Source organism: Pinus tabuliformis, chromosome 7 (genome assembly GCF_031772625.1).
Source record: "Pinus tabuliformis cultivar Carrire ecotype Pingquan chromosome 7, CPIR1, whole genome shotgun sequence".
NCBI classification, from domain to species: Eukaryota; Viridiplantae; Streptophyta; class Pinopsida; order Pinales; family Pinaceae; genus Pinus; species Pinus tabuliformis.
The window spans coordinates 666722700-666794788 of record NC_142293.1 but is presented as its reverse complement, the minus strand read 5'-3'; the positions used below and the strand labels follow the sequence as shown (position 1 = coordinate 666794788).

The following is a 72089-nucleotide window of genomic DNA, read 5'->3' as shown; positions in this document are numbered from 1 at the left end:
TGATGCAGGATTCCTATTGTTCTTCGCACATATATGGATGAGGATTGTTGGCTGGATACATGGATGATTATTCAAAGTTGCATTGTTGGGGACATGATGATGATGAGTTCTTACCTATATGATGATAGGTTGTTTCATACATATGTTGATTGATATTCCCAATTGTTGATACTTGGTCCATGCAGATCTGGATGGCTATGGTGTTTTACACATATGATATAATGTGAATGATTTAATGATGATGAGTTGATATCTATCTGCAGACATACCCTGTCATAGGACATTTACAGGTTGCTGATCTGGAATTGGTTGTACGCGAGTTTCATAAGGAGTATCCGCGTATACACACTTGTTTCTGTGGATACAATCGCGTATACGTTAATATGGAGGAAATCAGTGGGCCAGACTCAAGGTGAGAACAGTCTGATTTGGGTCTGACAGAGACTATCTGGAACAGGTTCAGGGGGAGCAGATAAACTTCTAATGATGCATTGTTGGCATTATCATAGAAGCTTTTGGTTCTAGTTCACAGCTGTTGTTGGTTTCAGGTGGAACATTTGCAGAGGGAGAACAGAAGGAAATCATGGTTGCTGATCTGAATGGTGATTGACAGATGCTGCTGCTATCAATTATTGGTGACTTTCATAAGTCTTGATCTAGATATTTCGTCTCTATGTCATGTATCTCTTTTATGGTGTCAAGGTCATGTAACGGCCTATTTTGGTTTCCCCACTATGCCTGGGATGAAGATGTAATGTATTTGGTTGTCATATGTAAATTTCTGATGTATCCCCACTTAGTTGGGTGGTTGATCCCCACTTGGTTGGGTGATGGATGTATGTATTGAGTCTTTTGGTGATAGGAAGGTCTTTTATGATGTATAAGTATTGGTTATTCTTGAAGAACACCTTTTTGCAGACCTTGCTTACAGACAGGGGGAGCATGAACAGTACAATTCAGTAAGAGCAGAGCTTTCAGCATGTAGCATGGACAGATTGGTACACCTTGGCATATACAAAGGGGGAGTTCATTCAGAGATTTCACCAGGTTCTCAGGGGGAGTATGAACAGCGGAATGCCTTTCTAGGAAAGAGAATATCTTGGTTCGCCCTTTGCCCTTGATGTCAAAGGGGGAGAGTGATTTGGTATTGTTGCCATCAAGTCCAAAGGGGGAGATTGTTGGCATTATGTTGCATGTGTTGTACTTGATGGCAAACAACTCATAGAAGATCAAATCACTTATATATATCTAGATGAATCTACGTAAGAGATATCAGATGACAATTCTCAGTATGACAAGTCCAAAGGGGGAGATCGTTAGCATTATGAGACAAGTGTTGTCCTTGATGGCAAATCACACAAATGATAAATTATAGTGCAGCAAATTTATTTGATAAAGTATAGTGCAACAAGGTTTCCTTCATATAGAGAAAAGTTCACGCACTTTTATGCAAAAAAAAATTTATTCCATGTAGAGAAAAGTTCACGCACTTTTATGCAGAGAAAAGTTTATTCCATGTAGAGAAAGGTTCACACACTTTTATGCAGAGAAAAGTTTATTCCATGAAGAGAAAAGTTCACGCACTTTTATGCAGAGAAAAGTTTATTCCATGTAGAGAAAAGTTCACGCACTTTTATGAAGAGAAAAGTTTATTTCATGTAGAGAAAAGTTCACGCACTTTTATGCAGAGAAGAGTTTATTTCATGTAGAGAAATGTTCACGCACTTTTATGCAGAGAAAAGTTTATTTCATGTAGAGAAAAGTTTACGCACTTTCATGCAAGAGAAAAGTTTACGCACTTTCATGCAAGAGAAAAGTTCACACACTTTCATGGTTGGTTCATGGTATTAGTCCGACAGTTTTTGATCCTATGGTTTTGGCCCATGGTATTACTTCCAAAAGTGTTGATCTCACACACTTTCATGGTTGGTTCATGGTATTAGTCCGACAGTTTTTGATCCTATGGTTTTGGTCCGTGGTATTGCATCCAAAAGTGTTGATCTCACGCACTTTAATGGTTGGTTCATGGTATTAGTCCAACAGTTTTTTGATCCTATGGTTTTGGACCGTGGTATTGAGAAAGGACTGAGGCTATAAAAGAGGAAGGAGATCATTTGGCAAAGCATCATCTAAATTATTGAATATCTGATAAAGTGCTAGATCTGGAATACTGTGATTGGGTTATGGTGCAGATCTGGATCTGAGCTAAAGAGGGATCTCACCGGTTGATGGAGAACAAGATCTAAGGATAGATCGGGATCAAATGGTTTGAAATGAACTATCTGTATATATTTGATTATGCTTATTCTAGATCTGTATATTGAAAAATGATTTGAATTGGGTATAACTTAAGTTTGAAATTGTTGCAAGTCATGTTTGAATATTTATAGCTATGTACGTGGGTTGGCTTTGGTGTAAGCACGTATATATGCAGGTTTGGTTCATTGTAGTAGCGTATACAATTTGAGCTATGATATTTGAAGTCACAGGTGGTTCTGGTTGTTGATGGGTTCTGATGACAGTTTAAAAGTGTCAGTATTCTACATATCCTGTTTGGTTGATTGTGTTTAGCTTCAGTATTGATGGATGAGAACTAATATTGGATCAGGATCATAATGACTCATATTTGTGTGATCTGATGGACTAGATCTGGGTGCTAACACATATATTATCCGTATTGATCTAGTGTTTGGGTGATTCAGAAGATTGATTGATTATGTGCTTCAATGATATTAATGGGTCCAGTATGAAAATTGGATGAAATGTGGCCTTTCAGATTATGTGTTGTGCTTTAGGAATATCCAATCTGAAAATGTATGAAACGTGGTACATGGAGGAGAGAAGATTGTAGGCCGGCGCCTACGTACTAGTATCTTAGCTAGTACAAGAGCTAAGGGGGTAGTAGCTCCCTTCCAGTAGTAGTTGAAAACTTTGGAGCATTGTAGCAGGTAGCAGCCTGCATACTAGTAAATGGATCGGCTAGTACAAGAACTATGGGGGTTGTAGCTCCCTTCCAGGAGAGACTGGAGAACGAGAGAGGGTTGTAGCTCTCTGCAGGTAGAAGCTTGCGTATTGGTATAAGACTGCACCAGTACAGAAATATTGTAAAAGGATTTTCTTATTAAGAAGAAGATTGAGATGACTTGTAGCAGGTGGTTTTCTCCCACATTGGGTTTCCACCTTATATCATGGTGTTCATGTGTGTGGCTTATGTGTGATAATCTGTTCTATTTTACTGCACCTGTTTACTATTAATATGGTTGATAATGTTCTAATGCACTCATTAAGGATCAACTAACTGAATCATAAGAAGTTGTGGAAGTAGCATATATGAATCTGAATATGGAAATGAAAATGTTTTATTGATGTGATAATACTAATTCACCCCCCCCCTCAGTATTATTTCCAATGTAGATGACTTCTCAAGGAATACATGGATATATTTCCTTAAGAAGAAATCTGAAGTCTTTGACAGGTTTAAAGAATTTAAGGCTATGGTGGAAAACCAGACACAGAAGAAGATAAAGGTGTTGAGGACAGATAACGATGGAGATTTTTATAGCAAGGAATTTGAAGAATTCTATAAGAAGTGTGGTATAGCATGACAAAAGACTACTCCATACACACCGGAGAAAAATGGAGTTGCAAAAAGAATGAACAAGACGTTGATGGAAAGGGCAAGAAGCATACTTAGTGGTGCCGGGTTAGGACAGGAATTCTGGACAGAGGCGGTGGAAACAACATGTTACCTATTCAACAGATCACCTTCATTAGCATTAGAGGATAAGACTCCACAAGATGTATGGACTTGTAAGAAACCGTCTCTTTCACATTTGAAGGTATTTGGATGTGATGCATATGTACATGTTCCAAAGGAGAAAAGAACCAAGTTGGATAGTAAATCTGAAAAGTGCATCTTTATTGGGTATAAGGATGGTTTAAAGGGTTATAAGCTTTGGAACCCAGTAACAAGGAAGGTTGTGTACAGTCGAGATGTGGTGTTCAGAGAGGTTAAAGATGTTATTAAGCATGAAGTCCAACCAAAGGAACCTGAGAAGATAGAGTTTGAGCTTAAGGAGGAAGAATCAAACTCTACAACAGAGGAGGAATCAGAATATGAAGAGCCACAAACTCTGGGTGTGAGAAGATCAGTTCGATAAAGAAGGCAGCTTGCAAGGTATAGTCCATCTGCTTTCCATTCAAATTTTGCTTTATCTATTATTGACGATGATCCAAGAACTGTGAAGGAAGCAGTAGATTCAGAGGATGAAAACTATAGAAAGAGGCCATGGTTGATGAAATGGCATCTTTGCACAAAAATGAGGCCTTGGATCTGGTGGAGTTGCCGACTGGAAGGAAACCCATGGCAGAAAATGGGTGTTCAAGAAGAAGACAAATGTAGAAGGAAAGGTGGAGAAATAAAAAGCTCGGTTGATAGCAAAAGGTTATTCCAAGGTGCCAGGAATATTTTTTCTCCTATTGCCAAGGTAGCTTCTATTAGATTAATTTTATCTTTTGCTACTACTTTTTATTTTGAGGTAGAATAGATGGATGTGAAGACAACATTTCTTCATGAGGATCTGGAAGAGGAGATCTACATGAAGCAACCTGAAGGTTTTGCGGTGAAGGGTAAGAAAGAAATGGTATGCAAGTTAAAGAACTCTCTGTATGGGTTAAAACAGTCACCAAAGATGTGGTATCAGAAATTTGATACATTTATACGGGGACTTGGCTGCATAAGAAGCAAAGAAGATCACTATGTGTATTTTAAATTAATTGGTGACCGTGTTATTTATCTGGTCTTGTATGTGGATCATATGTTGCTAGTTGGAAATGACAAAGAAATTATCCAGGATTTGAAGACCCAATTGTCCTCCAAATTCGACATGAAAGATCTTGGTGCTACAAACTATATTTTGGGCATGGAAATTAAAAGAGATCAAGAAAAGAAGATGCTCTGGTTAAACTAGAGGAAGTATGTCGAGACAATACTGCAGAGGTTTAATATGCAGGATAGTAAACCGGTGAAGGTTCCTATTCCTGTAGGTGTGAGGTTATCTGCTGAACAGTGTCCCAAGACATAAGAAGAGGAAGAGGACATGTTCCATGTTCCATATGCAAGTGCATTTGGTAGCTTGATGTATGTAATGGTCTGTACTAGACCAAACATTGCACATGCAGTGGGAGTATTGAGCAGGTTTATGTCAAAACCAGGGAAGGAGCACTGGACAACAATGAAGCGAGTTTTTAGGTATTTGCGTGGCACTAGTTATTATGTTTTGTGCTACCAAGGAAGACAAGGATTGGATAGAGTGTTGGATATTCATGGATTTCTTGATGCAGATTGGGCTGGAGATCTGGATAAGAGAAGATCTACAAGTGGGTATGTGTTTAACCTATTTGGAGGTGGAGTCAATTGGATAAGTAAGAAACAATCTGTAGTGGCACTATCAACTACAGAGGCAGAATACATGGCAACCACTCATGCAAGCAACGAAGAAATTTGGTTGTAGTGATTGTGTTCAAGTATGGGGTTAGTACAGGGAGCTTTATTAGGCTAGCAGAACCCTGTCTTATGCTTTCGAAGCTATTTGGGACATTAGAATCCTCCCCATCCAAGATTGTTTTCCCTCAGGAAACATTAGCTCCAGATGTTTGAGCACATATTCACCCTCCCAAGTGGCATCTTCAATTGGTAAATCCTTCCACTTCACCATGTACTCCTTCATGGTTCTATTCCTCAACTTTCACTCCCTCATCTCTAGAATCTCCTTTCAAAATAAAATTAGCACTCGCTTCTTGTCCAATGGTGGAAGCTCAATGGAAGTGGCTAAATGATTCCCCAAGTATTTTTTGAGTTAGGAATCATGGAATATTTTGTGAATTTTTCATCCTTCAAGATGCTTAAGCTCATAAGCCACTTCACCAACTCATCTCATGATTCTACATGGCTTGTAGAACCCGAGCTTCAACTTTCATACCCCGTTTTATTGAGTAACGACTACCTTTGGGGTTGAAGACGAAGGTATACCATGTATACCACTTCAAATTTGTGCTCTATCCTGCCCCTATCTACATATATTTTTTGTTAGTTTTAATCCATTTGTAGGTTGTCTTTGAGGACCCATAGGATATCCTGGCTCTCCTAAATCTAATATTGAGCCAAAGGGGCATGACTATCCCCACATATGTGATCTGTAGAAATTGGGGCATCATATCCATATAGTGATTTGAAGGTCATCATACGAATAAACAAGTGGAAAGTGGTGTTGTAGCAGTGCTCCCCCAGGTTCGGCCACTTTATCCATACATTATGTTTGCCAGATAAATAGTTTATGAGATAGCCCTCCAACCACTTATTGACTGTCTTAGACTTTCCATCAGTTTGTGGATGGTAAATAGTTCTCTGTGTCAACTCCATCCCCACAAGTCTAAATAACTCCTACTAGAAGCCACCCATAAATATATTGTCTCTGTCACCCATGGTGGTCTTCAACAACCCACGCATTTGGAATACCTCCATGAAGAACAACTCGACCACCTATGTTTTTTAATATTTAGATGGTATGGAAAATACATGTGTGAACTTCATAAGCTAGTCCACCACTACATATTAGTAGTACTTACCCTATACCTAAGGTAATCTAGTGATAAAATCCACAGAGATGCTCTCCCATTTATGCTTAGTGATAGGGAGCCTCTATAGAAATTGTTGGAAATAATACTGAGAGGGGGGGTGAATCAGTATTATCAAGTTCTTTTAACAAATCTTCCTTATTTATACTTTGAATTATTTTTGCATGTCAGTACCATAAAATAATGAGCATGAACAAAGAAAACAGATAGTCACACCAAAGAACACCAGATGTAAGGTGGAAACCCAATGTGGGTGAAAACCACCTACTGCAATATGTCTCTATCTTCTTTCAATTAGAAACTCCTTTTACAATGGTTTTGTACTGGTGCAGTCCTTTACCAGTACGCAGGCTGCAACCTGCAGAGAGCTACAACTCTCTCTCGTTTTCCAGTCTCTCCTGGAAGGGAGCTACAACCCCCTACTTCTTTTCTTTCAAGGATCACTTTTCATAAATTTTCAAACTGGATCCATAAACATCAAGAGATTATTGAGTACAAGTAAATCACCCAGTCAACTGCAGTAATCAGATCAACAATAACAGTAAACCCAGAACACCTTATCAACAGAAAAATTCAGCCAACAAAAGGTCTTAAGACAGATACGCAGTTTTTCTTTCTCTGGCCTGCGTGTGTACGCACTTCACCTTCTGCTCCCCTGCGTATACTCGCAGAGACCCTTCTGCCGCACCGCGTACCCACGCAATGTTTCTTCAATCACGCTGCATACTGCTATTGTAGGTACGCACCCACAGATGCTATCGCGCCGCGTACTGATGCTGTACCCACGCATCCACAGATGCTATCGCGCCGCGTACTGCTACTCTACCCACACACCCACAGATGCTATCGCACTGCGTACCCACGCACCTGAACCTCTCTCGCGCTGTGTACCCACGCACTGCGCCTTCTTCTGCTCTGCGTACCCATGCACTTCTCCTTCTTCTGCTCTGCGTACCCACGCACTTGCACCGTTAATCACCTGCATACCTCTGATTAGGGCCGAACTGGCAGTCCCCCAGTGTGCCACAGATAGTCAGATGCTCAAATTTGTTCATGCACTCGAGAGATCACCCTTCACAAATTCGCTTTCAACTTCACTTTTATATAGATCAAGCTTTTAAAACAATAACCCAATATTTCAGATCTTAAGATATTCAATTTACAAAAGATGCTTAGCCAAGTGATCTCCTTTGCTTTATATAGGCAAGCTCTTCCTAAAAACATGGATCAATACCATAGATAACCAATACAAGGGGCCCAAAAACATGGGGCTCAGTAATAATAATAATAATATAAAACAATACCACGGGCCAAAACCATAGAATCAAGAACCGTGGGCTAAATACCACGAGCCAAACATAAGAAACCCCACGTGAGCGCGCTTCTCTGCCTTGAAGTAAGTGAACTGTGGGTACGCACCTTCTGAACGGGTGACCTGCGTGTGTGGCCGTAGTCCCTTCACGGTGTACCTGCGTGTACGCACCTTTTGAACTATTCTCATGCATACCTCTTAATTTTCAACATTTTGAGAGCCTGATCAGAGCATTGCCACTTGAGGGTGTTGCCATCAAGTACAACATTTGTAACATAGAGCCATACCGGAATCATAATGCCAACAATCTCCCCCTTTGGACTTGATGGCAACACCCTCAAGGGCAAAGGGTTAAATCTTCAACGTCATTCTCCCCTTTTGACATCAAGGGCAAAGGGTTATGCTCCCCCTAAGAACATGCTCCCCCTGAATATGAACCAGATCTGCAAAGAAGAACCATAATCCACCAAACACCATAAATGACCATGAAAGAGATAGAGACATATTGCAGCAATATTCCGACCAGCATCCATGATCTCCTCCATAATGCCAACAATGCATTATATGCTCCCCCTGAACCTGTGCCATTCGATCTTCAACCAATCTGCAACCCAGCACATGTACGCATATGCCCCAGATGAGCCTTGCGTACAATCAACCATCAGAAGAGATTCAACAAGATGATGCATCAACAACCCCTAGCTTTTGCCTGAGGTATTCAAAAGTCTCCCTGGGCAATGGTTTGGTGAGTATATCAGCGACTTGTTCCTTAGAAGGAACATACTCCAACTTGACCTTTTGTTCAAGTACTTGTTCCTAGAGAAAATGATACTTGATCAGTATGTGCTTGGTCTTTGAATGCATGACTGGGTTCTTTGAGATGCTGATTGCACTTGTGTTATCACATAAGATGGAGATAGGTGGTGTACAAGTGATTTGAAAGTCCTGCAAGGTCTGCATCATCCAAAGGAGTTGATTGCAGCAAGATGCAGCAGCAACATATTCTGCTTCAGCTGTAGACAAGGCAATCGAACTCTGTTTCTTGCTGAACCAAGATACTAATCTAGAACCCATAAAGAACGCACCACCACTTGTGCTCTTCCTGTCATCCACGCTTCCTGCCCAATCTGCATCTGTATAAGCATGAAGTGTGAGATCTGTATCTCTAGGATACCATAAGCCATAATTTTGAGTCCCTTGAAGATATTTAAAGATTCTCTTTACTGCCTGAAGATGAGTTTCCTTCGGATTTTCTTGAAATCTTCCAACTATTCCTACTGCATGCATGATGTCTGGTCGGGTACCTGTCAAATAAAGTAGACTTCCAATCATAGATCTGTAGGTTGGTTGATGCACTGCTACTGATTCATCATTTGCACTGAGGTTGCATCCTGTGACCATGGGTGTACATACTGGTTTTGCATCTTCCATGACATATTTCTTCAAAATCTGCTTGAGATACTTGGTTTGAGACAAAAAGATCCCTCCTTCTTTTTGTTGGATTTGCAAACCAAGAAAATATGTCAGTTCTCCCAGCAAGGACATTTTGAACTCTTTCTGCATCACCAAGGCAAAGCTTTGACTCATAGCTTCTTCATCGCTGCCAAAGATAATGTCATCTACATACACAACAAGTATTAGCAATTTGTCATTTTCAATTTTTATATAAAGATTGTTGTCTGCTGATCCTTTTGAAAAACCTTGTTGATGAAGATATTTGTCTAAACGATAGTACCAAGCCCTTGGAGCTTGTTTGAGACCATAGAGAGCCTTTTTCAATCTGCATACAAGATTTGGATCATTTCCAAGAATGAAACCATCTGGCTTCTCAATGTATACTTCTTCTTCCAAGTCTCCATTCAGGAAGGCTGATTTCACGTCCATTTGAAATACTTTGAAGTTTTGAAGCTTGAGAGAGCAAGGAACATTCGGATGGCCTCAAGTCTTGCAACAGGAACAAAGGTTTCTTCAAAATCTATTCCTTCTTGCTGAGCATACCCTTTACAAACAAGTCTGGCCTTGTTTCTAATTACTTCTCCATTTTCATTCAATTTATTTTTGAAGACCCATTTTGTCCCTATAACATTCTTATCCTTTGGTCTAGGAACTAGCTCCCAAGTGTTGTTCTTTTCGATCTGCTCAAGTTCTTCATCCATTGCTTTCACCCAACATTCATCTTTGCATGCCTCTTTCACATTTTGCGGTTCAGTGGAAGAGAGTAATGCCAAATAGCTTGAAGCTTCTGCAACTGTTCTTCTTGTTTGTACACCTGCTTCTTTCTGCCCCAAAATCTGAGATTCTGGATGATTCTTCTGAACATATCTAGATGGAGTCTTCTCTTCTATCCTTATTTGCTCCTCTGGTTCTTCTTGAGGTTCTTCTTCTTCATCATTATGTCTTTGAGGGTAGTTTTCATCTTCTTCGATATGTTCATGATTTACTTGCCTAGGAATGTATCCCTTCTCATCAACCACTACATCAATGCTGTCAACAATTCTTCCAAGTCTTTTATTGTAGCACTTGTATGCTTTGCTGTGTGGAGAATAACCAAGAAGAATGCCTTCATCTGCTCTAGGTTCAATTTTGCCAAGTTGCTCATCAGTATTCTTAATATAGCATTTTCTCCCAAAGATTTTGAAGTGCTTTACCGAAGGAGTCTCACCATACCAGAGCTCATGAGGAGTTTGAGTGTTGTTCACCCGGACATATGTTTTGTTGAGAATAACAACCGCAGCATATGCAGCTTCACCCCAGAAAGTTGCGGGAGTTCCAGACTCATCAAGCATAGCACGAGCCATTTGTTGGAATGTTCTGTTCATTCTTTCCACTACTCCATTTTGCTGAGGAGTTCTAGCTGTAGAGAATTCTCTTCCTATCCCATGTTCTTCACAGAAATCGAAAAATTCATTTGAGGTAAACTCCCCACCTCTGTCGGATCTGAGACACTTAATTTTGTATCCTGATTCATTTTCAACCAAGGCTTTAAAGGATTTGAATTTTTCGAATGCTTCATCTTTGTGCTTCATAAGTCCTAACCAGACAAACCTGGAGAAATCGTCAATGAATAATATCAAGTATTCTTCTCCTCGAGGTGTCCTTTTCCTGAATGGTCCACATACATCTGTATGTACAAGCTCAAGAGGCATGCTAGCTGATCCTTCCTTCTCTGGAAAGTTAGTTCTGGTTTGCTTTCCAAACTGACATGATTTGCATATGGTGTTGTCTGGAATTTTGATATCTGGAAGATCGCGAACTGCCTGATATTTGCATGCTTTCCTTATTTGTGAAAAGCTTAGATGCCCCAACCTCCGGTGCCATAACCAGTGTTCATCATCCTTGCTTAGATAGCATTGTTGTTGTCCTTCTTCAAATATGTATAGATTATTTGGAGTTATTTTACCTTTGATCACCATTTTACCTGTATCAAGATCACGAACAAGACATCCATTTGTTCTAAATATCACCTCGGTTCCTTGATCACACATCTGGCTGACACTTACAAGATTATGTTTCAATCCATCAACATACAAAACATTTCCAGCTTTGACCTTTTCTTTTAACTGAGCAGTGCCTTTTCCTTTTATAGCTGCAGGAGTATCATTTCCAAAAGAAACTTTCTTTCCCTTTTCAAGAGCAGAATATGATTCAAGTTTTTCTTTATCACCTGTCATATGCTTCGAACATCCACTGTCAATGTACCATAGATTTCCCTGTCCCTCTACATAAAATACTATCCCACATCTTTCTGTTTGTGGTTCCTTTATTCTCCATGTTTTGGTGCTTGGGGCTTGTTCCTTTGTCTGCTGAAACCTGCTCCTCCATTCAGAATCTTCATGACCAAAGTTATTACAAATAGAACATTCAACTTCATTTTCAAGAACCGAAAAGTTGTTATAGGTCCTTTTTGTAATCCCGATCATACTTCTTTGTTTTTGAGCTTCTCTAGTCATGATCGTTTTATATGCAACACATTGAGCTGCTTTGTGACCAAAGTTATGGCAAGAAAAGCATTGTTCATTGAAGAAATTTCTGCGGTTATCAAATCTTCCGGCCAAATGATTGTAATTTCTATTGTCATTCATTCTTGAAGCAAATTGAGAGGATTTTACCTGTGGCTAGTTGTAGCTTTTGTTCATCCTTAAGACAGATTGCCCTTGATTTGCCTGATAGTCTTTGTTTGTAATTGGTCCCTGCTTTACCTGGTGATCTCCATTGTGCTTTTGCTCATTCCTTCTTGCTGCATCAAGATAACTCTTTGAGGTGGATGCTTGAGAAGTTTCTCCACTATAGCCCAGTCCTGTCTTGTTTAGAGGAGAACGTTGTACATTGATGATCTCATCTAGAGTTTCAGATCCTTTGACAAACTTAAGATTAATAGCCTTTGTTTTCTCAATCTCTTTTCTAAGACCAACAATTTCACCTTCTAAATTTTCAAGATATTTTTCTTTTTCATCAATTTGAAGTTGTAGAGTATCAATGATCCTATTCTTTTCTTCTATACATGTTTTGAGTCTAGAAATTTCTTCACAAAAGCTATCCACATCTATAGCATCCATGTAATCATCATCTTCAAATGCCATTAAAAGTTTATAGTCATTACCTCGTTCATCTTCATCACTATTTGATAGACCATCACTATCTTCATGAGTGTAGTAGCTTTTCTTATTTGCAATCTGTTTCTTGTTCCATCTAGCAGGTTCCTTTCCTTTATCCTTATGAGGACATTTCGCAGCATAGTGACCTACTCTTCCACAAGCAAAGCATTTAAAAGGTAACTTACCTCTGAACCTTCCAGTACCCCTTTGAAGATTTCTGACAAAATTTGATTCTTCTTCTTCTTCTTCTGGCACGTGACTTGCTTCATAATAGTCTCCTTTGCCTGAAGCCTTGAAAGCAGCTTCTCTTCTGTCTGATGGACCTCCCTTTCTCATTTCATAAGCAGTTAGAATTCCGTGTAGCTGCGACATAGTAAGAATTCGTAGATTTTCTTTTTCTTCTATTGCAGACACTTTAGATTCAAACTTGGGGGACAATGATCTTAGAACTTTTTCAACCACAATAGCTTCTTTTATTTCTTCACCCAAGTTTTTCATGTAATTAACAATCTCGTCTACCCGAAGGAAATAGTTAGCCACACTTTCATCATTATACATTCTGAGATTCTCATACTGAATCTTGAGGGTTTGAAGTTTAGCACACTTTACCTGTTCATCTCCTTCGTAGCTCAAGACAATCTTGTCCCATATTTCTTTTGCGGATTTATATTGCATATCCTTCACGAATTCTGTTTGAGATAAGCATCCCAGCAGAGTATTGACTGCTTTAGCATTTGTTTCATATTTCTTCTTCTCGGCCGAATCTGTAGGAGTAGCTGAAGGAAAAGTGTAGCCTGTATCTATGATATCCCAAACTTCTGTACCAAGAGATTGAAGATAGGCAGTAACTCTTACCTTCCAATAATTGAAGTTTGTCCCATCAAAGATTGGTGGCCTGATCGATGCTTCCCTCTCATAGTTGCTCATGATGAATGATCTTCCTTCAAGCGATCAAGCTTCTCTGAAGGACCTGCTCTGATACCAATTGTTGGAAATAATACTGAGAGGGGGGCTGAATCAGTATTATCAAGTTATTTTAATAAATCTTCCTTATTTATACTTTGAATTATTTTTGCATGTCAGTACCATAAAATAATGAGCATGAACAAAGAAAAAAGATAGTCACACCAAAGAACACCAGATGTAAGGTGGAAACCCAATGTGGGTGAAAACCACCTGCTGCAATATGTCTCTATCATCTTTCAATTAGAAACTCCTTTTACAATGGTTTTGTACTGGTGCAGTCCTTTACCAGTACGCAGGCTGCAACCTGCAGAGAGATACAACTCTCTCTTGTTTTCCAGTCTCTCCTGGAAGGGAGCTACAACCCCCTATTTCTTTTCTTTCAAGGATCACTTTTCATAAATTTTCAAACTGGATCCATAAAAATCAAGAGATCATTGAGTACAAGTAAATCACCCAGTCAACTGCAGTAACCAGATCAACAATAACAGTAAACCCAGAACACCTTATCAACAGAAAAATTCAGCCAACAAAAGGTCTTAAGACAGATACACAGTTTTTCTTTCTCTGGCCTGCGTGTGTACGCACTTCACCTTCTGCTCCCCTGCGTATACCCGCAGAGACCCTTCTGTCGCACCGTGTACCCACGCACTATTTCTTCAATCGCACTGCGTACTGTTACTGTAGGTACGCACCCACAGATGCTATCGCGCCGCGTACTGCTGTTGTACCCACGCATCCATAGATGCTTTCATGCCGCATACTGCTGCTGTACCAACGCACCCACAGATGTTATCGCGCTGCGTACCCACGCACATGAACCTCTCTCGCGCTGCGTACCCACGCACTGCGCCTTCTTCTGCTCTGCGTACCCATGCACTTCTCCTTCATCTGCTCTGCGTACCCACGCACTTGCACCGTTAATCACCTGCGTACCTCTGATTAGGGCCAAACTGGCAATCCCCCAGTGTGCCACAGATAGTCAGATGCTCAGATCTGTTCATGCGCTCGAGAGATCACCCTTCACAGATTCGCTTTTAACTTCACTTTTATATAGATCAAGCTTTTAAAACAATAACCCAATATTTCAGATCTTAAGATATTCAATTTTTAAAAAATGCTTAGCCAAGTGATCTCCTTTGCTTTATATAGGCAAGCTCTTCCTAAAAACATGGATCAATACCATAGATAACCAATAAAAGGGGCCCAAAAACATGGGGCTCAATAATAATAATAATATAAAACAATACCACGGGCCAAAACCATAGAATCAAGAACGGCACGCTAAATACCACGGGCCAAACATAAGAAACCCCACGTGAGCGCGCTTCTCTGCCTTGAAGTAAGTGAACTGGGGGTACGCACCTTCTGAACGGGTGACCTGCGTGTGTGGCCGCAGTCCCTTCACAGTGTATCTGCGTGTACGCACCTTTTGAACTATTCTCCTGCGTACCTCTTAATTTTCAATATTTTGAGAGCCTGATCAGAGCATTGCCACTTGAGGGTGTTGCCATCAAGTACAACATTTGTAACATAGAGCCATACCGGAATCATAATGCCAACAGAAATCATGTCATATGCTTATGCTCAACTTTTATCTACTAGCAGATGTTTCATTCCCTGACAAACCTCAACACATCCATATTGAGGCCCTTCCAAGTGAACGTATCCTTGATTTTCTAGTAGGTTTTTAAGTACCTTGGGTATCTTTCCAAAGGTGAGTTATGACTTTCCTACATAATCTTTTCCTTGAGTTGTGATTTTGGTACCAGATAGATCTAGCTCCTATAGTAAATATTGCCATCCATGACCCGCTATGTTTCATCTTGTATCAATATGTCCAAAACATCACACAAAAATTTGTTTTTGGAATATTCTACAAGAAGCAACGACTTCCAATCATTTGTCATCTTCATGGGTGAGAAAGTGGGTGGCATCCTTGAAAGGGCATCTACCACTACATTATTCCCCCCCTTGACATACTCAATCACAAAGTCACAAGCCTGTAATTTTCCAATCCACTTTTGTTGTCTCTCACTTATCTTCCTATGATCCGTGAGGAATGTCAGGCTACTTTAAATTGTCTTTACTTTGAACCTATTCCGCATGAGATATTTCTCGAACTAGGTTAATTAATGCATAATGGATAACATTATTTTGTCATAAATTGAATAATGTTGCTCATAATATCTGATTTTATGTCTCTCAAATGCTATGGGGCGGTGACCTTGCATCAAAACTACTCCTATTCCTATCCCTAAAGCATCACATTCCATCACGAATAGCTAGGTGAAATCTGGTAGTGTAAGCATAGGGCATGAATTCATCACCTTCTTCATCCTCTCAAGTGTTATATGTGATTTATTGCTCCAATTGAAAGCCCCATTTTTGGTAAGGTATGTAAGATTTTATGTTAACTATGAGAACCTATTAATAAACTTTCTATAGTATGTGGAAAGGCGAAGGAAGATTTTCAGTTAGTTACAATTTTCAGGGTGGGACACATGATGGTTTCCCTGATATTTTCTTGATGAAGCTAAACCCCATCATTCCCAATTAAATTCTTTAAGTAGGGAATCTCTATCATACTAAAATCACACTTGGAATATTTTTCATATAGTTCATGTTCTTCCAGAGTCCCCAATACCACATCCAAGTGCACTAGATGGTCCTCAAAACTCTTGTTTTCAACAAGTATATCATCAAAGAAAACCATAAAGTACTTCCAAAATTATTTATTGAACACGTGGTTCGTGCATGACTAAAAATTTGTTTGGGAATTGGTTAGCCTAAATGGCATAACCAACAACTCACAGTGCCCATAATGGCACCTGAAAGCTGTCTTTAGGATGTTCTACTCTTGAACTAATATTTGATGGTAACCTAAATGAAATTATATCTTTGATAAATATTTGGCTCCCCTTAGCTCATCCATCACCTCGTATTTACTAAGGATAAGATATTATTCTTTTATTATTCTCTTGTTAAGAGCTCGATAATCAATACACATATGCAAGGTACTATCCTTATTCTTAGCCATCGCTACTGAATAAGAGAAAGGACTGGAACTAGGCTGAATGTGAGCCAACCTCAAAAATTCCTTAATGGCCTTCTAAATTTCATATTTGTAAACCTTGGTATGTTTATTGGGGCTATTAATTATATCTTGCACTCCTTCATTTAGCTTTGTAACATGTTCAAAGCCCCTGTCTGGTGGTCTGCCTGGAGGAATGTTAGAATTATTTTGGTGTTTATGGAGCAATACCTAATTGTTGTCTAGATGTTTTCATGATTGTTCCGATTATCTATTGTCTATAATTAATCACTCGACTACCCACTCAATTTCACGACACCTCAATACTGCTTCCATGTTCTTAGATGATATTATCTTTAGTGGATACTGATGCATGGCCCTCATGACTACCTTCTTTCTATCTAATGGATCTTTAAACTTCCTCTCCATATTCTGTTGATATTTAACATGCCTCCTAATGTAATAGAGCCACTGAAATCCTAGCACCAAATTGGTGTCTGGTATGTCCACCATGAAGAATTCATTCGTCATTGTATAAATCCCCATGGATAGATTCAATTTAAGGACATATCTAGTGTAGTCCATCTCATGGCCACCTAGTATGGATACTGTGAAGCCATCAAAATCCTCAATCAGAATCTTTATCCAACCAGTTGTCGCTACATCTATGAAGTTGTGGGAAGCCCCATCATTAATCAATATTGTCACCTTGTGCCTTGCGAAAACCCCTCACTCTGAAAGTATGAGACCCAAGGAACCCTGATATGCATGCAATATTAGGTTCTTTACCTCCAACCCATGAAGTCTCACCCCTGATTGTCAAGTGTCCCTATTCTTGAGCCTACTTTAGTGATGCCTCATCCTCATCATCATCGTTTTCACTCTTTAAATACACCTCAATATAATGGGCCTTTCCCACTTTTGCTTTCTTTCACACCTATGCCCTAGTGCCCAAGGCTCTTGATAACTGAATCATAGCTTCTTCTTTCTTAGCTCCTTCATGGTATCCTCGTCTAACTTTTATTTCCTGACGCCCTCCCTTTGAAAAGGGTTAACTTATTTTATCTTCTGGGGAAAGGAAGTCTTAGGAGGGAATATTCTCTTAGGAATAACATCCCAGATGTCTATGGATTTGTGAACTATTGAACACAAATTGGAAGGTTGATAGATTTTGACCTAGCTAGGTAGAGCCTCAAACAACCCATCCACAAATAGCATCATTATTCTAGACTTTGAACCATCTATGATCATAAGTGTTAGCCTCTCAAACTCTGAAATGTAGGCTTTTGGACTTCCTATCTTCCTAAGCTTGTCTAGATCCCTAAAATAAAGCTATGGATCCTTCATATCAACTCACTCTATGAGTCTCTAAATAAAATTAGTGTATGAGGTGATGCTAGTATGACCCAATGTCACTAACCCATGGTGCCATCAATCATGGGCTTCACTGTCCATGTGAAATGTGGCTAGCTTAATGGTATCATCCTCCATCATCTCATGTAGCTGAAAATATATATCCAAAACCTATACCCATGACCAAGCTTAGCATTTTGATGACCTAGCAAGGAATGGCCACCTTCCCCAATGTATTTTGTAGCTCGCGATTCTTCATCAAAGCCTTATAATCTGCCTTAGGTTTTCTTTTTAATTATAGGTGGCAGAAGTAATGAAACTCATAGCAACTTCGAACTCACATCCCAATTATATATACTCCTTGAAATAGTCCGCATAAGGGATTCCCTGACTCGTATGCTCTATTTGGTCTTTTGTCATCTCATGTATGAATTAAGGCATGTTGGGTCTAGGTGCTCTACTAATAGGTGTGAATAGATTTACATGGTAGTGCAGGCATGGCTATGATTGGCATTGTTAGACCCATCTCCATTAGTAGGACCCTTCTTGGTGGAAGTATCTTTCGTTTCTATCTTGTGCATCAAACTTACTATCTCCTTTTGACCCTTAGCCAACTCATTCAATGCACTAAGCAAGTTGTTGAATGATTGAGTTTCCTTGTCCCCTATGTCAGGCTCTTCCTTTTTGGGTGCCTCTTCTACCCCCTTTCCTTTTGTAGGGGCTTCTTCTTCCTCTCTTATATTCTCTGGAGATTATTCTTCTTCCCAAATGGGAGTGAGTTCTCTAACTTGAAATCTCCTTCTATAGGTTACCCCACTCAAATGATTGTCTTCTAAACTCATGAAATAACTCATATTATTTCCTTATACCCCACAATTGGCCAAGAAAATGCTCTAATACCACTGTAATATACCTCATTGGAAATACTATTGGAAATATTGGCATTGATTCCATTAACCTAATTGGTGATAATTTAGGTTGAATGGTATTATTCTATAAGGTTGAAAGTGATGTGAAGTGAAAAGGTGCTAATCAATATGAAGGCTAAACATTGTCAAATGGAACATAAAATATTGAGAAAAAAGTGGAAAAATATATGTTTTCATTAAAAAAAAATGTATGATACAAGATAATCGTTACTGGTTGAGCTATTTTATTTCAGCTCTAGTTTATGTTACAAATTGTTTTCAGAACTCAAAAATGAAGAGACAAGATTGTGAACGGTTTTCAAAAGACCAAGAGACAATGCCCCATTTCATATTCCTGCAAATAATACAAACAACCAATAAGGCTTTCTTACAAAATATACAATGGGGAATGGAAAAGGACTTTCGGGAAGTGAAGGTGTTTACATAAGAAAGTTGATGAGCATCAACAGAAGTGCCACAAAGTGGAAAAGGAGAAGCAATACAACAATAGTATTGAGGAAAATTATGTATGAGGTAACCAACATTTTGTGATCCCATGTTGTGGTTGAGAGATTTTGGTCCCTTCCTATGTTGTTTCATGATAAACAACATGTCGTTTCCTATTGAGGTAGGAGCCTCCTGTGGGTTGTAGCTTGTAGACAATTTGTGGGATTTGAGGCTTCCTTTGAGGTAGGATCCTCTTGTAAGTTGAAGCCTACAAAAATATGATGTAATAAGGAGTATATAACACCCTCCTCCCATAGATACCCAAGAAACTGGCCAACCGAGGTAAACATGTGAGGAGAGGCCACTATGATATGATTTAACCTCCTAAGTCACATTAAGGAAGTGGAACCGACATAAACACACCATACAGACATCTAACATCATCAACATAACCCTTAGAAGACAAGTCATCCACTCAAACAACCTATCCCTGGGTCCCACTATTGTCTTAGGTCTCTTGGGCTATAGTAATTCTCATGCTATGGGCAAGGGAGTGACCAACAACCTAAAGTCACTCTCATAGGCCTGCCTACCAATGACTGTGGACCAGAATTGTCAGTGTTGTGCGAGAGACTTCAGGATATGAGCCACATTTTTAGGCCCAGAGCCCAAGTCATTGCCCAAAACTGGATCATTTCTTCATATCAGTAATTTAACATGGAAATGATAGCATTAAAGAAAATATTTGTTCAAGACCTTGGCTGGACCCCTACTAGCCATGACAGGCATTTTGTCAAACATATCTTTGACATGTAATCTATAGGTGTAAATAACAGAGTTAAGTGTAGGAATATCATACTTATCTCATAATCAATATGAACCATTGTTCCCTCATGCCATTTGTTGCATTATCATCTATTAGGTCATAGGCACATTATCCATTCACATACAAGTAACAACATGATGAGAACCAAACATAGTTGTTGTCATAAAATGTGGATATAACCACCATAATAGGAACAGAAATACAATAAACATATCATCCATCAAATCCATAAATACATCAATACCTTTAACACATGAAAATGAAGGGAATGGATTTATCATTAATGAATGCAATGAACCAACTTGAGATGGGATTACCATGTTACACCCGACCGTAGAATGTCTGAGCCAAATCTCTCTTCAACCATTCACCCCTGTGCCATATTCCAAGCATGAATGTCAGATCTCATAAAAAACATCAATCAAAACTCATCCAGAGCTTCCAGAGGCCATCCACCTCAACTTATCAAAGAGCGATTCCACCTCATAGTTAGACATCACCAAAACCATCACCAAATTAGTCTCCATCCTAGTCGTCTAGGGCTCTAGAGCGTTAGTTCCAACCAACGCTCTAGGAATAGTAACTCAATGCACAACTGTCGCTGAGCTCCAGAGCGTTTGTCCAAAAAAGCCTCCAGGACTAGTAACTCAACCCACCAACGGCTCCAGAGCGTTTGTCGAACCAAGGCCCTAGGACTAGTAACTCAACCCAAGATGTTACAGGGCTCCAGAGTGTTTTTCAAACCAAGGCTCCAGGAACTAATAACTCAACCCAAGCTAAGGAAACATGAGAACTAACCAAAATAGAACAATGAAAATAACTAACAATTACCATGACTATATAGGAAATTGTAAGGCTAGGAAATCCACTATCAATCTAGGCAACCTTCCATGCCAATGACAGATCATGACCAAGAATCCACATGCATATACCATTCATGTCCAAGCTAGTGAAGAAATAATACATGCAACTTGGTACCTGCAAGAAAATCTGATGTAGCTATTGATGTTCATGCCTTCTTGTGCTATCCTACTCTTCCTTTTCCTTCTTTCTCCAAGAATCCAAGTATGCCACACCCACCAAGAGTGATCCAAGAAAACTCAAAGTATCTAAGATTATGAGAGAGAGAGAGAGAGAGAGAGAGAGAGAGAATAATGAGAGAGAGCTCCAACACTGAACTAAAAAAAGGTTACCAACTAATCCTCATAAGCCTTTTAATGAATGAGGCCTCTATTTTCTTCATTTTCCATTACTTTCCTTCATTTTCCTCCTCACATGCAACCTGTGACCTTTCACCTACTTTTTTCTCTTAATTTCCATTATTTTCATAAATAAATGTGTCAAAATTCCTTTTAATGCCTTATCCATTGCCTTTTCCAATTTCCTTAGCCACAAACAACCAAATGAACACCCCCTAGGATGTCTTGCCGAACATTCATCTTGGAATAAGTGTCCCAATCATCCATGGTTATTGTTTTTAACCTTTATTACATGGAATTTTCACCAGGTTTGTTATAAAAACGTCTGCCTTGGGGGACACCCTCCTCAATGTTCAATCACACCTATACCTCAGCAACCTGCTGAAAGAAGACATACTGCTTATGTATCTTTATAACACAGCTCGGTGCAGTATTTACAATGAAAGATCTTCTCAAGACACAACATCATGACAACAAGACAACATAACACATAGTGGAGCTTTATAACACATCTCGTTACGATATTTACATCCATACGTGGGTGTACATATAGTTAAATCATCAAAATTATATATACCAAAACATATGCTATATCATATACCAAAGAATATATCAAAACATATATCAACATCAAATCTAGGCATATATCAAAAAATCATAAAGCATATATGAACCATCATAAAGCATATATCAATCACCATAAAGAATATACTAAACCAACAAAAGAAATTACTAAACCCCATGATGCATATACCAATTCATCATAAGTAAATGCTAAACCACCATAAGCAATCACCAAACCACCATTCAAAGTTTCTTTACCTCAACTCGCAAACAAGGAAGGATACATAACCTGCATCTGATCCATCATCTCCCATGAACAATGTAAACTTTGAAATAGGAACTATAAATTCAAAACGGGAACTCTGGCCCAAAAACCCAAAAAAAACCACAAAAACAGTGTTCAAAACGAAAAGTGTGTATACTGGAACGATGTTTTTTTTTTTTAGGTGTCAATTTTGCGGCTGTTTTAAAAATGCCGATGAAAACCAATTTTTTGCGCAAAAATTATCCAAAAAACACCCTCAAAATGAAAAGGGTTGATTCTGGAAGAAGACTTTTTTTTTCAAAAGCTAAATTTCAACATCTTGAAATAATGGCATGAATAAAAAAAAAAAAAATTATCATGACTCCGAAAAAACATTAAATTTAAAAAAATAATGAAAAGATAAAATTGAAAAAAAAAAAAAATTATAAACAATTAAATAGTAAAAAAAATATTTTAAAAAAATGGGGAAAAAATGAGTAATCTTGTAAACCAAAAAAAATTGGCAAAATAAAATATATATGAAAAAAAAAAAAAAACATTTAAAAGAAACAAAAAATTTAGTGGGTGAAAATAGAAAAATAAAAAATAAAAAATAAAAACAAAAAAATTAAAAATTAAAATTAAAAACAAACTAAATTTAAAAAAAAAATAGAAAATAAAAAAAAAAAAAATTTATAAGCTACTAAAATTAAGATTAAAATGTTAATTACTTAAAAAACAAATATAAAAATATATATAAAAGACAAAAATAAAAAAACAAAAAATGTTAAAAAAATTATCTCACAAACCATAAAAGGATTTGGAAAACAAAAAAAACACAAAATTAAAATATATATATTAAGTAAAAATAGAGAAATAAAAAAAAAAACATTAGAAAAAACCCGGAAAAAAAAAAAAAAAAAAAAAAAAAAAAAAAATTAAAACAAACTAGTTAAAAAAAAAAAATAGAAATTAATGAAAAAAATTTAAAAGCTAATAAAATTAATATTAAAAAAGAACAAAAAAAATTTCAAATTATAAAAAAAAAAACCAAAAAAGTGTATTTTTTATTTTTAAAAAAAAAATGTAATTAATTTTTATTAAAAATAGATATTTTGTTTAAAAAAAAAAATCAAAATCTAATTTAAAAAAAAAAAAAAAAACGTTTTTTATTATTAAAAACAAATTTTAGTTTTATTTCTACTTTTTATTTAAAAATAAAACTATTCAACAGATATTTTATATTTAAAAAAAAAAATAAAGCTATATTTTATATTAAAAAAAAATAATAATAATTTAAAAAATATATATCGTATTTTTTTTTTATATTATAAATTTTAAAATTTAAAATTTTTAAAATTATTTTTTTTTTTTTTTATTAATTAAAAAAAAAAAATTTGGGTCCTCCGCCCCGGGTCGCGCCGCCGCGGGCCGCTCGGCGGCCGGGTATGGATTCCATGCAGGCCCTCCGCCCCGGGCCGTGCCATCGCGGGCCGCGCGGCCCGGGGCGGGGACCCAAATTTTTGTTTTTTTAATTAATAAAAAAAAAAAAAAAAAAAAAAAAAAAACGATATTTATTTTTTTTAAATTTTATTTAATTTTTAAAATTCAAAATTTTTGAATTTTTAAAAAGTTTAATTAAAAAAAAAAAAGATTTCATTTTTTAATTTTTATTTTTTTTAATACTTTTTAAAATTAAAAAAATAAAAATAAAAATAAAATGGTTAAAAAAAAAAAAAAACCTATTCTTAATTATAAACCCCAAAAAAAAATGTTTTAAAAAAAAATATCCATTTTAAAAACATTGTTTAAAAAAAAATATTTAAAGTAATTTTTTTTTTAAATATAAAATATAGGTTTATTTTTTTTTTGAATATAAAAGATCTGTTGAATAGTTTTATTTTTAAATAAAAAGTAGAAATAAAAGTAAAATTTGTTTTTAATAATAAAAAAACGTTTTTTTTTTTTTTTTTTTAGATTTTGTTTTTTTTTTTAAACAAAATATCTATTTTTAATAAAAATTAATTACATTTTTTTTTTTTTTTTTTTTTTTTTTTTTTAAATACACTTTTTTTGGTTTTTTTTTTTTTATAATTTGAAATCTTTTTTGTTCTTTTTTAATATTAATTTTATTAATTTTTAAATTTTTTTCATTAATTTCTATTTTTTTTTTTTAAACTAGTTTGTTTTTAATTTTTTTTTTTCCTGGTTTTTTCTAATGTTTTTTTTTTCTTTATTTTTACTTACTTAATATATATATATATATATATATATATATATATATTTTAATTTTGTATTTTTTTTGTTTTCCAAATCCTTTTATGGTTTGTGAGTTAATTTTTTTAACATTTTTTTTTTAAATATTAATTTTACTATTTTTTAAATTTTTTTCATTAATTTTTTTTTTTAATTAGTTTGTTTTTTAATTTTTTTTCCCTAGTTTTTGTTCATGTTTCTTTTTCTCTCAATTTTTACTGACTTATATATATCTATATTAATTTTGTTTTTTATTTCCAAATTGTTTTATGGTTTATAAGATATTTTTTTTAACATTTTTATTTTTTATTTTTGTCTTTTTTTATATATAATTTTTTATTTGTTTTTTAGAGAGAATTATTTCATTTGAATTGAAAATTTAATTAACGATGTATAAATATGTAAAATATCGAAAATGAAAAATATCGACCTTCTTCTTTAAATATGCAAATGAATAAAAACCTCACTACAAAAAAAAAAAAAAAACAAAAAACTATGAAGAGGAAGACCACTTCCAAAATTATTAAATTTACAAAATAATTGTTTACATTTCATACATTAGAAAAGTTAAAGTCAAGAAAATAGGCTTTTTAAAAAAAGGGTCTGATGCAGAATAACCACTTTTTTAAATCGGCATGAAAATCACTACTATTCTAAAACGCAATGTACATAACAAGAATTTAAAAAAATTAAAGTTCCAAAAACCATGTTCTAAAAAAAACATGTGTATTCTGCATCACCACTTTTGAAAATCGGGTCATTTTTTTGCCACCTCTACGAAACGGGTAACAGTATCAGTTCCCGTTTCAAAGTTTACATTGTTCATGTAGCTTCATAGGGCCCAAAGTGCTTCCATTGCACTTTAACATACTCTATTGCTCGGTTCCAAAGCATAAGCACCTTTTTCTGCAATATACAATGAGGGTCATGCTAGAATTCTCCATCTGGTTCCACCTGCAATACAGACCAGTCCATCACATGATCAACATATTTAACATACTTCTTAAGCAATGAGACATGGAAAACATCATGGACTTTCATTGTTAGAGGAAGTGAAAGTCGATAGGCTACTGGGCCAATCCTCTAAGTGATATTGAAGGGTCCACAAAACCGTGGTGCCAGCTTGGCACATGAGCTAATCCACAAGGAACTCGTATTCAGTTTGATGTGAAAGTACACCTGTTCCCCAACCTGGAACTCCTTGAACAACCTGTTCCTGTCTCCGTAACTCTTCTGCCTATCCTGTGATGCCTTGAGATTCTTCTTGATCACCCACATCTCTTGTTCCATGTCAGCCAACATATCTAGTCCAATCAATATCCCACTAACTGAATCGCTTCAACTGATGGGAGCGTTAAAACTCCACCCATACAATTCCTCAAAAGGACATGTCCTTAGTGACTACTGATAAACATTGTTTTCTGTGAACTCTACCAAAGGGAGATACCCTTCCCACTTCCATTGCTGATGCATCACATACATCCTCAACATGTCCTCTAAAATTTTGTTGACTCTCTCTATCTATCCATCCGTCTGCGGATGATAAGTTGTGATGAAGGCCAACTTCGTGCCCAAACCTACAAATAACGCCTTCCAAAACTTGGAAATGAACTTCACATCCCTATCTGATACAATCTTCTTCTCGGATGAATACTTGTGCTACATCATTAGCTAAGAATGTAGACTTTATCGGGGCAAAATGTGCAACCTTTATTATCCTGTCCATAATGACCATGATGGAATCATGTTGTTTCATTGTCTTTGGAAACCCTGTGATGAAAACCATGGAAATGACCTCCCATATTCACTCCAGAATCACGACTGGCTGTAGCAGTCCAACTGGATGTTTACATTCTGCCTTCACTCGCTAATAATCGAAATATCTCACCACAAACTCTGCTACATCCCTCTTCATATTCAGCCAATAGTAATACCTCTTCACTGATGTGAATGTATTCTGGTAACCTGGGTGACATAAATACAATTTAGCATGAAACTCCCTCAATATCACCTTCTTGATGTCACTATCATGTGACACATATATCTTGTCTCAGAACCTAACAAATCCATTTGTTGTAAGGCAATAGTCCAAGTCTTGTGCACCTTCACATGCACATTTACCTGTACCTATGCCTGTACCTATACCATCACCTATACTTGTACCACTACATATATTTGTACCTGGACCTGTACCATGACTTGTACCTATACTTGTACTATCACCCTGCTGCAACCTGTCCACAATCTTCACATATATGACATCCTATTGTCTTGCTTGCATGATCCTATCTTGCAAATATGTCCCATAAGAGCTCATAACTACTAAGTGATTCACCTGTATCTGTCTACTGAGAGCATCTGCCACTCGGTTCGCCTTGCCTTTGATGTACTAGATCTCAAAGTTAAACTTGTTGATCGTAGCCAACCATCTAGCCTACCTGGCATTCAAATTAGAGTGGTCAAACAAATACCTCAACCCAATGTGATCACTCATAAGCACAAACCATCTTCCAAGAAGATAGTGTCTCCACATATTTAATGCATGTATAATCGATGCCAACTTGAGATCATGTGTGGGATAGTTCTTCTCATGCTCGTTTAGTTTTCGGGACTCATAACATACCACCTTTTCATCCCGCACAAGGACTTTGCCAATCCCTCTCTTGCAATCATCTGTACATACTACAAACTCTTTCTCCAGATCTTCAATTTGTAGTACCGATGCATGTGTCAACAACCACTTAAGCTGTTAAAAGCTAGCCTTATACTCTTCAGTCAATTCGAACTTCTTGCCTTTCCTCTGTAATGATATAATGAGATAATAAATCTGTGAGAAGTTCTTGGTGAAACCCCTATAATAGCTTCCCAAACCCATGAAATATCTCACCTCATTCACACTCTTAGGAGGTACCGACTCCATAATGGCCCTTATCTTCTCTGGATCCACTACAATGCCCTCCTTGGAGACAACATGTCCCAAGTAGTGCACCTTAGTCTGAAAGAAACTACATTTATTGAACCTAGCATACAACTAATGCTCTCTCAACAACCGCAACACTACTTCTATGTGCTCGACAAGCTCTTCTTCATTCCTAGAATATACCAGTATATCATCAATGAACTTAATAACATACTTATCCAAATATGGACACAACACACTATTCATCAAACACATGAATCTAGCTGGAGCATTCGTTAACCAAATGGAACAACAACAAACTCATAATGTGTATATGTCATCCTCTTTGATGCGTACCTGATGGTATCCAAATCTCAAGTCAATATTCGAGAACGTTGTTGCTCCCTTCAACTGATTGAACAAGTTATCAATCCTTGGCAAATAGTAACTGTTCTTGATAGTCACTTTATTCAACTTCCTATAATCAATGCATAATTCAAGGGTACCATCTTTCTTCTTCACAAACAATACCGGTGCACCCCAAGGTGATACACTTGGCCTAATGTACCCCTTGTCCAACATTTCCTTCAACTACAACTTTAACTCAACCAACTTAGGTGTGCTCATCCTATAAGGTGCTTTTGATGCTGGACCTGCCCCTGGCACTAAATCAATAGAAAAGTATACCTTCCTACAAGGTGGAAACTTTGTAGTGTCCTCAGTAAATACATCCCTAAACTACTATAAAACCGGGTACTTGTTCAACACATCTGCATCCTCAACCGCCTTACCCTTATCACTAGAAATATGTACTACAAATAGCTTGCACCCTTCCCTATGGCTACGCTGTGCTTGCATAGATGTCACCATCCTAACTAATGTGGATTTCTTTTTACCTTGCAAGAATCTTGGTTCTCCATTGTCATCAACACACTTAATAACTTTGTCATAGAAATCAACCTTAGTTCTATGTAAATACAACCAATCTATGCCCAATAACATACTGCATGAACCCAAGGGTAAAACATTCAAATGTGTTGCGATAGCCATACCATTCAAGTCAAATGTGGAAGCTCTTACCCAATGATGAACTTGCTTCTTCGTTCCTGTAGCCAACTGCACTAACCAAGACTCTGCATGTAATTCCTTACTCAAACCACACTTATCCACCAAGTAAGGACTAAGATAGTTGTAATTATATATAGGGTCAATCAAAATAGAAATAACTTGATCACAGAGCAAATGCCTGATGTTCGACCTGATTTTTTTCCACGACTGCATAGATACGAGGAATATTGTGGCCTACATCCCCAACAGTTTGCGCCTCCTCTGCATTCTATATCTAAGTTCTACCACTCTAATGTTATGGACAATCTACCCTAAGGTGGTCTTTGACACAAGTCCAACAATGCACGGGCTCCTTACTCTGCTCCTAAGGCCAATGCTTTTGTCCTTTATCTGATGCATTGAACTTCTTAGGCAGTGCACCTTTCTCCTTGCTATTTGTACTATGTGAACTTTCTCTCTTTTTATCCCATTTGCCTTTGTTCTTTACATCACTTCTCCAGTATGACTTAGTCCCAGTTTTGCGCATTGATTGTTGAAAGAAATGTGTTAGCTTTCTAATGGTATCCTCCAAAGATCTAGGCTCATCAAAATTGATCCTGTCTTTGAATGCAACCAGTTATCCACTAATGAACCTCTTAATCTTAGCATTTTCCTTAGTAAGATAAGGCACATACCTCAGCAACTCCAAGAATCTGCTAGTGTACTCGTCATCTGTCATGGAACCCATCTTTAGTTCATAAAATTCTTTTTCCCTATCATCAAAGTACCTTTCTCACAAGTACTTCTTCTTAAATATCCACTCAAACTCACTCCAAGACAAATATTCCTCATGAATATACCTAATATTCTTCACATATTCCCACCAATTGTCTGCTTTACCTTTAAGACTAAAGGTAGCTACTCTAGATTTCATGTTGTCTAAATAATCACGCAACCTAAAGAACTTCCTCATGCCAAACAACCATGCCTCTAGATCCAGTGGTTTCTTTATTTCATCAAAATTAGGTTGCTTTTCTTTCTTAAATTCATCCGGAAACTACCCCCTCTCTCTCTTCCTGTAAGGATGATACCGATCACGATCATAGTGCCTATATGAATCAGAACTAGAATCATGCCTGTGTCTATCCCTTCTACTCTATGGAGTGTCCAAAAATGTGCCATCTCTAACTGTATCATCTCTATCTGATCGACGACCACCATGTGATCTACTACTGTATGCCCCATTAGTTTTATCTTCCTACTCATGATTGATCCGTAGTGGTCCTTGCCGCTGCAAGTCTGACAAGCTCTGAGGTATGACTGCATTTACCTCTGGTAACTCTTCCTGTGACTATATGATTTTTTGATTTTGTCATTATCTGCCTTACAAATCCTTATCTCCTCCTTTAGGGTTCTCAGTGTCACTACCAATTTGGAAGGGTTCCCAACGCCATACTGCTCTTTGAATTCATAGGGATAATCTCTGTAGTTAACCATCTTACTAGCCATTTGATATTTCTTCGTACAAGGCATAATATGTCAGATAAACCAATCATAATAAATCACGTACCTTAGCATAACGTTTGGAGGATATGTCATCTGTAAGATCGTAAAATCAACGTGATACGTGTATAACATAATCATAACATCATATAGACATACGCAAGTAAATGTATCAACTCATAAACACTACTCTAACTAGGGTTCATGATCAATGCAAAGTCATATCAACAATGCATGCTATGACCTCATGCATGACAACAACCATTATTCCATTATAGACATTTCCACATGCAACCAGCAGTATGCATAAGCAATGCCAAAGCAACTACAAATATGCATAATCGCATGTAGTCAAACATACTCAATCAGTTCTTGTAATCAACCTACAAGACTAATGCATGTAATCAAAATATTCAAAATGTAACCTAACATACAAGGATGTAAGTAGGTACCATGAAATTGGCATGTAAGTAACATGTAATCCATATACTTGTAGTCACATACTTATTTCAAATAAATTTCATGAAATCAATAAAAAATTCTCCATGATAACAATAGTACAACCCTAATCCAACATCAAGCAAATGTAACAAGTATATAAGTTTAAGAGACACACATGAAATTGACATGCATGCATGACCAACACATAGCACATCTAGTCTGAGGGGTGAACCATGCTCTAATACCGCTCTATAACACCCTCCTCCAACATATACCCAAGAAACCAACCAACCGAGGTAAACATGTGATGAGAGGCCACTATGATATGATTTGACCTCCTAAGTCACATTAAGGAAGTGGAACTAAAGGAAACACATAATACAGACATCCAACATCATCAAGAGAACCCTCAGAAGACAAGTCAACCAATCAGATAACCTGTCTCTGGGTCCCACTATTGTTTTACGACTCTTAGGCCATAATGACTCTCATGCTATGGGAAAGGGAGTGACCAACAACCTAAATTCGCTCTCACAAGCCTTCTTGCGAGCGATTATGGACCAGAATTGTCAGTGTTGTGCCAACAACTCCGGGATTTGAGCCACTTTTTCAGGCACAAATCCCAGGTCACTACCATAACTGAATCATCTCTTTAGATCAGTAATTTAGCATGGAAATGAAAACATTAAATAAAATACTTGTTCAAGACCTTGACTGGACCCCTACTATCCATGACAAGAATTTTGTCAAACATATCATCGACATGTAATCTATAGGTGTAAATAACATAGTTAAGTATAGGGATCTCATACTTATCTCAGAATCACTATGAACCATTGTTCCATCATTCCATTTGCTACATTATCATCTATTAGGCCATAGGCACATTATCGATTCATATACAAGTAAAAACATGCTGATAACCATACATAGCTCTTGTGATAAAATGTGTATATTACCAGCATAATAGGAAAAAAAATACAATAAACATATCGGCCATCAAATCCATAAATACATCAGTACCTTTAACGCATGAAAATCAAGGTAATGGATTTCTCATTAATGAATGCAATGAAACAACCGGAGATGCGACTACCACGTTCCACCCGGCAGTGGAATGGCTGAGCCAAATCTCTCTTCAGCTATTCACCCCCATGCCCTATTCCAAACATGAATGTGGGATCTCATAGAACACATCAATCAAAACTCATCCAGGGCTTCCACAGGCCATCCACCTCAACCCATCAAATGATGATTCCACCTCACAGTCATACATCACCAAAACCATCACCAAATCGATCTCCATCCTAGCCATCCAGGGCTCTAGAGAATTTGTTCCAACCAAGGATCCACGACCAATAACTCAACCCACATCTGTCGTCGGGCTCCAAAGAGTTTGTCCAACCAAGGTTCTAAGACTAATAACTCAACCCAAGGTGTTATAGGGCTCCGGTGTGTTTTTCCAATCAAGGCTCCGGGAACTAATAACTCAACCCAACCTAAGGAAACATGAGAACCAACCAAAACAAAACAATGAAAATAACCCAAAATCACCATGATTATCCATGAAATGGAAAGGCTAGGAAATCCACTGTCAATCCAGGAAACCCTCCATGCCAATGACAGATCATGACCAAGAATCCACATGCATATGCCATTCATGTCCAAGCTAGTGAGGAAATCATACATGCAACTCAATACCTACAAGAAAATATGATGTAGATGTTGATGTCAATGCCTTCTTGCGCTTTCCTACTCTTCCTTTTCCTTCTTTCTCCAAGAATCCAAGTATGCCACACGCACCAAGAGTGATCCAAGAAAACTCGAAGTATCCAAAAGTATGAGAGAGAGAGCTCGAGCACTGAACTAAGAAAATGTTACCAACTGATCCTCAGAAGCCTTTTTATGAATGAGGCCTCTATTTTCTTTTTTTTTTCCTATATTTTCCTTCATTTTCCTCCTCACATGCGACTTGTTATCATTCTCCTCCTTTTCCCCCTAATTTTCATTATTTTCATAAATAAATGTGCCAAAATGCCTTATCCATTTCCTTTGATAATTTCCTTAGCCATAAACAACCAAATGAACACCCCGTGGGATGTCTTACCCAACATCTAGCTTGGAATAAGTGTCCCAATCATCTGTGGTTACTGTTTTTAACATTTACTACATGGAATTTTCACTAGGGCTATTATAGAGTAGTAGTTTTCCTTCACATCACTTTCAGCCTAAAATTCATGGTTTTCTCCCTTCGAGGTTTCCACTTATATCTGATGTCTTCATGTGTTGGTTCTTGAATGCTATGTGAATGTTGTTGAATTCTAGATAAATATATTTGCAAATTTATCTCCTTGACACCTGCAAAAGAAATTCAATAATAATCAAGCTCATACATAAATTATCAATTGGATAAGAAGTAAATTAATTTGAGAAAAAATTAAAGAATCTTAAATTACTGATTCACCTCCCTCCCATTAATTTCCAATCATTAATATCAACTGGTATCAGAATGAATTTCCTTCAGTAGCAATATAACAACTAGAAGGAGGGCCTTTAAGTCAGTAAAATAGCTAGTCAAGAAGGACGCTCAAAAAATAAAGCCCCTCTATTTACTGGTACAAACTATGCTTTCTGGTAAGTGAAAATGAAGACATATTTAATGTCTCTAGGAGTACAGGTCTGGACTGCTGTGATGGTAGGGTATGAAGAACCAAAGGAACAACTAGTGATAGAGATGCTAAACTAAATTTTATAGCTAATGAAAAAGCTATGAATTCTCTTTTGAGTGGTCTATGTGACTCTAAATTTATCAAAGTAATGCATTGTGAGATAGCCAAATATATTTGGGTTAAATTAGAAAATATTCATGAAGTAGATAAAAAGGTAAAGATGGCCAAATTACAAATGTACAGAACACAGTTTGAGACCTTAAAAACGAATGAAGATGGAGATATAGCTATATTCTTTCTAAGAGTTGATGAGGTCATAAATATCATGATGGGTATAGGAGAAAAAATCAAAGAAAGTGTAATAGCTTAGAAAATATTGAGGTCCTTACCTTCTAAATTCAATCCTAAGGTTTTAGCTATAAAAGAGACAACAAACTTTCAAACTTGAACAGGGATCCACTACTTGGCTTTTTGACATCATATGAGATGAGAATTTAAAAAGCGAAGGTAGTCACTAGATGGGCAATTTTCAAGGTAGATAAGTCCATAGAAGAAAAGGAGTGCCCATACTCAAGTTTTGATGAAGAAGAAGCAAAATGTGTCAGAAGGATGAAGAAAGGAACATGTAAATACAAAGGAAACATTCCATTTAAGTGTTTTTATTGTGGAAGTGTGGGACATTATGCTTCAAATGTCGTTATAAGAAAGAATAAAATCAACCTAAAGGGAAAGAGAAGAACAAGTCTAATAAAATGAAGAAAGAGAGGAAATTTAAAAGAAAAATTTCTATGCTCAAGAAGATAGCAGTGTATCTGAAAGTTCCAATGAATCCTCTAGTGAAGATGGAACCAATGAATTCATGTTTATGGCCTTGGAAGAACTTGAAAAATATTCATAGGAATATGAAGAAGAAGAGGAAGGTGAGGTACACATTGAGGGGGAGTTGATCAGTTCCCTAGAGAAAATAGAAAGGCTTAAACTAAATAATAGAAAGTAGAAAGAGATCCTCTTTAAATATTTAAAAGAAGAATCAAATTTAGAAGACATTATCAAGTTTAAAGTAGAACTTGAAGAAGAAAAGAAGGTGGGAGACATTTTGATGCAGCAAATAAAAAAGAAAATCCAGGTTTGCGAAAAATTTGAAGAGGTGGTAAGTTTAAAGAAGAAGTTAGAGAAGGCTCAAACTAAACTAAACATGAATATTTAGCAGATAAAAGGGTTTGAAAAACTAGATGTGATATTAAATGCTCAAAGGTCTCCACTCATAAGGATTGGGTTAGACTATGACGGAGAATCCAGTAAATCAAAGGCAGAGGATAAAAGGATAATCACTTTTGTAAAAACTTCTAGGGGAGAGAATGATAACTCACGTCAATCTGAGAACAAAAATTTGAGCAATAATTCAACATAAAATGAACAACTACAAAGAAACATTGCCGGAAAAGTACATAAGGAAAAATAAATGGACAATCAAACAACGATCTATTAGAAGCCATACTTATTCATGAGACAGGATTATCAAATGTCAAGATGGTTATATTCTCAAACAACATCCACTACCAGGTACAAATATTTTTTTATGGATATTGTTACTATTGTTCAATAATTCTCATTCATGAAAATATAAGCACGCTTGATGGATGATGCATTATTGGAGGATTATAATTGATGACATACTCGATGACATACATGTTGAATTGATGAAGGATTTCATGACATAGATGGCATGGATAGTTGTTGAGGGCACTCTTATTTCAAGAAAAATCACAAATAAAAATATTTTTTGACACCTTGGAGGCATCCTATAACATCAGCTCCCTCACCATTTTAATGAGGACTCTTTCCTCTTTCCAACGAGCCCTCAGCTCCTAACTCCAAATAGTATAGGAGAAATTTATTTTTGAAAGTTATATATCCTATTTTTGACATATAACCGACATATACCCTATCTCTCATGTCGGCCTCCCTCCAAGGGTCACATCCCTTCATTTTCATAACATGATGTATATAAATAAGACTGCAGACCTTCATTTCTCTTCATCCAACTTGATTATCCAACACAGAAAGTGAGATATAGTTCACAACTCGTGAAATTGGAGGAATAAAGTACAAGAGACTTAAAAGCTAAGGAAGATTTGTGATGGAGTTAGAAAAAGGATGAGTTTACTTGATATCTGAAGAAGACAAGGTTATAGGATCTCGAATAGGAAACAACACCTAGTAATTCATAACTAGGATCATGTGCATTCCTTTTATGGCTCGAACCTTTTGTTAAAGATTAGATTTTTTGCACTGAAACACAATAATTCTCACCATAGGCAACAACATAATTCCATTTTTGGATAGTGCTCAAACACACAAACCTTTTGACATATTATACACTTGACTATGGCTTGGATTTGAAGAATAGTCCTGTAAATAATTGGAGGAGGGCTTAGACTCCACAACATTCAGACCCACTGTAATACACTCCTGAACCACAGTGCCTCGAACTCTCAAAACCATTATAATACACATTTTTACGCTCAAGTATGAGAAGGACTGTCTCCACCACATAACATGGATATCACAGATAGTTTGGAGAACTAAACTCAGACACCACAGGCAGCTACTCTTATCAACAGAGCTCAGACACTACAATTGTTTTTTGGGTTAAGTATTACACCTCGAATATCTTAAAGTTTCAGAACAATGGAGTAAAACAAGACCAAAAATTGGACCTGGTGCTAACAAGTGATGGAGGCCCAAGGCTCGGTCCTTTATATACATGTGTATATCTATACTATACCAGTGAAGGAGGAGATATCTACAAGGATAGCACTTAGATACAGTAAAACCTTAAGGTAAATATGGTGGCATCATCAACGCATATGGAGTCAATGGTGGAGGCCTAAAGATTGAAGAATGCTGGACAATCAAGCTCTAATTGTTTTTGGAACTAATTGTACATATGAAGCATTGAACAGTGGAGAATCTTGTGAAGATATTCAAGTAAGCTAATTACTCATTTTTATTAAGAATAATAAAGGGTTGGTGCCCTAGGGGTTGGAGCCTTGAGGAGGATAGGGTTGAAGCCCTAGGGGTTGGAGCCTCACAAAAGTCCAAGTTGGTGCTTAGAAATAGGTTGTATTCTTAAGTATTCAAGGATTGATGCCCTCAAACATCATTGTACTCAAATTTTTGTAAAAGAGGATTGGTGTCCTCACTTGTTTATAATAAAATCCTTATTGTTTATTTTTCTAATTATCATTGTGAATAATCTTAACTAGTAATCTTAACAATTGAAAATAAATATTGATTCATGCCTCTCTCAGTATTTCCAACAATTGGAATCAAAGCCAGCTTCTTCATAATCAACCTAACAGCTGGAAGAATGATTCTTAAGTCATAAAGAAGAATCTGGATTTAGGAAAAATCCCCCAATTTTATGGAACAGACTTTAGCTTTTGGAAGTGTAGGATGAAATTTTATTTAATGTCCCTTGGACTAAAGTATGGCAATCAGTTTTGGATGGGTATAATGTTCCAACTGCTCCACCAACACTTTAGGATAGCCAAAATTTTTATATTGCAAATTCCAAAGCACCATATTCCATAACAAGTGGAATTTCTAATTCAGAATTTACGAAATTTATGAACTATGATATTTCCAAAGAAATGTGGGACAAGATTATTGTTATCTATGATGGTGAATCCAATGTTAAGAAGGAAAAACTCTAAACCCATAGAAGAAAATTTGAGAGTCTTAAGATGGATGATGAAGAAGATATTGTAGCTTTCTTTCTCCCAGTGGATGAAGTTGTCAACTCACTAAAAGGCCGAGGAGAAAATATTGAAGAAAGAACAGTTGTCCAAAATATTTTTAGATCACTTTCGGAATTATTTGACTCCAAAGTAAGTTCCATAGAAGAAATGAAGGACTTGGATAACCTAAAAATGGACGAACTTCATGGGATTTTCATTTCATATGAAGTGAGAAAAGGAATCCCTAACTCCAAGGAAGATACATTCAAAGCCTCAAAGTAATCAAAGAAAAGGTAAAGTTATAATTGCAATAGTGATGATTCCGATAATGAATCTGAACTAGCACAATTCGTAAGGAAACTAAGAAAAGTTACAAGATCAAAGGTAAGTATCCTCTCATTTTTTTAAATGTTGAAGAATAGGACATTATGTTGCAAAATTTCCTGATAAACATGATAGTGATGATGAGGACAAATATAAAAGGAGGATGTTCAAGAAGAAAGAATCTAATAAGAAGAACTTTTTCTCCAAACAAGATGACTCTAATGAAGATGAATTCATGATTACTAAGAAGAAATAAACTAAAAATACCTTTCTACCCAAAAGAGATAATGATGAGTCCGATGAAGAAGATGAATATGATGGAAGAAGTGAATTATTATTTATGGAATTTACAAATGAGGATGATTCCGAACAAGAAGAAGAAGGAAATGTGGAATATTTCATAATGATTTCCATTGAAGAAAATGAGAAATTACGAAAGAAGGTCATTTCTCTCAAAGTGGAAAAAGAGGAAGAAAAAAGGAAGGAATAATTCTTGAAAAATAAACTAAAAGAAAGAGAAGAAATTTGTGAAAAAGGTGAAGATGAAATTGTTTCCCTAATAAAAGATTTGGATCAAGTTAAAAATAGTTGGAAAAGCTCTCAAATTCTTGATAACATCCTTAATACTCAAAGACATGAACATGACAAGTCTGGAATTGGTTTCAAATGAGAATGTAAATGAAAAAATACTTTGTAGTCAACCAAAAGAGGAGAGGCCATCCCAAGAATAGAAAAGGTACAGCTTTAACAACCCAACAAGTGAAGGAAGGTTACCTACAAGGAAGAATACTACACCAAGTCAAAGGCATCCTAATAGGTATCAAACAATATTTATTGGTTATTTATTTCATTGTAAAAACTTTGGTCATCAAGCTAAGCATTGCAAGGCTCATAGGGATAATATTTCAAGATATAAGATCAATCATCAAAGCAAGCCATGTAGCCTAAAAGAACAAGGACAAATCAATACTTACAATTCATTTGATCCTTTGGCTAAGTATGATCTCCTTTTCTCAAAATGCAATGATTATGACCATGATACACAAAATTATTCATTCAAAAGAGAATAAATTAAGGAGGAACCCACTACTGATAAATGTGGTCTATCTTTATGTTCACATAGCGATGAAAATCAATGGTTTGTGGATACTAGATGTTCAAGACACATGAAATGTGACCAAAAGAATTTTATCTCATTAAACAGGAAGGATGGAAATGTACCTTTTGGAAGTGGATCAGTTAAAATTGTTGGAAAGGGGACTGTTGCTCTTGTTAATGAAAAGGGAAAAGCTCAAAATGTACTATTGGTGGAAGCGCTCAAACCCAATATTTTAAGTGTTAGCGATATTTGTGACCAAGAACATAATGTTGCCTTCAATACTAAAGATCATGAGATAAGGAAATCCTCCTCGGGAGAACTTTTGGCAAAAGGAGTAAGAACACAAAACAATGTATATATTTTGAGTAAAATTCAAGAAGATAAATGATATATGAGCCGAGAAGATGAAATTTGGCTATAGCACAAGCGATTGGGGAATATAAAATTTGATAAATTGGTTAATATCCACAAAACAAATGCAGTGAGGGAGATTCCAAAAATTTTCAAGCCAGATCAAGTTGTGTGTGGCCCATGTCAACATGGAATGAAAACTAGAACCTGCTTCAAGACTAAGGAGTTCTCAACATCAAAACCTTTGGAGATCATACATGTAGATTTATGTGGACCAACCAGAACTCTAGCTCTACAAGGCGAAAGATAGAGGAGAATTCACTTTGAAGGAATTTGATGATTTCTAAAAAGTGCATGGAATCAAGAGAGAGCTCTCTGTTGCTATAAATCCCAAACAAAATGGAGTAGTGGAAAGAAGAAATAGAAATGTACAAGAAATGGAAAGAACAATGCTATTAGCAGTTGATTTGGAGGCCAGGTTTTGGAGAGAAGGAGTTGGGACAATAGTATATACCTTGAATGGAACTCAACTAAGATAAAATAATGACAAAAATCCATATGAACTATGGAAAGGAAGACATACTTCAGTAAAATATTTTAGAATTTTTTTAAGAAAATGCTTTATGAAGATCAATGATGACTCACCAGGAAAATTTGATTCTCGAGTTGATGAAGGAAGATTTCTTGGATATTCTATAAGGAGAAAATCTTACATATGCTACAATAATCGACTACAAAAGGTAGTAAAAAACATTGATGTAAAGATTGATGAAGCACTTCCAGAAAAAGAAATTGAAGTCCATGAAGAATATTCTATTTTTGAAGAATTCGAAGAAGAGTCAGTAAAGGAAGAAAAATATCAAGAAAATATAAAGGAACCATCTGAAACTCTTTCAAAGGTGAAATTCCTCCAAAAACTCCATCCAGAAGGAAAAAATATTGGCAATGTGCATGATGGAATACAAACCCAAAGAAGGATGACAAGTACACCAAGAAAAGCTAATGTTTCCATTCTATCCATGATAGAAATTTTATTTTTTTACTCAAGCAAGTAAGGACCCTAATTGGGTAAAAGCTATGGAAGAAGAAATGTTTTAAATCAAGAAGAATTAAACATGGGAGCTGGTACCTCGTCCAAAAGATGAAAATATAACTCGAACCAAATGGATGTTCAAAAACAAAATGAATGAGGATGGACAAATCATTAGAAATAAGGCAAGGCTTGTGTGTAAAGGATACTCACAAAGTGAAGGAATTGACTTTGAAGAAACCTTTACACCGGTAGCCCAATTAGAAGCCATAAGATTTTTTTGGCATTTTCTTGCTCAAAAGGATTCAAAGTCTATCAAATGGACATGAAATATGCATTTCTGAATGGGGACCTAAAGGAAGAAGCCTACATGGAGAAACTGGAAGGGTTTGACCTAGAAGAAGGAAAATACTTTGTATGTAAGTTGAAAAATGAATTATATGGGTTGAAACAAGCTCCTAGAGTTTGGCACACAAGATTGGATCACTATCTACAACAACTAGGTTTCAAAAATGGGGTGGTAGGAAGTAATCTCTACGTGAATATGGGAAAGCTTAAATTACTAGTCACTCTTGTATATGTTGATGATATCATTTTTGTAGACATGATGATGGGATGAGCCATGAATTTTCTCAAAATATGTCGAAAGAGTTCAAAATGTCGATGATTGGTGATTTACCTTACTTCCTTGGACTACAAGTAACTCAAACTAAAGAAGGTATGATTATATCCCAAGCAAAGTACCTTAAAGACACGCATAATAGATATGGGATGGAAGAATGTGAACGTATGAGAAAATCAATGACCACAGATTGCAAATTGAATAAAGATGATGAACCCCCCCTCAGTAGATGCAATTCTTTACAGGTCAATAATTAGATCTCTTCTATACTTAATTGCTTCAAGCCTCGATATTATGCAAGTAGTAGAAATGATGGCAAGATTTCAATCAGCTCCTAAGAAATCCCATTTGTTGGTTGTGAAAATAATTCTCAGAGACTTGAAAGGTACTTCTAATTTTGGTCTATGGTATCCCAAAAGCACAACTCTTACCATCACAACTTACACCGATGTTGATTAGGCTAGAAGCATTGGTGATTGAAAAGTACCAGTGGAAATGCATTCTTCATGGGAGATTGTCTAGTATCTTGGCTCAACAAAAAATAATCTTCAATCTCTCTCCACAATTGAAGCCGAATATATAGCTGCTACAAATTGTTGTACACAAATAATTTGGATGAAGGAAGCATTGAAAGATGTCAACATAGAGACTAATGAACCAATCACTATCTATTGTGACAACACCAACGCCATCAACCTTTCAAAGAATCCAGTAATGCACTCAAATGCTAAAATATAGCACCCTCCTCCCACATCCACCCAAGTAACCATGCCAACTAGGGTAAACATGAGATGAGAGGCTACTATGATTAGATTTTACCTCCTATGTGACCTTAAGGAAATGGAATTAATGAAAACATCACACAAAACCATCCAACATCAACTTCAAAACCTTCAGGAGACATGTCAACCACTTAGATAGCCTGTCCCTAGGTCCCACTGTTGTTATGGATCTCTTAGGCCATAGTCACTCACATGCTATGGGAAAGGGAGAAACCAACAAACTAAGGTCGCTCTTACAGGCTTGCCTGCCAATGACCAGAGGCCAAAATTTTCAGTCCTGTGCCAATGATCTCTAGATTTAAGCCACTTTTTCAGGCCCAAAGCCGAGGCCACTGCCCATAATGGAGTGATAGCGTATAATTAGTTAAAAAATAGGGAAACAATGATGCAAAATAAATAAATTGAACAATACCATAACCATACCCCTACTAGCCATGACATGCATTTCATCAAACACATCATCAACATGTAACCTACAGGTGTAAACAACATAATTAAGTGTAGGGATCTCATACTTATCTGAGAATCATTACATTACCATCTATTAGGTCATAGACACATTATCTCTTCATGTACAATTAAAACATGCTGATAGAAATACATAATTGTTGTCATAAAATGTACATATAACCAACATAATAGGAACATAAATACCATAAACATATTATCCATGAAAATCCACATATACGTAAATACATTTGCACATGAAAATCAAGAAAATGAATTTTCTCATTAATGAATGCATTGAACTAACCGGAGATGGGACTACCACGTTCCACCCGACCATAGATTGGTTGAGCCAAGTCTCTCTTCAGCCATCACCCCTGTGCCATATTCCAAGCATGAATGTATGACTCATAGAACACACCAAAAACACCAATCAACATGGATGCCACCAGAGTTCTCCACCTACATCGTGAGGAATTTGAGTGCCTCCTAGTTTCTTAGGATTTATCGTGCATCCATAATCTAATGTATGGATCAATAGACCCTACATCAAGACATACTCTCCAGGTTTTACCATGCATCCCATCCTGGGATCAATAGTCCCAATGGAGAGAAAATCCACCTCTTGGATTTACCGTATATCGCTCCATTCACCAACATGGATTCCTAGGCCTACCGAGGCACACAATCTTCTTTTACTGCAACCTACCATCTGGTTTAGGGTTTACTAGGCTAGTGGATTTGTGATCCTCAATCAGGTTCAGGGACCACTCAAACCATGTGTTTGTCAATTCGGACATTCACCCCACTCAATTTCAAATTCAATCCGACCATCCCACATAAATTGAATGAGAGAAACCATCTCATAAAACCTATTAGAAATGGCAAGGCTAGGATGAAAATACTATCACACCTGGAAAAACCCATGCCATGGTAGAAAAAATGACATGCAATCCCATGCATGCCAAATCTAGCAAGGAAAATACACATGCAAGTCGATACCTACAATGAAGTCGGTTGTAGCTTCTTGATCTTGCATTTCCCTTCTTGATCTTTACTTTCTCTTTCCTTCTTTACCTTTCTTGCTCCAATGCCAAAGTGATCCAAGAAAAATCTATGTCCAAGAGTGAGAGAGAGAGAGGGAATAATGAGAGAGCTCCAAAAATCAACTGACAAAAGGTTACATTGACTAAGCTTCCCAATTGATCCTCATAAGCCTTTTTATGAATGAGGACTCCATTTTCTTCAATTTCCATTATTTTCCTTCATTTTCCTCCTCACATGCAACCTGTGACCTTTCATCTTCCTTTTCTCCTAATTTCCATTATTTTCATAAATAAATGTGCCGAAAATGCCATTTTTTCTTTCCAAAGCCTTAGCCATTGCCTTTGCCAATTTCCTTAGCCATAAACAACCAAACAAACACCCCCTAGGATGTATTTGCCAACATTTACCTTGGAATATGTGTCCCATCAATTGTGGTCTTATATATTTTTACATGGAATTTTCACCAAGGTTGTTACAGAACCGTCCCCCTTGGGGGAACACTGTCGTCGGTGTTCGAAGACACCTATAACCAATAAGACCATTGAAAAAACCATATTTACCATGAAGATTTATAACATAGCTCGTTCCAGTATTTACAATGACTGACACGCTCAATAGAAAAACATCATGACAACATGACCAAATAAAAACCATACCACATACTTGAGCTTTATAACACAACTCATTACGGTATTTATAATAACCACATATACACATATAAACATTTTCTAAACCAGTAAATAAAGGATATGATGCCTGCATCCACAACAAGGGAATCCAGAAGCTCACACCTCCACTCGCAAAGTAATAACAAGATTGACCTCCTTCCCAGAAATTCCATAATCCACTGCCACAGTCAAAGCTTCATCCAATGTTCAACACTACAATTTTGTGCCACTTGTCCTCTCAGCGAACAATTACCGGCTCATTGTTCTAGGGAACACTCCAAGTGTGCATCCAATTCCATCTGGAAATTCTCATGACCAAAAAAAACAAATCTCTAACCTTCCCTTTTCTGCTACACAGTCCCTTGGGTAATCCGGTCACACCTTCCATGAAGTCACTCACCTTCCAAGTTCCCCAACATCCCCTATCATGGGTGATCCATCCCTTGGCAAGGTTTCCTCACATCAAACAAATAAGATCAAACAAATAAGGCATATACTTTCATCAAAACCATCATATTGGTCATAGCATGCTCATGGAAATCAATGGAAACTATTGGGTACCAGTGTCCCACAATCGCTCTGCTCCTGAAGTACTCTACCAGCATATTGTTGTATGTTCCAATTTCCTTTGCTGCTACTGCCAATTCTTGCAATCAATTTCAACCACCCAACTAGGCATGTTCCTGCATTCCTATTTCATGCACATAATTTCAATTAGATTTAAATAAATTGAAATAACCTCAAATCATACCTCATTGGTATCTCATCAATAAGGTACACTTGCAATCATGTTTACTTCCTGTCACAACAAGTCAAACAAACTATTTGATCAAAACATCGTGTATAACATATCACATTTGGTTAGCTCAAGACACAACCATCATAGATCAACATCATAAATCAAATCTAACCATCATAAACTAGAATCATAGATCTCATATAATCATCATATACCCTAGTCATAAATCACATGCATAATAAAACTAAATAAAATGTTGATTCTTATCCTTTCATCAATCCTTAGCTTCTACCTTTGTCTTTATTCTGTATGCACTCAGATTGGTTGCCACACCCGACAATCACCCAATGCCTTATCCTCAACGATGTGCACATACACATAATGTGAATCACACACTACATACAACACCATGCAATACATGCACCTACACTTGACATACAACACATACACCTACACCCGATGTACAACACAATACAAATACATACATAGAGTGCAACACAATGAATGCATATGTCACAATACCATGACTACATAATGCACATATATATTACCGCATGCCCACAACATAGCATGTATGACATGCACTCAATCCCACATGTACACCAGTACCAAATGTACAAAGCACCACCTGCACAATGTGTCCAGAACATCACATATACACGGCACCACCTGCACAACGTGTACCCAATTCCATATGTACATTGCACCACTATACAACATGTACACAATACCTCATGTACACAGTAACACACGCACAACATGTACGCGACACCACATGCATGACATGTACACAACACCACCTAAACACAATGCCACTTGTACAACATGTACACAACACCACATGCACACAACACCACTTGTACAATCATGCACACCACACAGTATGTACATAGCACCACATGTACAACATGCACAAAACACCACATGTACATAGAACTGCATAATTAATACGTAGATAGCATCATTTGTACACAACACTGCATATCCCACACGCGCATAGCACCATATGCATACAACACCACATTTCCATCATGCACAAAATACAATACATACACAACACCATGTATCCAACATGTACATAACACCATATATACACAGCACTGAATGTGCAACATTCATACAACACTATCTATACTAACACCCCATACATAACATTGCATAAACAAGTACACATGCAAAATATGAACCACAATAGTACCACACATCCAAAATCACACTCCCTCTACCAATAAACCTTGCTTTGAGTGTATTATCTATTCTTGTCCTAGCTTGTCGCAAACCACACTGCTTTCATTTCGGTGATGTATCCTTCCACATTACTTGTCATAACATAAACATAGACATAATACAAGAAAAAAATATAAATTCATATTCACCTAATACTAACCTCATATATTTTTCATGACTACTCTTCCCAATTGATTCCTAATAGCTAGGAACTTCTTCATGTCATTCTCCTGCATAGGCAATCATTCTGCCACAAGAACGATTCTTGATGATTTGTCAGATAACGACATAGATACATGGATACATTGATCACATTCTTATTATTCACATTTTCTATCATTCGACACTGTTATATTGCTATTTTTTATTCAAAATTTTATTTCATCATTCAAGTTATTAGCAGTCTCTATTATCTAAAAAAATTGAGGTAACTAAGCAAATTTAGAATAAAAATGACTAGATTAATCTTAGACATATTGAACATATTTAAAATTATCATAATAATTAAAAGTTCAAGTTTCTTTTGACCACATACTACTGAAACCAACTTAGATCCCACCTGAACCGCAGATCTATCAAACACTTAGATGGATCAAATCCCTTGAGGTGCAAACCTTTCCTCAAGTTTTGCAATAAAAAAAGAGATTTGCATTGCGAAAGATTTGATCCCTCTATGCTTGATAGATCCATGATTAAGATTGATCTAAATTATTTTAATAACTAAATATCCCTTTGAATAAATGCCACAAAATAACAAATCAAATAATTTTTTTGAGAAAGAGGAAAGAAAAATGCATTCCTTAATATTATAACATCTTTATGGCATTCTTATAAATTCTGTAATACTTTGAGAGCTATTGCTTCTTTATTTGTAACTTGTTCATAGCTTGAAGTTAAAATATAGTTTTAATGCTTTTTGAAATATTTTTTTTATGGATTTAGTGTACATAGTTATTTAAACATTACAAAAAAGGTGATTTTTAAATCCTACAAATTAAAAGGAAAAAAAGAAAAAAAAGTATGCATTAATTTAATACCTAATTTATAATTAAACAAAAAAAACCAATTATAATTATTATTATTATTTAAAATAGTTCATAATTTTCGCATATCTCGCATTTTATTAAACCATGCAGTGAAAAACAGATTATTTTATTAAATCATCTCAATGTTGTAATGAAAATTAGGTCCAAGATGTGCATGTGGTAGAGCGATTAAGACACTACCTTAATGTTTCGAGTTCAAATTCCATGGATCATATTTCATGAAAGTCATATTATACATTGAGTAGATAAATATTTGATCACTCGGAATAGGAGCTTTAACATAAAGCTTGAAACCCAAGGTACTAATGCATTCAATGTCTCACTTCCGGTCATTTCCCTCACAGGATTCTATGACCACTGCTTGACTTTGAAAATGAGCTCCAACGGGCAAAAAAAGGTTGTTACAAAACCCCAACTTTCATAATGAATTTCAATTTATTACGTATGAAGGAAGCCTTTGGAATTCATTCCATTGTTTCAAAAACATCTCTTTCAATATTAACGAACAAACAATGTATCCATTCATCTAGTGGAATTCAGTTGATAAAGGTGGTAGTGTGGTTATGGCTTGGTCTACTTCATGTGCGGTCGAATACTGGGTTGATTTACTTTTTGATTAGCTAATTTTCATTAGTTCTCAGAGGTCTTTGGAGGACCTGGTGGTGTTGCCTCTGGTTCTCATTTGGCTTTGGTTAGGCTCTCAGGGTTCTGACACCTCAGGTGTAGACTGGTGGTTTGCAACTCTACCCTCTAGTGTTTCTCATGTCTGTGAAGAGGTAGAGGCGTTGGTTTGGCTGGTGTGGAATCCATTTGTGTTTGAAGTCTTCTTCTTCCCATCTGTGGGTGGTGGCAGGCAGTTTCGCAGGGTTGGCCATTGCTGGTTGTTGCGGGGCTGGCGCTAGGCCTTTGTTAGCATTCAATTTAGTGGAAGGGTTTGGGGTGTGCAGTGGGTCTCATCGTAGGGGTGTCCTCCTGTGTTTTTTACCATGTGACCTATTTTGTGGATGTATCACTCCCAACACATGAAGTTGGGCATCTCGGCCAACTAGGGTGGCTCAAGCATATCGTTGGAGGTGACTTGGGGGGGGGGTAGGATTGTTGCAATCTTCAAGCAGGAAGGGAGTGTCGTAGGTGTTGTGATCAGAGCATTGGATGGAGCTCGATGTGGCAGGGGGGATGCGGGCTCTAGGAAAGCTGATTGTGAAATTCATGGTTATGGAGTGGGTGCGCGAAGACTGAGTAGCAGGCCGAGGCATGCGGGTCATCGACGTGCTTAATCATTTGCATTACTTCCAATGCCATTTCAGAGAAAGGATTGTAGTAGCTTGGCAGGGGAAAACTTGCTAGTAGAAAAGGTCGAGAAGATGGAAACATGGCTGACTCACTTTGAGCAACATGCTAGTTGTTCATATCGCCCTCCTCCCCCGCCAGGGACTAGGCTGGATAATCCAACATCAGTTGCCTCTGATGATTGAGTATGGTCACGGGTTTCCTTCTTGTTCAGTTTGTCTTTTAGTGCTTTTGGTATGTTAGGCTATGGACCACTGATCTGTTTATCCTATTGCTTCTTTGTCATATGGTGATAGCATTGGTCAATAAACCTGGTCGGGTTGAGAGCACTTGCATTTTGATACCTATGTATTATTCTTTTTATTAATGAATAAAATCTTCACTTACTATATATATATTTAATAAATATAACATTTCTGACTTTAGGCTTATGTGATCCATAACTAAATTGAAAAATTCTTTCCGTGAACCACACTAGTTGGTTCGAAATGCATCAGCGATACTCTCTCCAATGTGATTATCACCGAAATATTTTTTCAATCTAAATATAACATTTATATATTTATATTTAATGAATATAATATTTGTGATATCTAAAATTTATATTTAATAAATGCAAATTTAAATATTTTAAATTCTATTTCATTGCATTCTAATTTTAATTTCAGTTTTATTTTTTAAAATAATAATGTGATATTGCAATATATCAACACACACACACACACATATATATGTATAGATGCATAAGTATTACAATCTTATAATATTGATATAAATAATTATTTATTATATATAATATTTATATCTAATAGATTTAAATATACTTATTTTTAATTTTTAGTTTATTTTAATTTTATTTAATTCAACATAATTATATCTTAATTCAATTGGCTAACATCTATATATATATATATATATATATATATATATATATATCAAAGTTCTATTCATTCTTCAAAAGTAGAGTACATAGATACCAAAATGCAAGTAGTCTCACCCTGACCTGCTTTGTTAACTAATAGTACAAGCATATAACAAATAAATAAAAACAAAACTGAATAAACCGTCCATAGTTTGATAGGCCAAAAGCACCAAAAGACAAATAGATCTGGAAGAACACTTGTGACCATGCTCAATTCTCAGAAGTAATAGATGCAAGGTTATCAAGCCCAGTCCCTAGAGGGGGAGGGGGGCGATAAGTAAACTGAATATGCTACTTGAAGTGAGTCATCCAAGCTTCCATCTTTTCCACCTTTTCAAATAGTAATTTTTGGTTGTGCCAAACCCCCACTATCCTCTCTCTAACATGGCATTGAAAATAATGCAGTTGGTTGAGCGTGGCCATAACAACCTCGTGTTCTTCCTTCCAAACCTTATCGTAAGCTTCTAGCCCATCCAGAACAGACTGAAACAGGTCACAATAGGCCTTAGAGCATCGATACCACCCACCAACCCTTACATGCCTCTACCTCAACCTCGAAAACCTTATCTAACCCCATGTGTCGTGCCACCCTTCCTTCCCTTCCAAGATGCTCGACCGCCCTGAATTTCTCTCACACCACCCCTGCCCCCATTGACCCCCGATGCCACCCGGACCAAAAATCCATCAGTTTGACCACCCCGTGATAGACGCTTAGAAACTCGACCTGCCAACTCCACCTTCGGCTCATTGTTGCCCTGGCCTAGGCTCGAAGAAGCTCCTCTCCATTGGGGTAGGCCACGGGAATTACGAGGCAGAGGTAGCATGGTGAGGCCATATGGATACTCCTCTAAAACATAATCAACAATAAAAAGTTACCCCTCTCTGTTCGATTGTGTTATGTTATGTTGGACCCTATATTAGGTGGGCAAACCTACCTATTGTTTTGTTCATGGTTTTCGCACATGGTTTTGGGCGCGATGGTTTTCGGTCCATGGTATTTTGTAGATATGGTCAAGGGAACTACAACTATGTTCTAATCCAAGGTTAATGTATTGGGGTTTACGGATTCTTCAACATGTATATGTATGTATTTTCTTCAGCATGTATATATATGTATTGTGAAATCAATATGGTAGTCCCGGTTTTGGGATCTAGGGGAAAATATATGTGTATATTTGTTTTATGTGTTATGCTCTCGTCTTTGTTTATTTTCTGTTTTAGAATTTGCATGGAGGTAATTTATGTACGAGGTTAAAACCTACATTTGGTATCAGAGCTAGGTTTTGGCTTCAAGGGGATGCCTTTGTTTTTGAGGGGTTTTTCTCGGGTCTGTGGTAGACCCTGTTCAATGGGAGATTTGTGGGATCAATTCTAGTGGTGAAAGAAGATGGCGAGGAGTGGAAAGATAGAGATCGAGAAATTTAATGGTCAGAGTTTTGAGTTGTGGAAACTCAGATGGAGGATCTATTGGTGGATAAATATCAGTGGATCGAAGTAGAACCAAGTACTAAACTAACAGGAGTGTCCAATGAAGAAAGGAAGAAGTTGGATTAGAAGGGAAAGAGAACAATATGATTGTGTGTCTCAGATTCAGTATTGTTGAATGTATCAGGGGAAGCTATGGAAAAGGCTTTGTGGGACAAGTTAGGTACTTTGTACCAATCTAAGTCCTTGGTGAATAAATTGTTCCTACCGAAAAAGTTGTATAACCTGAGGGTGAAAGATGGAGACTCGGTGATAGAGCATATGAACACATTTAATACTGTGGTAAGCCAGTTATTGTCTGTTGATATTAAAATTTCATATGAGGATAACTACATTAGTTTGTAGTGTTCCCTACAAGATTCGAGGGATGGTCTGGTTATTGCAATAGGTAGCAATGCAATTGCCTTGCAATTTGATAAATAGTCTCATCCTTGCTGACGGCGGAGATGAAACGGAAAAATATGGAGAGCTAGAATGGTGATGCCTTGTCTATACGAGGACGGTCCCAGAACAGAAATAGAAATAAGTCCTAGAGTGGGAGATATCAATCTCTAGGAAAATTTGTAAAGGTGTGCTAGAAATGCGGAAAGGAAGGGCACTACAAAAGGGATTGTAAATCTAAAGCTGCTGACAAAAGGAAAGGGATCTGATGATGCCCCTTATGTAGAGGGGAAAACCGCCTTAGATGAAGGTGGGGATGTGTACTTGGCTTCTTATTCAAGTACACATGTAGATCATGAGGCATGGTTGATTGACTCAGGTGCATCCTTTCACTTCACTCCCCATAGAGAGTATTTTTGTTAGTATGAGAAATACGATGCTGGTGATGTCTTCTTAGGGGATAATAAGAAGGCTAGAATAGTTGGTCGCAGAAAAGAAAAGTTGAAGTTGCTAGGTGGAAGGATTAGAACACTTCCGGGTGTTCTGCATATTCCTGCATTGGCCAGAAATCTGATTTCTGTAAGCAAGCTGGATGATGCAGGTGTAAACATAGTGTTCAAGCAAGATAAATGCAAGATGGTTCAGGGAGCACTGGTATTGATGCGGGAAGTTTGGATTGTAACTTTATACAAGCTGTAAGGTAGCAATGTTATTGATGGGTGCAATAGTTCTGTGGTTCCTGAAAGTGGAGTAGAAAATCTAGTGGTCTCTCGAGAAAAGACCATGCTATGGCATCAAAGGCTTGGACATATTGGAGAGAAGGGCCTTCAAATACTTCATGGTAAAGGTATGGTAGAAGGTATGACTAATAGCTCTCTGCATTTTGATTTCTGTGAAAATTGTGTATATGGGAAGCAGAATCGGGTTAGTTTCCCCTCTAGTGGTAAGAGGGTGAAATAGATATTAAAGATTGTTCACAGTGATGTGTTTGGACCTGTGAAGGTTCCATCACTGGGTAAGTCTGTGTACTATGTATCATTTATAGCTGACTTCTTAAGGAATACATGGATATATTTCCTCAATAATAAATATGAAGTCTTTGATAGGTTTAAATAATTTAAGGCTCTGGTGGAAAACCAGACAGAGAAGAAGATAAACATGCTGAGGACAGATAATGGTGGAGAGTTTTGCAAGAAATAATTTGAAGAGTTTTGTAAGAAGTGTGGTATAGCACGACAAAAGAATACTCCATACACACCTCAACAAAATGGAGTTGCAGAAAGAATGAACAAGACGTTGATGGAAACGGCAAGAAGCATGATCAATGGTGTTCGGTTAGGACAAGAATTGTGGGTAGAGGCAGTGGAGACTGCATGTTACCTGGTCAATAGATCACCTTCATCAACGTTAGAGGATAAGACTTCACAAGAGTTATGGACTGGTAAGAAACCTTCTCTTTCACATTTGAGGGTATTTGAATGTGATTCATATGTACATGTTCCAAAGGATAAAAGAACAAAGTTGGATAGTAAATATGAAAAGTGCATCTTTATTGGGTATAGGGATGGTTTAAAGGGTTATAAGCTTTGGAACCCAATAACAAGGAATGTTGTGTATAGCCGAGATGTGGTGTTCAGAGAGGTGAAATATGTTATTAAACATTAAGTCCAATAAAAGTAACCTGAGAAGATAGAGTTTGAGCTTAAGGAGGAAGAATCAGACTCTATAACAGAGGAGGAATCAGAAAAGAAGAGCCACACAATCCAATTGTGAGAAGATCAGTTCGAGAGAGAAGGTAGCCAAAAAGGTATAGTCTGTTTGATTTTTGTTCAAATTTTTCTTTATCTATTACTGATGATGATCCCAGAACTGTAAGGAAGCAATAGATTCAGAGGATGCGAAACTCTAGAAAGAGGCCATGGTTGATGAAATGGCATCTTTGCACAAAAATGAGGCTTGGGATCTGGTGGAGTTGCTGGCTGGAAGGAATCCCATTGGAAGCAAATGGGTGTTCAAGAAAAAGATGAATGCATAAGGAAAGGTGGAGAAATACAAAGCTCGGTTGGTAGCAAAAGGTTATTCCCAAGTGCTAGGAATTTATTTTGGTGATATTTTTTCTCCTGTTTCCAAGGTAGCTTCTATTAGATTACTTTTATATGTTTTTGCTGCTTTTTCTTTTGAGGTAGAACAGATGGATGTGAAGACAACATTTCTTCATATGGATCTAGAAGAGGAGATCTACATGAAGCAACCTGAAAGATTTGCAGTGAAGGGTAATAAAGAACTGGTATGCAAGTTAAAAAAGTCTCTGTATAGGTTAAAACAATCACCAAGGATGTGGTATTAGAAATTTGAGACATTTATACGGGGACTTGGCTTCACCAGAAGAAAAGCAGATCCCTGTGTGTATTTTAAATTAATTGGTTACCATTTTATTTATCTGGTCTTGTATGTGGATGATATGTTGTTGGTTGGAGATGGCAGAGAATTTATCCAGGATTTGAAGACCCAATTGTCCTCCAAATTCGACATGAAAGATCTTGGTGCTGCAAACTATATTTCGGGGATGGAAATTAAAAGAGATCGACCAAAGAGGAAGCTCTAGTTAAACCAGAGGAAGTATGTTGAGACAATACTGTAGAGGTTTAATATGCAAGATAGTAAACTGATGAAGGTTCCTATTCCCATAGGTGTAAATTTATCCGCTGAACAGTGTCCCAAGACACAAGAAGTGGAAGAGGACATGTCCCGTGTTCCATATGCAAGTGCAGTCACTAGTCTGATGTATGCGATGGGATGTACTAGACTAGACATTGCAGATGCAGTGGGAGTATTGAGCAGGTTTATGTCAAAACCAAGGAAGGAGCATTAGACAACAGTGAAGCAGGTTTTCAGTATTTGCGTGGCACTAGTGATTATGGTTTGTGCTACCAAGGAAGACCAAGATTGGATAGAGTTTTGGATATTTGTGGCTTTGTTGATGCAGACTGGGTTGGAGATCTGGATCAGAGAAGATCTACAAGTGGGTATGTGTTTAACCTATTTGGAGGTGCAGTTAGTTGGATGAGTAAGAAACAATATGTAGTGGAACTATCAATTACAAAGGAAGAATACATGGAAGCCACTCATGCAAGCAAGGAAGCAGTTTGGTTGCAGAGATTGTGTTCAATTATGGGGTTAGTACAGGGAGCTATAAGGATACACTATCATAGCCAAAGTGCAATTTTCTTGGCAAAGAACCCTACTTACCATTCAAAGACAAAGCACATTGATGTTCAATATCACTTTGTGAGGGATATTATAGAAGATAAAAATGTGTTCCTGGTAAAGGTGGAGACTTTGAAGAATACTGCAGATGCATTGACAAAATCTGTGAGCTCTCAAAAGTTCTCTTGGTGTAGAGAAACAATGGGCATTGCAGGGCTAGATAAATAACTAAGCTCTCCTGCGGCCCTCTGTGGAAAGAAAACAACAAGGGGGAGAATGTTGGGTTGTGTTATATTCTTTCCACGACTAGCCCCAATAGTTAAACCGAGGGGTTAGAGGGGGGGCATAGCCCCCCTTCATTGCATCAATGCATAGTGGGAAGTTTGAGGGGGGCGGTGGCCCCCCTTTATAGGGTCTGGGGTAGCACCCCAGGAAAAAAAAATTTGGAACCTATATTAGGTGGGCGAACCTACCTGTGGTTTTGTGCATGGTTTTCGCACATGGTTTTGGGTGCGATGGTTTTTAGGTCCATGGTATTTTGTAGATCCGGTCAAGGGAACTATGGTTATGTTCTAATCCAAGGTTAATGGATTGGGGTTTATGGATTCTTTAGCATGTATATATATATATATATATATATATATATATATATATATATATATATAGATATATATATATATATATATATATATCTATATATATATATATATATATATATATATATATATATATATATATATATATATGTCTTGTAACATTGAAATGAATATAATGAAAAATCAATCTGGTAGTCCTGGTTTTTGGATCCCGGAGAAAATCTCTATGTATATTTGTTTTATGTTTTATGCTCTCGTCTTTTTTTATTTTCTGTTTTATAATTTGTATGGAAGTAATTTCTATAAGGGGTTAAAACCTACACTCTCGATGCATCGTGAACCATAACAGAGAAACATGCAACCTCAAATTGTCTCACAAACTCCTTCTTGAAACTACCAACCTTCTTTCGATAGCTTAGAGAGTTGTAATTAGAACCACCAAAAAGCAACAAAGAAACCAAACTGAGGCCTTGTCATCGGCTCTACCCAAGGAAGCACCAAGGAACAAAGTCGCATACATAAAACCTTGACCCCAAGGCACAAACACAGGAGGTATGAACCCCACAAGATAACTAGTCTCTGCAAACACCTTCAAACTGTATTTCCACCAGGAAACCCCAATTGTACTCACCCAAGAATGAATCTTAGGAATCTAAAGAAAACACACAAAGATAATAGGACTAAAAGGGTAACCGTCTAACAGGAGGTGGATACACCCTCCCGAGAACAAGAAAAACTAGGAAGAGAGCTAACAATCAACACAAGAATGAATCTTAAGGACATCCCAATTACCATTCAGAAGACAATCGAGACTTTGAAAAAATGACAAAACATGTGAAGGGAGCGGAAATTAGCATTTTTGAGAGACAAAATCATTGGAGAAGATGGCAATGGAAATGAAATTTACACCATTCCTAGACTAACCAAAGGTTAGAGAAACCCATCTGACTACCATAGCTAGGACCATGAGCAACTAGCCACCAAGCTATCACAACATAATAGTAATCTTGAAACTCGACATGCACCATAAATTCACCACCCTCTCCCACTCTCAATCCTGAAGAGAAGAAATGAATGATCATACGCAACACCTTAATCTTCACCGTACACCATACATTATGGGAGGTTAGGATGACTGTCCTCCATATCGTCCACCAAATGTTCTCCTTCATCGCACATGCATCAAACTTCCCTCGGTGTTTTTCATCCCCATCAGGGAACCCTCTTCAGAAGCCACGATCTGATATAAATCCTTAAGATGGCCATTTTTAGGACTAAAAGGCCAATCTGAAATATTCCTAACGTTGGTTATCGTTGCCCCAATTGGATAGCTTGTCGATTGCGTGATTCCCCTGTCTTCTCACGTGTTTCATGACTACATAATTAAGGGAAGAAAAATGGGAGTGGATATGCTCGCCATTGAACTCTAGCCTCCAACTTTTGATGACCTTATCTAGAGGGAACTCATTAATAAGCTTTTGCAACATAAAAATTGTGATTTTTGTCCTAAGAGACCTGGAGTTTAGCCAAGCCCATCTCAATGACAAGATGAAGCCCTTTTTCGAGCACTAGGAATTAAGTGACATTGTTGGTAGAGCTGCCACACGAGGCCACAAAATGTTTCACAACCTTCTCCTTATCATACTGAATTAAGCCACCAAGGCCAACTAGGTGGGATTGCCTTTTGAGGCGCCATCAAATTTAACTTGAAAAAACCAAGCGGAGGATGAAGAAAGGAGACTGACGAGATTACCCTCAGGGAGAGTGAGCGAGCAAGCACTGGGATAGGAGAATCTAGACTAAGAGCCAAGATCTTCAGGATGTCACTCTCCTGACCCTCAGCTTTTGAATCCTCCTCTGACCAACGAGAAATAGAGATAGATTCTTTGATATTGCATTTTGTTACTTCCCAAAACTGATCAACCCTGATAACCTCTAAGTGAATCACTACTCTATTTCTGGATTACCAAAGATTCCAAAGGATGAAACCCTATGAGAGACACCATGCTCTATTCACTATGGGGTTCTTGAAGAGCTTTCAATGCCACAATTCCAATGATTCTTTTAGACTTTCTCAGACCGGTCTACACCCCCAAAACATGTGCCAATATTCCCCCACAAGTCTATTTCCATAGGACAAGAATTAAGTAGATGGTTTGTTGTTTCCTCCGCACAAGAACAAAGAGGACATCAGGATGGACTGCATAATCCCTTTTTCTGAAACCTATCCTAAGTAAGAAGTTTTCCATGCCCAATCATCTAGAGGATGAAAAATGCTTTTGGTGAGAGCCCTGAATACCATATTCTTTTCCATAATGGATCCGGGATTCAATTCGGTGAAGAGGAGAGAATAGAATATGCTATCAAAATTTTTCTAATTTAATGCTCTATCTAATTTAATGTTTCATTCCTTATATTTGAGAAGCATGTCAGTGGAGCTGAAAAAGAAAATACACCAACAAAAAATGATATGTTTATGTATCTTTGTTAGGGGAAATTCACAAATTCCATAAAGAATATGTTGATAGTTGAGTGGTTTCATGGACATAATTTATATACCTAACTTTAGAAAAATGGCATAACATATTTTACGTATGTCATTTTTCATTGTTATTCAGTTTTTGAACAACCCAATATGTCACAAGAGATTCAAATAATATGTTTATTAAATTTATCTTAGTAGGAAGCTAAGATATTTTGGGCATTTTTTTTAATGAGAAAAGCAATCAATGGAATATGTAATGGAGATGAATAATTTGATCAAATAAATAAATTCTATTACTTTAGTTGATAAAGTGAGATAAGAATTTATAGATGAGCATAATATGCAAGTATAAGAATTTGATATTAGTAGAAAATGGAAAAAAATATAAAATTGTTATGTAAAAGATATATAGATGATAGAGCAAAGATATTATTGTAATAATTAATCAAAGTTACTTAAAAAAACTAGAATAAAACCATTGAAATTGTTAATAAAGAAAAATGCTACATAATAGAACTTACAATTATTCACATTTAGAAAGCTATAAAAAATTTACCTCATTAGAGCAATTATGTTAAATACTTTCCTAAGACATTCAAACCCTAAATTAAAACAATTAAAAAGCGAGTCGATTTTTTTTTAATCCAAGTATTCTTGGAACGTGACCAGGATACTTCCGATAAATCTAATGCATTTAAATTTATTTATAAAGAATGTGGGTTGTCTACAAAATCCCACTTTACCAACCTGATTTTTAACCCTAAAAGAATGAGCAATATTTTGAGTAATTACCAAAATAAAACATTAGTTCCATCAACTTCGATATAAAACTTTTCGGGTGGGAATATGATTACTTTAGATCAAAGCATTAATGCATGCACATGGTTCGAGGTCAAAGCATTTCAACTTAATAATCATTATAAGATCTTAGGTAGACATACTCACTTGAGTGTTTATATCCCAATGTTATACAAAATCTGTAATATTAAATATTTTTTTTAGTTTTTTTTTAAGCTATCCTCATTAAGTCTTTGAAAAGCTTTGCTTCTTTTTTAATCTACTTATTTATTTAATTTTTTAACTTTTTTATAATGTTGTTAGAAGTGTTATTACTTAATTATAATTTTGGATGAAATTGTAGTAATAGTTTATCGATCTTAAGAATTTTATATGTTTCTTCAAAATTTTAGGGACTGGCTATTCAACACATTTTATATTTTGTTAGGGTCCATTTTGAAGACTTCATGAGATACAATATGACTCAGTTTTTCCACTTCTCAAACCTTAAAGTCATATTTAAAAATATTTTTATATGGCTATTTATGTTCTAGTAGTTTTAAGACGCTATCAGCATGTTAATGCTGTCCCAAATATTTGTTATATATTAGTATGTCATCAAAAAATAATGACACGGTTTTTTTAAGGGTGGATTTGAAAATAGAATTCATCAAGCTTCAAAATGTTGAAGGTGCATTAGTAAGTTTAAATGGAATAACCAAAAACTCATAATGATTGTCATCTATTCTCAAAGCTAGTTTGGGAATGTCTTCTTACCTCATTCTAATTTGATGATATCACAAAGAGAGATCCAAATTAGTAAACAAAATTTCTCCATGTAATTCATTAGTGATTAGAATAGAAAATTATCTTCGATGGTTAGTTTCTTGAGTTGTATATAATATGGACACATACACTATGAACCGTGATTTTTTGTAATGATCACCAATAGTGAAGAGAAAGAACTTTGTCCAAATTGAATGTTGATGACCTATAACATTTATTGAATCATATACTTAATCTCACACGTTTGTGCATATGGATGCTTGGAAGCCCTAATGTTAGGTGATATGCTTCCTAGTGCAAATGAATTACATGGTCCTCATCTCAAACAAGTGGAAGAAACTTATGAATCTATCAAAATACCATGGAATGATATTTCAAAACCTTCTAGATATCCATTGTACCATAGTGTCCCTTTTTGAGTAATTTATCATGTTTCTTGAGCTTATCAATTTAGATGGTTTCCTCATGGATATCTCCAAGGTCAATTTCCTTTTCTTTTGAGGAACTTCCCACAAACAAATCTTTAAAATTAGGGCCATTGTTCCTAATGATTGTAACCTTTGGACCCTTGATATGACATTAGCACCACCTATTTCAATTGTAATCATATGTTTATCCACTAAATACTCCATATTGAGCTTAATACTATGGAATTCCCATAAAAACTTTATGATACCTCTATTTGTAAACATTACTTGAAGCTTTAATGCTAGAAATACAAAACAATTGAGATTTTTTAATAATTTGTGATTAATGAGGTTATGGGTATTACTAGACTTAGTCAACATTGTATCCTTATTATTTTTTATATATACGTCCATATTAAGGGTTTGTTATGTATTGCGGTGGGTAAATAATGAGTATCTATCATTGAATTAGTCTCTTCTATCTCTAGACCTTGTGATGGCTCAAATTATTGATCTTATTCCTCTTTAAAGTCTATGTATAATAATTTCTTCACATCGTATTTATGCGCTTTACCATATTTTCTATCTCAATTGAAACTTAGTCCCTTTTCTCTTATTTAATCCATTTGTTGAGGCGTCATCCTTATTGTTTGAGTGATTTTATGATAAGGAATAAGGTGCTCTCTATACCTACTAGTGACCACTCTTCTATTACTCATATTTTGACTTTCACCTTTCCTTGCAATACTAAAAGAGTGCTCTAGGGATTTAACTTCCAAGAGACTCACCTCATGTTGTATTTTCTCCTTTAAATCTCCAATTAAGGGATACAACAAATTATCAACTGAAATATTCTTTACCTCAAGACTTAAAATCTACAATTGTTGAATGTGTTATGTAATTGGACCTCACTACTGAAGATTTATCAATTGACAAAAGAATGTGTTTCTCTTAATATCATCATAGTGTGATATTATTTCATTCATAAAAATGGATCAATATATAATAAAATCTCTTTCTCTTTCACAAAGTCATTGATACCAAACAAATCAATCATTATGTAAATACAAGGATGTAAGGGTTACCTTTTGTAAGGTTAGAACTTGTTCTATACCAAAGAATTGCTTCATTTGGAATATCCATTTTATAGTATATTTTCCATCAAAATTTCTCATATCAATCTTTTCAATTAAACAAGTACTTGGTGCAACATTGAACCCCCCAATGACAAGGATCTAAAGATGCTAAGTAGTCATGATTCTATGTCTCAATCTTTGTTTCCTCACATTTCATTGATTTTATTGTATCTTGATATCTCCTTTGGGGATTTACCTATATAGGGCATGTAGTAAAATTATAGGAATGAAAATTTTCAATGCTTTCATCCTTTCATCCATATTATTTTTTGACTGTTTGATTTGGTGAAAATATCTTCTCTTTCTTCTTCATTAATAGTTGAGCTCTTTGGAGCTTTAATTGGTTTATTGAATTTTGTAGCATGCTTTAGAGCCATGTGGAAAAATAATAATATTTCTCTTTTTCCTATTTACCACAAATTTTGAATCACCAAGAATATATGTTCCAATCAGAAGTTGTGCCAATTGTATGTTACATACCTTTCTAACCCCAATTTAGACACTATTCAGATGGTTTATCGTTATTTTTATGTATATCTAAAGTTTTAAGCCTTATGATTCTAAACATTTTACCTTTATCTCTCTTAGATGCCTTCTTAAATTCTTGGAAATTTAACAACATAAAACTGCAAGAAAAAATGTTATAGAAAAAATTACCAAATGGCTAGTTTGAAATTTAATTTAAGTATTAGTTAAAAACCTTGAATTCCAAAATATATATCTCATAATGTATAATGATTTAAAATATGAAATTTTTTAGCACATAACTCTCTACATCTCCTCGGGTTTATAAAATTTATAAACTCAAAAAATTTAGAGTTTAAAATTTCATCCAAAAAAAATTACAATTAAAATTTAGAGATGGTCCTTTTAAAATTGATTTTAGAATTAGTCACAAACCCTATCTTCCATAGACTATGTATTTTAAGGTATAATGAACCAAAATATAAAATTTGAACTACCTATAACTTGATATTTGACATCAACCTCCTCAAACATTTCACAATCTATTACATCCAAGAAAAAAAGTTATAGCAAAAATTACAAGATGATTAATTTAAAATGGATTTCAAGATTATTCAAAGACTCTATCTTCCATAGGCTATATATTTGAAATTATAACAAATAAATATTTAAAACTTTGACCACATATGCATTGATATTTTTCTTTATTATCATAAAAAAAATTCTATCTAGAACTTCCAAGAAAAATGTTATAACAAAATATTAAAATATGTATTGATTGAAGGAGAAATCCCCTAGGATCATTGTCTCTAATACCAAATTCTAGGTAACAAATACCAAAACAACCCGAACATATAAAAAGGAATAAGTTCCACATCTTGAGAAGAAGTTAAAAGAATGAAATATGCCTCTTTGAAGGGGAAATATACCTTTATAGTAAAAAAATGGCACAAGAATGAGATGAGATGATTCTAAAACTATATCTCCTTAGTGTGTGTGTAAGAGATAAAGGGTATAATTACAATTAAAGGGTCTAGTCAACAAAATTAGTGCAACAATATGAATATAGTTTAATATCTAAGGCTATACATTGGGTTTTATGCTTAGCTCGAGGATTTGTCTAAGGCTTAACATATGTTTAAGAGATTTCATTATTTTATGATTCTACAAAACCAAAAAAATTATATAATTGAAGGTGAATGTAAATAATTAAGGAATGAGACCTCTCGAAAAAAAAAAAAAAAAACTCTAGTCAAAGCCATTCCTTCACCTTTTTTAAATTGATAAAGAATCTACGAACCAATATAAGAATCCATAATCATTATATTTATTGTCATTATTATCATCCCCTATTAGAAAAGTACTTCAAACATACTACATTGTTTAACATTATAATATTTTCCATCCATATCTTGCATTGAACTTGAAATGGAAAAGGTCCTCTATTATAAGATGCAAAAGAACTTGGGGTTTTAATGGATTAAATACTAGTCAACCTAAATCTAGAGAATAATTTGACTTAATGGATGGAGAGTGGCTAAAAAATTATTTGATGAGGAGAAAGCATAGACCCTCAATCTTTTGGAGACTTGTAGGAATAAGAAGGAATGTAGAAAGGTATAGTGAACCTAATTTTAATTATGCTTGTGTTTTTTTTATTATTGAAGATGATATAAAAATTTTGAGAGGTAGTTGATTCTTACAAGAGTAAAATATAGAATAATTTCATGACTAAATAAATTGAGGCCTTGGAAAAATATGAAGCTCGAGACTTGGTCAAGCTTCCTAATGGAAGAAAATATGTTGGTAAAAAAAGGGTATTCATGAAGAAGTTCAATGCCAAATGCTGAGGCAAGATGAGGCTCACCTAGTGGTAAAAGTTATATTAATAAAGGGATGGAATTGGCTTTGCTGATATTTTCTTTCCTATTCTAAAATTGACTTCCACTAGATTTCTATTACTGCTTGTTGCAACATGCGATCTTGAAATAGAGTAAATGGATGAAAAGAGAGCATTCCTACAAGGGGACTTGGAAGAATAAATATACATTAAATAGATTGAAGGATTCATATTGATGGATAAGAACAAGATGGTTTGCAAGATAAATAAATCCCCATGGGAGCTAAATCAATCCCCAATAATGTGGTACCAAAATTTTGATACTTTCATATTAGTACTAGGATTTGTGATGAGTAAACTTGATCACTATGTGTATTCCAAGCAAGTGAATGATCAATTTATTTATGTAATATTGTATGTCAATGGGGTTGTTAATAAAAAACTACAAGGATACCATCAAGGAGGTTAAATATAAAATATCGTCTAAGTTTGACATGAACAATTTTGGTGCCACAAAATTTATTTTAGGCATGGATATTAGGAAGATAATGTACATAAGAAATGTTGGTTATACTAGTGCATGTATGTTGAGACAATATTGTAGAGATGTAATATGTAGAAAAGAAAACTAATTAAGGTTCCTATTTCTTTAAGTGAAAATTTATCTATAGACTAGTGCCCTAACACATATGAAAATGTAGTGGACACATCTCATGTTCCCTATGCTAGTGATGTTACTAGTGTTATGTATGATATGTTTTCTACTAGGCTAGACCAAGAAAAATTTCAAGGGCTAATATTTGCATACAGGATAATTTTCCGTGATTTTTCCAAAAGGAAAGACTTGCCAATCTCTAATGTTTCTAGTAATAATTCACCCAAATTTTATAGGATAAAACTTTTTTACTATAAAAACCATCAAAATATTATAGGGAATATATAAAATCATTAGAAGGTTGAATATTTTTACAAAAATATCACCAAACATTTTATAATTTGCATACTCAGGACTAGTAAGATTCATCGAGATTTCTAACATTAAGAAAAATTTGCACCATTAAAATTCTCCCTAGGTTAGACTTTTCCCCTGTAACTTGATTTTTGAGAGGATATATATAAAAACTAGGAGAGGAGAACTTGATAGTTGGAAAGTGTGCCTTAGGCATTTTTGTGTCACTACAAATTAGGCAATTAGCAACTGAGGAAGACCTAGACTAGGTAGAGGGATAGGTTAAACACACACATGGCAGCAACAGAATATGAAAGATAAACATGAGAGTACCTTTTCTTCTTAACAAATGATATACATTTATAGTACATGGTTTGAACGTTGGGTTCCACATCCCAAGGTCTCTTAGACTCCTTTAGTCTATTCATCTTCTACACTAACCCTTAGAGGATTAGGTGTCCAACATTCTTCACTTTAATTCGAAGGGTTATGTATGAGTCCAAGAAGAGAGCTATAGTACAAAATGTGCAAAAATGCATGGCAACAATAGTCTGAATGTGCTCTGAAATGTTGGTATAAAGGGCGGTGGTTTAAGGATTACCACCAACATTGGAACGCTTAGTGCAGTTCCTAGAAATCTTCCAATTCTAGCATGAAGCTCATGTCTTCTGCTAGAGGAAGTGCTCTTGATGCTTTGAAGAGGGAAACCTTCAACCAATAAAGGGAGGTCTCACCCCACATAAAAGGGATAACTTCAACCTATGATGGTTTAAGGATGACCAACAACTCTGGAATGATTATTGAAATTCCTGGAACTCTTCCAAAACTGGCAAGAAGCTGAAGTCTTCTGCTAGAGGAAGTGTCCCCAAATTTGTTCCTAGAATTCTTCCAAAACTGGTAAGAAGCTGAAGTCTTCTGCTAGAGGAAGTGTCCCAGATTACCAACTAAAGGCATGCTCAGGGGCATCTTTGTCTCTTGCTACAACTCTGAAATGGGTGTGGCAGGTTGTGGCTCAGGCTTGCTTGATGTGGCTTTGAAGCTTGTAGATTACTATCATTTCCCCCCTATCAGATACAAGGTGAAATGATGGAGAAAACTCAACTGCAAGACTATTCAATACTGTAGAACAAGTTTTGATATGTGACTAGAATATCTTCTTGGCTGCTGAAGTCCATTGCTAAGAAGTGATCCATCTAATATGAATCTTTGTTCTTGTAGGAGGTTTGTTTCTGAAGCATATGTTTGAAGAATGATTGGTTTTATGACAGTGCTTACATGGATGAAGATCAAAAAAATGATCTTCCATATGGCCAACTCGGTCACAGTGTTGGAATTTCCCAATTTCTTGTTGTTTCTGGGGAAGAGGAGTATAATCTGGAACAATTGGAGGTGAACTGTCATGAATGAATCCAACACTCTGAAACTGTATGGGCTTTGAGTAGTCCGGAATATGAAAGGACAAGTCCTTGTCATATCCAAGACCAGTTCTGTGCTTGTTATGGACAAGCTCTTCCCAAGGTCTGACGATGGGCTTGGGAAGTGCAGACTGAACTTCTGCATTAGCATGTGACTTTTATGCTTCCTTGGGCACTGGATTTGAATCAATTGTAACATTATTGTCTTGTTGTTTATGGGTGTTTGTTTCAATATTCTGAACAAAAACAGGTTCAGAAAGATGACTCCACTACTGTAATTCTTCTTGCTGTAGCTGAGATTCAAGCTACAAAAACTCAATCTTTTCTTATGCATTTTGTAAACAAGTTCTAATATCAAAGAGAGTGTCCTTGCTAATTTTTACCATCCCATCAACACTGGAATGTATCAGAGTATTCAGTAACTCTAATACATCACCCATTTGATCCATTTCACAAGGATGCTTCAACTACAAATGCACTTGCTTACAGCGTAAAAGTACAAGTGAACTTATTAAAAGATAGCTCAAACAATGCCAAATAGCTACAACTCAAAAGAATGCAAACGGTCCCTAATGCTTATGGCCAATTGATGATTTTTTCTTTTTTGAAGGAAGTTGTTTTTAATTGTCTTGTTTTGGAGTACTTTCCTTGTAGCTATTGTTTTTTTTTTTTTTTAAATTGACGCATATGTATATACACATCCAAGGAATAAACTTGAAATAAGCCAAGGGGTATGAGGAAAAATGCTGAAGACCAATAGTGTCAAAACTATCTCAAAACATTTATGTAGCCTACATGCTACTTACAATAACTCATAGCTTGTTGTTGAATTTTGACATCTTGAGGTAGACGAAGTATCTCTTTCTTGTCAAACAGAATTAACCCTCCATCTTGGTTCGAAGAACTTATAAACAAGTCACACTTCTACAATCACTTATTATAAGTCATAAATGACCTTGACTGTAACTTTACATGGCATAACGAGATGACATCAACTGGATCATATTATAAAAGGGTACTAGAAACAAGAGCTAGGCAAACACATACCCTCATGATGTTCTCCAACATTGCCCTTTGCTTCACCAGGGTGTGTGAATGACACGTGTGCCAGGTGGCCAAGCTTGCCCTCATCTCGATGCCATTATTTTTTACTATTGTCCGAGGGCTCCTCAAAAACCGAAGCAAGCTTACAACAACAAAAGCCACAAATCACGAGGAGCAGTGCAACGTGGGAGGATTTTGACGCAGCGTATGGAGTGAGAAGAGTGGAAGTCTGCGGATATCATATATTTCACAGTTACAATTATGTTGTGCATAACCCAGGAGTGGTATGGCCACAAAGCGTATATAATAGGCAGCTAAAACCCTCTCTGTAACAGCCGCAAAGGTTTCAATCTCATGAGACCCATCTACCAGAATTTCTGGCTCAACAATAGGAACTAAACCATTCTCTTGGCAGATGATAGCATAACGAGCAAGGCCATTTGCATTTTCCTGAATAGCAAGTGGGGAGGGATCCGTAGTTCCAATCTTCAGAACGAACCTCCATTTTGCAAACCTTGCTCCGGCATTATAGTATTCCTAACATCTCTGTGCAAGGCCATCCAGGCCCTGGGTAGTGGTTTCACCTTTGGTTCCCGCAAGATCCACTATTCCTTTGTCTACTTTTATGCCCGGCAGGACCCCTCCTTTGTTGAGGACATCAACAAAGGGCTTCCCAGCTGCAGTTTTCTGATAGAGAGTCTCTTCAAACAGAATTGCACCACTCAAATACTGCAAGGCATTAGGGGCACTGAAGAGGAACTCCCTCAGCAGACGCCTGTTGGTCTCAATATTTTCCACATTGATGCTCGCCAACCACTTTCTGATGGTTCCAGTGCTCTCATCTGCAGCTAGAATTCCCTTACCAGGTGTTGCTAGGTACGCCGCATTGGCAATTAGCTCATCATGGTATTTTCCTTCGAATAGAGCATAAGAATCCGCAAAACTATACAATTCAACTTGGTTCTACTATTATGGGTGGTGGATGACTATCATACGATACCATAACAACGTTGGTGGGTTTATTGTTCACATGGGCTGCAGGGTCTCCTAGCTTCTGCCGTGCGCTCTCTCGCTTCCTATGACAAAAATGCACGTAGAAAGCACCATGACTGTTCTGCACCATGACTGTTTTTTGAGCAACATCAGGAGAGAATAATGGTGAATAATAGGTGGAGTAGCGATAGGAGCAGCATAGCAGGGAATAATAAAGGTAAATAGAAGTTACAGAAGCAGAAACGTTCAACTCAAAACATTCTATGTGCTACCAAGCTTAGCCAGAATCAATGAATAAACTATCATACCAGTGGAAGCTTCAGCGTCAAAGCTGCCAGGCTTACCAACCAGAAGGTGAACGGTCACTAATAGAGCGCGGGACTAGCAAAGGGATAGGTATGAATAATGGTAGGTTAGGTTAAAGAGAAAGAAATAACACATGTCATACATGCATAACTCATACCCGCAACTCTTTAAATAATGTAAGCTCTTCAATAACTACGTTGGAGCTATTGGAAACCGACATACAAATAATCCAAAAAGAATATTCACTGCAACATATGAATCAATGCATGAACCAGCGTATGAACCAACACATATATGAACTACACGCACAGAGAATTACTCATAGAAAATTACTCAGAGAACAAATCACGGATCTCTGGAGATGCATACATAGTCAACTGTCATTGTTTCATAACCAGTGCATGAATTTAATAGAGGAGAGGAAATGCTTCTTACACGGAGTAGAAATGGTAGAACTAACATGCATAGAGAGGTCAGGCCACAAAATGAAACAAGTGGTTCAAAATGGAGCAGGGCAGGAGAACGCCCACTCTAATACCATGTTAAACACACACATGGCAGCAACAGAATATGAAAGATGAACATGAGAGTACCTTTTTTATTAACAAATCATATACATTTATAGTACATGGTTTGACTGTTGGGTTCCACATCCCAAGGTGTAAGGCCCTTGAGTCTCGGGCAGGCGTGCACGATGGGTGGGCGCCCTCGTGCACGACGACGGGCGCGTTTTGACACAACGATGGGCGAACCTCCGACACTTGGACGATGAACCGAAGCTGAGGTGCGGTCACCAAGGCTGCGGATAGGCGGACAACCGAGCGACAAAGCAACGTAGTGGGCAGCACCGTTGTGAGGTTGCGGTATGGTTCGACAACATGGGCGGACCCGACGATGGGCGGACCCGGCGAATGGGTCACCAGCGAGTTGGTATGCGGACACGGTGCAGCAGATAGGCGAGCAAGTGCGACAGACCAAAGAGCTGGTGCGGCGATGCAACATAGGCGGGCACGACTCGGGCAGCGACCGGTTATGGTGCGACAGTCATACGAGTCACTTGCGACGATGATTTGGACGTTGAGGCTAAGTGTAATACTTAGTGCAAAAACAAGATGAGGACGACAAGTGGTTTATAGTATGGCGGTGGAGGGCTCACATATGGGCGAGGCCGACATATTGACATGGGCTTACGGGCGTTGGACGAAGGATATGGGGGTTCAGCCTTAAGGCTGAACACCCCTCTTCAAATGGACGCATGAGCATATGTTAATGGAGGTTGTACGCATATGTGGAGTTAATAAAATAAAATATAATATGTGGAAGACTTTTATGTAAATTAAGGGGGATAGCCGTGAGTGGAGCACCCCTTAAAACATGAAAAGGGAGCATATTATATGGAGGGATACGCATATACATATATGCGTGGATTAATAAGATTAAAATACATTATAATAATGCACATATGTGGGCTTCACATGTTATTTGGGAGGTCGGCCATTAACCAAGCAACCCCCTTATCACATATGGGAAGATGTGTATATATGGAGGAGAAATGGAGTTCATTTCTCCATCGAACCTTGCTCATGTGATCCTCGCATAAGAGATAAGGAAAGTGCGAAGGTTCCTTTGGAGATGCGCATTCCTCATGCGCATGAAGGGGTAAAAGACTTCGCATATTTCAGCTTAGATTATGTGATGTATGATCTCGGTTGAGGACCATTCTAAGGTCTCGGTTGAGGACGATTTAAGGTCACGGTTGAGGAGGTTTGGATACACGGTCGAGTGCAGAATTGGGTGAATGTTTTGGTAACCCGGGTGGGTACCCGTTCACATGCAAAGGTGCATGATTGGTGTATGGTTAAGGCTTCTTATGCCTTGTTGTATTATTTCTAAGTGTTGGTCGTGGGATTGGCCCGACACACTTGTACATTTGTATTATTGAAAAAGATCATAATATATTCGGGCAGACTTTCGGGAGTTGCCCCTCCCATTCTTCTCGGTTGTTTTGCAATTGTTATTCGGTTAAATTGCATATGATAATGTTAAGAATGGTTTATGAAGATTGATGAAGATTAATGCTTATGTTAATAAGTGAAGACGTGTTTATATCGGTTTAAAGCTGATTATATTGGTTAAGGCGTAGTCCATAAGCGTGAACTTGTTAAAAAGTGGACGTTCGGTGGTGCCACACCCCGCCGGGCACGGAAACAAATTAACCGTAGACTTGGGGGCGTGACAGGTGGTATCAGAGCTCGGTCGGAGCTGGTGAGCAGGGTTGCTTGTGACGGTTGACAGGTGAAGATAAGGTCATGGAGAACAACCAAGGTCTTGTAACCTTGAAGATTTGTGGCAAAGATGTTCAAGCGTTGGCAAAGACAGGTGGCTCATATAACCTTATATCAACACGGTTTATAGAAGAAGTGGGGTTGATATCTTTTATGGAGTACTGGGGGATAACCTCGTGGAATTTGGCAATAGGCATGATACGAGATGTGCCTGTACAGTTGGAAAGATGTAGAGGTCAGCTGGACTTCGTGGTGATAAACACAGATGGCATTGATGTGATGCTTGGACAAGATGGACTTCTTCAAATCGATCAGGCAATGGAACCAGATGAAATTGCAGACCGGGAAGAGGAAGTCACGATGGCCGAAGATGTTGAAGACTTGACTATGATAGAGGTTAGACTTGAAGATGATCAAGCTAAGCCCGAATCATGCAGCTCATGGACATGGACCGACAAAGATACTCATATGGAAGGACCATGTGATGATGAGGATATGATGGAGGCTGAACTTGAGGTTACTCAAGTTGAACTTGGGTCATACAGGTTGACAGCATGGAGGGACATTCACATGGAAGGACCACATGACGATGAGGACTTGATGGAGGCCGAACTTGAAGGTGATCAAGTTGAACCAGGATCGTGCAGCTTATCGACATGGATGGGCGAGGTCACTCATATGGAGGAGCCTCATATTGATAAAGTAAGTATTGGTACATGTGTTTCATTTGATCATTTGGTAGATGGATCATGTGCAGGAGAGGGCGAGACCAGCTTGTCTAAGCATGGAGACATCTTACCATGGGTGACTATAATGGGACCTTGTATGGAGAAGCAAGGGTTGTTACCTTCTGAAGGACTTGTTGGAGTTACTTGCTACCTTGAAATGGAAGGTGCAAGGGCCCGTGACAAGGGTGGAACTTGATGACCGTTGTGGATGATTTGGGTCATGCTTTAGCCACATGGCTAAGTGCCCGGCATGACTCATGGACAGATTGAAGGGCACACCCTTGGGTGGACTTCTCATGGTCGAACCTTTGGTGAAGGAGCTATGGAGAAGGGACTCGTGATGACATGGTGATATGGTTGGTGACCGAGTTCACTAAACCGAAGATTGATTACTTGGATGATGCTTAGATGGACTTCTCATGGCCGAGACCAAGAGATAGTCTTGGTGGACCTTTGGTGGAGGAGCTCATGATGACATGAGATCGTTGTGACTTTTGGGACATCATATATGGTGGACTTAGAAGTCTGATGCATTGAGGAGCCGAGGTCGAGAGACTTTGATGTAGTATGGGATGCATACTTCCAAAGTACATGTATGGGCATGGCTTGGAAGGGTGACTTGATGTGGAGGACCGATATGGGACACTTTGAGGTGATGGGGTCACGATGATGATGATGATGGGTTGAGCCGAGACTCAACTTCTTTACACACATGATGATGTTGGGATAGATATGGCGGACTTAGCACATTGACACCAACACTTCGTGGACAACATGTTGCAGACGAGATGGATGGAGTTTTCATGAACCTGAACATGGATTATGGGAGCTGATTCTTGATGAGTCGGGGATGTGACAGGATGCTTTGAGGAACGACTGATGGTGACATGAGGATGTGCATTCTCATGGTTTGGACGTGACGGTTGGACTAGCTACCCAACTAGTTCAGACATGGGGGCTATAGCATGCACAGAGATGTGTTGGCATTTGTTGGAGTATCATGGCAGCAGTTCACATGAGGACGACATATGGTGATCGAGATGGCTTCCCGTTGATGATGATCTTGGTGGAGAGTTACCGAGATGATATGTTGTCGAGGACGACAACGACTTCAGGTGGAGGAGAATGTAAGGCCCTTGAGTCTCGGGCAGGCGTGCACGATGGGTGGGCGCCCTCGTGCACGACGACGGGCGCGTTTTGACACAACGATGGGCGAACCTCCGACACTTGGACGATGAACCGAAGCTGAGGTGCAGTCACCAAGGCTGCGGATAGGCGGACAACCGAGCAACAAAGCAACGTAGTGGGTAGCACCATTGTGAGGTTGCGGTATGGTTCGACAAGCTGGGCGGACCCGATGATGGGCGGACCCGGCGAATGGGTCACCGGCGAGTTGGTATGCGGACACGGTGCAGCAGGTAGGCGAGCAAGTGCGACAGACCAACGAGCTGGTGCGGCGATGCAACATAGGCGGGCGCGGCTCGGGCAGCGACCGGTTATGGTGCGACAGTCATACGAGTCACTTGCGACGATGATTTGGACGTTGAGGCTAAGTGTAATACTTAGTGCGAAAACAAGAAGAGGACGACAAGTGGTTTATAGTATGGCGGTGGAGAGCTCACATATGGGCGAGGCCGACATATTGACATGGGCTTACGGGCGTTGGACGAAGGATATGGGGGTTCAGCGTTAAGGCTGAACACCCCTCTTCAAATGGACGCATGAGCATATGTTAATGGAGGCTGTACGCATATGTGGAGTTAATAAAATAAAATATAATATGTGGAAGACTTTTATGTAAATTAAGGGGGATAGCCGTGAGTGGAGCACCCCTTAAAACATGAAAAGGGAGCATATTATATGGAGGGATACGCATATACATATATGCGTGGATTAATAAGATTAAAATACATTATAATAATGCACATACGTGGGCTTCACATGTTATTTGGGAGGTCGGCCATTAACTAAGCAACCCCCTTATCACATATGGGAAGATGCGTATATATGGAGGAGAAATGGAGTTCTTTTCTCCATCGAACCTTGCTCATGTGATCCTCGCATAAGAGATAAGGAAAGTGCGAAGGTTCCTTTGGGAGATGCGCATGAAGGGGTAAAAGACTTCGCATATTTCAGCTTAGATTATGTGATGTATGATCTCGGTTGAGGACCATTCTAAGGTCTCGATTGAGGACGAATTTAAGGTCACGGTTGAGGCGGTTTGGATACACGGTCAAGTGCAGAATTGGGTGAATGTTTCGGTAACCCGGGTGGGTACCCGTTCACATGCAAAGGTGCATGATTGGTGTATGGTTAAGGCTTCTTATGCCTTGTTGTATTATTTCTAAGTGTTGGTCATGGGATTGGCCCGACACACTTGTACATTTGTATTATTGAAAAAGATCATAATATATTCGGGCAGACTTTCGGGAGTTGCCCCTCCCATTCTTCTCGGTTGTTTTGCAATTGTTATTCGGTTAAATTGCATATGATAATGTTAAGAATGGTTTATGAAGATTGATGAAGATTTATGCTTATGTTAATAAGTGAAGACGTGTTATATCGGTTTAA

The 72089-nt window shown here is 37.1% G+C and overlaps 1 pseudogene; it reads right to left on the bottom strand.

The window, feature by feature from the left end:
• Window positions 1-48796: 48796 nt before the first annotated feature.
• LOC149249218 (fructose-bisphosphate aldolase, cytoplasmic isozyme-like) lies at window positions 48797-66329 on the bottom strand (annotated as a pseudogene).
• Window positions 66330-72089: the final 5760 nt, after the last annotated feature.